This window comes from Bombus huntii, unplaced genomic scaffold (assembly GCF_024542735.1).
Source record: "Bombus huntii isolate Logan2020A unplaced genomic scaffold, iyBomHunt1.1 ctg00000103.1, whole genome shotgun sequence".
In the NCBI taxonomy this organism is placed as follows: Eukaryota; Metazoa; Arthropoda; class Insecta; order Hymenoptera; family Apidae; genus Bombus; species Bombus huntii.
The window spans coordinates 1-72,089 of record NW_026099357.1 but is presented as its reverse complement, the minus strand read 5'-3'; the positions used below and the strand labels follow the sequence as shown (position 1 = coordinate 72,089).

Below are 72,089 nucleotides of genomic sequence, written 5' to 3'. Positions count from 1 at the left end.
GGAATCCTTCACCTGTTTAGATAGCGTGAAATTAATCCAAAACAATAATAACTTAGCATTATTCTATCACTACAGCAGAAACGTAATAATAAAAAATACTGTACGATAGCGACATAGACCATAAGGATAGCAATATAAGACTTATGTATAAATTGTCAACCGTAGATTTAAGTGAGACACTCAAAGACAATAAAGATAAATATAGGTGGCTAACCACCGTAGAAAATTAAATTATAGCGATAAGAAAACCGTATGTTTAGTTAGTAAATGAACCAAAGATTGTAAGCAAAGATCACAAAAGAACAATGCAAATGTCACGTAAACTTGAGGGTTAGACGATAAAATAAAATAGCTGAGTCGTAACACAACTATTAATTTTGTTTTCATTAATCTTTATTATGAATTCAGCAATCACAATGAAATACACACTGAATTAACACACACAAATCACAATTCACTCCAATCACCTTATGTAAAACTTAGTTACACTGATACGTTAAGTACGCGACTGTTATAAGGATAGAGACCGGTAAAGATATGTTGACTATTCTAAGGATACGGAATAAGTGAAGTTTTACTGACGATACTGTGTCTGGGGAAAGCTAGGGATGGGTGTGTCTAAGGACACGGGACTATCGGACTTGTTGATGATAATTTTGGTTAAGGAAGTGAGGGTAGTAGACATCTTTCTCCGATTGGATAATAAGACGGTTGGTGGACCAGGAAGGGTTTTAGCCGCCCTCGTGAGAAAGTTGCTAACGCAACATACCAGACGCGAGGAAAACCTACTTTCCCTGTTAACCCGTAGTAAACAATAAACGTAAAAGGAAATCTAAGACAAGAGATACTCGCTTGGCCTGAAGGACCTTAACTATGAAAATTCCAAGACCGCTGGTGGGTACTTAGGACTACTGAGGGCACGCGCCAAGAATGTGCAGACATCTGGGCGCCATCCTGCCCGCGGTGTGTGGCCTGGTCTCTGATGTGAATTGACGTTATACAAACACAGTTAAATTAAGAAAATGTTCCCTGCAATTGTGTAATCATATATACGTAATTATATATCTCATACGTTTATTCTCTTTCTTCCCCCTCCTAAAATGTCAGCGATCCATAATACAATATCGGGCCTCCCTATACTAGTTTGTAAGTTCATAGTCTAAGGAATGGTTACATTGTAAGTCAATAAATGGTAGTATGAAGTGCAACGTTTATGTGAGCACCTATACTAGGCGTACATTACGCAAACATTAAAAACTTCCCACAAGCTGAGACCCTCAACTCATAAATCAAATTCTTTTTATTTTTGATTCATTGTGGTAAATGAAATCATTTACCAACATATTTGTCACACTTTTCACATTCAGATAAGACCAACCACGATATAATTTGGAGCATATTTGCTTACTGAGTAAATGATAATTAAATACATATCAATAAGTAAATCTAACATCACAAATATATTAGTAAAAGTTTAATTTTGGAAAAGTTAGAAATAAAAAAGTTTTACTTTTGATTCAGCACATAGATACATTGTCTCCGCGCTATCTGCCACTGGACCATATTACACCACCACAAAATATCCCGAAGTTCTTGTTGGACTCAACGGGTATAACATCGCATATACTTTGCATATTTACTGCATAGACCTCCGCAGTTTATTTAATTTTTTATAATCATTGTAACAAAAGTTAGTGTTATAATTTCATTTTATTGCAGCATAAGTCCAGTTTTTGTGTGTGCAATAAAATATTGTTATACCACTATCACCAGGAACGATGTGTAAAAGTACACTTACAAGAAAAGATAAAAATTTATTTCACAGTTATACTTAAATGTGGCATAAAGAGTAATATCTGAAAGAAAATTTCAGAAACATTGATTTCCAGAATTATTTCATTACTTTCCACATACAGTTGTCAATATCCACAGTTGGCTGAATCCCACATGTAGAGTGTAATAAAAGAAGAACAAGACAATACGATAAAATGTTGTAAGAAGCAAGAAATTCTAACAGTGAAATAAATAAAAAAAAACAGAAAAAGATAAAACACATAATAGGAAACTACAACGGAACAAAGAAATCTCAAGAAAGTAGACAGTTACAACTAAAATGGTAGAGGAAAGAAACACAAGAGGAAAATTAGAAAAACACATCATAAACAGCAAAATGGCAACAAAAGACAAAGAATAGATAACAACAAGTATAAACAAAGGAAATATAGTTGTGAACACAGGGAATAAAGGCATGAAATTTGAAATCCTGAAAAAGATAGATATGTTTAGGGAAATGAGAAATTTTTTTTTTTTTTTATTTATTTGTTGAAATTACAATCAATTCTCGCGTTGAGAAGAAATGAGAAATATGAAAGACAAATTAAAGGAGATAAGAAAGGCAAATAATATATTTAGTTACACCTAATACAAGATGTTAAGCTAGAGAAAAATAACGGGAGATAAGGAAATAAAATGGATAGAAAAAAGAAGAAAACTTGAAACTACAAGATAAGATAGATGAACTCGAAGGGATGACGATAAATTAAAAGTGATAAATGAAGCGGAATATATTGAAGAGATAAAAACAAAACACCATTAAAAGCTGCTACAGTTATACTTTCAGACCAGAAGAATAAGATGAGAGTATAAGTAAATGAAAAGATATGGAACATTTAAGGACATTAGATATAGCATTGCAAAGAAAGGACAAGATCATACATGATCTATCACAAACGCTATCATACTTTGAGAAAAATATATTTTTTATCTTTCTTAAAATCCTTTTTAAGAAGGAAAAATGATTTGAAACAAGAACAAAAGAAACTTTCAATCATTTTTCTTGCCTTAAATCGCAGTGTAAAAATAAAGATGAAAAAAATGTTATAGCGGATTGTAAAGACAATACAATGAACGAGCATACCTTGTTGTCGCGAATTGAAACGTTGCTCGTCACCGTGCGTGTCTGATTTGACGTGTAAGACATTTCCTTGCGGAAGTTGACCCTCTAGTTGTTGGCGCGAGGTTCGCCGCTAACGGTTGCTGCGATGCTGATGATGATGTGATCATGTGTATCACTGTATGATTTACTGCTGTATCTCTGTTCACTTGATCGTCCAATGCTCGTGATCCGGCTCGAAGGACCAAATGTTACGACCGTTCGCGTAGAGACGCGATCGCGAGGGAAACGTGTGAGCGGGAGACGTAAATTTTTGCTACGATTATGATAATCGACGCCGCGAATTAGTCGTTCCCCTGTTTCGTTTAGAATAACAGAGATAGTTCAAATGATTTTAACTTTGAATTAACACAGTTAATATAAACGTGTATATTTAACGATATTTAAAGTTATAATGAATACGTCACAAATGATTTAACGATGATACAATTAGTTTGTTACAGTAATTTGACCCGATTTTATGATATTTCTCGATGTATTCGTTAGACTAAGCGACTTTGATTTTATTCGTCTGAACCTTTCGATGCATCCCGTTTGAATTCTCATTTGCCACTGACTGCCCTTCCATTTGGTCCTTTGTCTTCTCTGAGATACGACCCCCACTACGCTCGGATCACGCCACCGTTCGCGCCTATGATCACGTATACCAGCTTCTTTCTTTATGCGGATAAAATAACGCACCGAAGGCGAATAGATGTTTCTGGAACTCGCTGCTTGACGACAACTATGCGTTTATCGCTACTTTGTGTATATCTCGACGGTCATGTAAGACGATCTGTTTACGACGGTTAGGAACACGGCCTATAGTAAGCCTTGGGGCGTAATAAACGGAGAGAATAGAATAATCTTCTTTCTCTGTGGGATGTTAGAGACTGATGTGTACAAATCGAAACCGCTGAGGAGAATATCGAAAGGCGAGTGTCACAAATAAGTGAAGAGATATTATTGAGCGTCTTTAAAAACATGTTACGAAGAAATAATAAATGTACTGAATATCAAGGCGGGCATATTTAACAATATTTGTAATTATTTTTATGCATATTAATTGTAAGTTATCGATCCTTATCAGGAGCACGAAATTACACAATTAACAATTATCGAGATCGTCAAACTTTAAAACGACGAAATTTTCGGCTCTCTCGTTAAGTACCGAAAGAACTGAGTTACAGTTAAAGGTACGCGAAATTACATTAGAGAAATTAATGCAACGTGTTACGCCATGCGGCTTACCATAGATCATATTCTTAACTGTCGATCGCGGCACTGTAATGTCGCAGACGGATCGTCGCGGCTGCCCGGCAAACAAACATTGTAGTGGCAAGCGCATGGTTCATTAAGCATGTAGTCTGGTTCTTGGTGTCGGGTACTTTCCTGAGATTTAATATCATATACAGCACTCGGGCAACCCTAGAAGCCATCGGAGTTGGGATACGCCCAACCAGCGCACTCGGTACACAGTACCGGTTACCTCAAATAATCGCCCGCAGGAGGCACTCTCGTCTCAGGTCGAACGGGGCCCTTTCCAAGCCCTTCCGTCTGCCGGGACGGTATCCGGAGCAGGTGGGACGCTGCTCACCCGCCGAAGGCCACTCGGGGGACTTTGTCCCCCTTAAACCAGCCCTCTTGCCAGCACTTGGCCACAACCACTGCCACCACGAGTCCATACCCATAATTGGTCGAGCCGAGGGTTCGCTACGCCCTCAGGGCTAACACTCGACCGCCCGTGGTACCGTTCATATGTCAACGGTGGGACCGCGCGTGTGGATGTACCGCCACGTCTCTGCTGCACGGTTTACCTGCACACCGTGCAGTCAGACCCAGATGAGACTCACGTAAGCGCGAGTTGAGGAAACGTACCTCGGCGGCTCTCCCGACGGTCTCACCCTTGGCTTCAGGATCGTGGGTGCGCTACTACCCAAGGCTCCGTGGGGAAGATGTTTGTCTTACACCACAGCAACCTTCCTTGCGGTGTACATAGAGGACTCACGTAAGCGGGACGCTTGTCCCGACGGTCCTCCCTGGCTGCGGGACCGTGGGTTTGCCAGCCCCCATAGACTCGCAAAAGCGAATCCTCCCTGCGGGAGGTTCATTAAGCAGGGCGACCTCCAGAAACGTCGATTCGTGGCCGTTATTTTACCTCGCGTAAAAGAATGTGGCGTGATCCGAACGTAGTGGGGGTCGCCTTCCAGAAAAAAACGGAAAAAATCGAAAGGCGTGCAGAACTTTTCGAGAAGCCGAACCGTCAACACATCTCTTATATCGCGCATTACTTATCAAGCAAAACGCAGTTACATTTCTTTTTGTTGTTCTCTTTATGTCTTCCCAGTTGATAATTTGTTAAAATAAACGTTAATTTATTTGTGTTAATTCTGTGGAATTCATTGAACTACCGTTATTATCCTAATCGAAATGAGGGAATCGATCAGTTCGTGGCGTCGATTATTTAATCGTAACGGGAACTTGCAACTCTCGTTGACGTGCTATCTCGCGATCGCGTCTCTCCGCGAACGATCGAAACACAACGTTCAAACGACAATTGATAGTCCTGACGAAATAAACGTCGCTCAGAGAGTCGAAAATTTGTCTCTTCAAATTTTAAGCGGATACGAGTTATCCCCACTACTTCGCGGAACTGATCACTGCAAGTAGTTTCCGGTGTTTTCTTTGTCTGCTCCAGCGATAACGCAATTACTTATAAATTGCCAAAATAAGAAAAACGAAGTTTTCATATTTTTTATTTCATTGTTATAAAACGATTTAATTGGATTTTTGAGAATCTCACGATCAAAATGATATTGGACGATAGCTAAACTCTGGAAATGCGCAACGTTCGGTCAACTGCACAGAAGACCATGCCTAAGTCCGACACAATTCTTTGAAGTTACAATGAATGTTGATACTAAATCCGTCGTTTAGAGATACCTTGGCTTCTTATGACACTAAGTTAAACAACTTCCGTTATTTGCTGACTGGTCCAAATGGATCCAGACACTGGTTAAATTATATTTCTTTTGACTTTATTTGTCTAGATATAAAATCTGTAAGGTATCTCGTTGTATCTCAATTGCTTCTCTTCTTTCTTATTCCTACATTCACCGTATTCACAAAACAACGATCCAAAGACAAGTAACAGCGGTCAGTTTGTGAAAAGTGCTCGTTAAAAAATCCTAAATTACAACGAAACGAAATTGTTCAACACCTTAAAATTGAAAATTACCGAACTAAGTAGGAAAAAGGCCACAATGGTTGTAGAAAAACAGAATAATTGTATTATAATTCACCAATATCTGTGGCAGGCTAGCGCGATTTTCAATTTAACAAAATTACATCGTAATTATATTTCAGGTATGCATGAACCAAAATACTAATCATAAAAAGAAATTTGCTATATGTAGCGAAAAACCGTGTTACGTCGCGCGAGATAAACCGTACGCCATCATCTCGTTGTCAAACTTCGGCGCCTCTACACGAGATGTCTGAGGGAGGGAGTCTACCCACGAGCGTGGCGGACGGCGAGGCTGGTCTTACTCCGTAAAGAGGGCCGAACGGCGACATTGCTGTCGGCATATCGGCCGATTTTTCAATTTTGGACGATTTGTACGAGAAAGAAATGATCAGACCAAGCAATTCACCATACGCAATCCCTTGTTGTATTAGTGCGGAAAAAGAATAAAAAATGCATCTCTGCGTCATCTACGGGGAATTAAATAAGATCACCGTGAAAGACAATTTTCCGGTGCCTTTTACGACAAAAGAGAAGAATTAGAATTCCTAAAGTACCTACTATACAAAATAAAAGCGCAAATGAAACAAGAATTCGCAAACGCTATAAACCATTACTGGACAAATAAAATAAGAAACATCTCCAAAAACGACTCAGCCAACATGTTCCCACAAATAAATCAAATCTTCAGACCAAAAGGACAAAGCTCCATCCCACCTCTCAAATTGCCCCCAGAAGAAACCTCCCTCATCCAAGAAGCAGGTATAACAATACACAACACCACCAAAGACATCGAGGGTAACTTCATAATAACTAAAACAACGGAAAAACTAGACATCATCGGCACCCACTTTTCCAAAATACACACACAAAACGAACACATGGGACGAGATCAACTAAACAGAATTATCATCACCGAAACAAACTTAAAAATGAAATGGAACAAGACAAAACGCTAAACAAAACAGTCTGTACATTCTCAAACGAAAACACCGTAGACAACCCCAAACAACCAGATCCAGAAATAAACTACTTCACAAATTACAATCAACCAAACACAATCTTCTCCAAACTAAACAACAAAAAATCCTCCGGCTTCGACGGCATCCCAAACGTTTTACTCAAGCGCCTACCGAACAAAATAAAATGGTACTACACACTACTCTTCAACAATGCTCTAAACAACACATATTTCCCCAGAAAATGGAAAAAAGCCAAATTGATAGCTATTACAAAAAAAGACAAAGACGGCTCATCGCCCGCAAACCTACGACCCATAAGTCTCCTCCCCAACATAAGCAAAGTACTTGAAATAATCATAAACAACCCCCTAACTTCCATCTGCACAAAAAATGACATAATCGCAGAAAATCAATTTGGCTTCAGGCACAACCACTCCACAATCCACGCAATAAACAAACTTACGTCGGACATCTGCTGGGCCCTAAACGCAAAACAACGAGTAGCCGCCTGCTTAATAGACCTCGAAAAAGCTTTTGACACAGTCTGGATCCCAGATCTCATATACAAATTGATCAAGATAAACCTTCCTAAACATCTAATTAAAATAGTCTGGGACATGATCACAAGCAGAACATTCGTAATGACCGAAGGTTCAAACACATCAAGCAAAGAATTCTCCATAACAAATGGTCTGCAACAAGGTACAGTAAATTCCCCGCTACTTTTCAGTATTTACAATAGTGACTTTCTAAACCTCTTTAATTTCAATACATCCACCCACAAGCGCTCCATAGCCTTCGCAGATGATCTAATCATCTACGTAACAGGCCGCAAAACTAAGACAATAAAAACTGAACTGCAAGAACTTTTCGAAAAAATAAACGACTATTACCACGCGTGGAAACTAAAAATCAACACAAGCAAATGCGAAACCATACTATTCAGACCCAAGTTAAGTGAAATCGACCCAACAGAAAGAGAACACTGCCGAAAATTCCAAGTAAGAGAAAAAGCAAACAAAGGGGCACTCATACCACACAAAAACTGCTCATCCTTACGGCGTACTCTCAATAGCCTTAAGCACCCGTCATAAATCCGAGTAATTTGCTTGCTAAGGTCCTTCCGACTCAACAAATGTATTTTTCTCAATCACTTTTAGACTGTTATCTACCACGGCTTGCCAAGGGAGAGTTGGGTTTTTCCACGTACGATGCTTCCTAATAACAACTTTCTATCGAGGGCAGCTAAGACCCTTCTTAGTCCGCCAACCTTCGTTTAACCAATTAACAACGAAGCCTATTTCCCTCACTCTCTTAGCCAAAATCGTCATCAACAAATCCGATGGTCCCGTGCGCTAGACACACCCATCACTAGCTTTCCTCCGACACAGCATCGTCACTCAACTTCACTTCTTCTACACCGTTGGAAAAGTCACCTCGTTCTCTTACGACATCGGGAGAGTCAAGTCAACTAGTCAGTTTAACGCTAACGCCTAACGTGGCAGTCTAAGCATAACGCTAGAGTAGCATAATTCACGTAAACTATTTTAGTCGGTTCTCGGTATTGTCGAACATACATCTCCTCTACTAAATATATTATAGTGCTACGTCCACTAATACACTAAATCCAATTATAAGAGCCCTGCTCTAACGTACACATCTATCTTATCTTCGTGCGATAAGTGATTATCTATTTATCTATGCTCAACAGTGTAATCTAAGTGTTGGAAATATATAATTTACAATTCTGTGAATCACAGTGTTATACAAACTAAATCATCCCTATTATCTCAACGGAAATCAGGGGATCGGTCAATTCGTGGCGTCGATTGCTATAATCGTAACGGGAATTTACGACTCTCGTTGACGTCTCTCCTCGCGATTACGTCTCCCCGCGATTGGTCGAAACTACATAAAGAATGGTTTCCATCACGTAAGGGTTTCAAAATCATCTATTAAATATACATCTTTCGTACAGTTCGCACACCTGAAATTGCCTTTAGAGCTTACTAATGCCCCGCGTGTTTTTCAATGATATATTAATTTTGTATTTACCAATCTCGTTAAAAAGAATAAAGTCGTACTATATTTAGATGATATTTTAGTCGCTACAGAAACGCTTAAAGAACATATTTTGATTTTTTGAATGTTTGAAGAAATTTTTCATTTAGCTGTATAAAACGATTTACAATTCCATTTAGACAGATTTTCTTTTTTCATACCGCGAAGTTACATATCTTGGCTAACTAATTTTAATGAATCTAGTATTCGTTCCAGTCGAGACGGCATTGAATATGTCCGAGACTATCCACTGCCACGAACGGCGAAAGACGTACTGCATTTTGTGAACCCCGCAAGCTATTTTAGGTATTTTATTCCAAATTTTTCTATTTTAACGAAATCCCTATATGAATTATTAAGAAACGATGCGAATTTCCAGTTTGGCGCGAAAGAAAATACGGCCTTTACGTGTTTAAAAAGGTAAATTAGCTGATAAACCGGTTTTGATTATCTATTCCCCGATTTTAAAACAGAGTTGCATTGTGATGCCATCGCAAGTGATTTCGGCGCGGTATTAATTAAAAAACAAACGGACGGTTTCTTTCGACTTATATTTTATTTTAGTAAACGAACCACTATCGTAGAGTCAAAATATTGCAGCTTCGAGCTGGAACGTTTAGCCGTTATTCATGCCATCAATAGGTTCCATATTGATATTTATGGGATTCATTTTAAGATCGTTACCCATTACGATAGTTCGCGTCTCACGTTAAGCAAACAAACGGTCGACCCACGCATTGCGCAATGGGTGATCTTACAAAATTGAATGTGAAAATGTCACATGTTGACGCATTAAGCTATTGCTGCAGTGACCTTATCTTAGATCCAAACTCAAACAAATTGTTAAATCAGGAAATCCAACAGACAACTTTCGTTAAATACATCTGGAGTTACATCTGGGTCATAAGTTGAACTGGAAGAAACACATACAAGAAAAAACTAAACACTTACATCTAATCAGAAATTCCATGTAGCTCGTAGCAAGAAAATCTAAATCAGACATATGCAGCCTGGTCTTATGAACTACAAAAATGGGGCATGGTTGCCAAATCAAATATGAAGAAAACAGAAACCTTCCAATCAACTATACTAACATCGATACTAAGTACACACAAAATTCTCTAAAGCATATCACGACAAAATGGACAATTACATAAACTCGCTTGCCAAAAATAGTAATCCTTACTTGGGCTTTCGGTTCGGTTCGGGCCGAGGGTAACACACGGACGGAGATCTCTGTGGAAAAAGTGAAGTGTGAAGGGAAAAAGGAACAGGAAGCATAAAGAGGCATGAAGAAGGGAAAATAAAGAGTGAGCATACGAGGAGAAGGCAAAAGAAAAGCGAAAAAGGAGACAAGAACGAGAGAAAGCTACAAATAAGAAAAACTAGAAAAGAAGAGATTAGGAGGCTAGAAGCGCGGCAAAACAAAGTAAGGTAGGGAAACGGCAGATGGCGACAAACAGGGGAAGACCAAGGAGTACTGGTAAAGCAGTCTTCAAAAATACACTGGACAAATACAGCTCGACAGAAAAAGAGACACCAGCCAGAGAGAAAGTAATGGAGGCAGTGGTGGAAAAAATAGAGAAAATGGAAAGAGGATTCGAGGCAATGATCGAGGAAATAAAATATATATATATATATATATATATATATATATATATATATATATATATATTGGAAAAGCAAGTGGAGGAGCTGAAGAGAGAAATGAAAGAGGAAAGGGAAAGAAGGGAAAGAAGGGAAAGAGAGACAGACAGAGAGAAAGGAGAGTGGGAATGGGAAAAGAAAGAATTATTGGGTAGAATCAGAAGAATTGGAGAGGATCAGGACAGGGCAGAGAGAGAGGAAAGAAGAAGAAACATAGTAATCAAGGGAGTGGACTGGAACGAAGGAAGCAATGAAGAGACAGTAAAGGAGTTTATAAACGAAAAAATGAGGATAGGGGCAGAAGTAGAAAAAGCACATATGATAAAGGTGGGGTGGGGGGGGGGGCAAGAACACAATAAAAGTGGCAACGATGAAATCAATGGAGGAAAAAATAAGGATAATGAAGGAGAAAAGCAAATGGGAAAAGCAAGGGGGAAAAGGCTGACAAAAAAAGAAAGGGATGGGAAGCAACACATAAGAAGAGTAGCCAGAGAAAGAATGGAACAAGGCGAATATGTAAGGACAGGATACAAGAAACTAACAATAGAAAACAAATGGTACAGGTGGAACGAAAACGAAGAGAGGCTGGAGGAAGAAAGAAAGAGAGGGGAAGGAAAATGAAAAAAGAGGAACAGGAGGGGGGACTACAATGGGGATGAAAACGTGCTTCTGAAATGTAGCAGGGTTAATAAGTAAGGACAAAAGAGAAAAGTTAAAATATAGACTACCCAAAGAATTCGACTGGAAATGCAGGGCAGCAATGACAGTAAGGAAAAAAGGAAGAGCAAAGGGAAGAATAACGACGGGTATAAATAAAAACCTAAGAGAAATAGGATATAAAGGAATTAGTGATAATATAGTTGGAAGAAAAATAATATACAATTACAAGACGTATAGGATAATGATGGTTTATAATCAAGATACATAAGGGACATGGAAAAAAATAGAGGAAAGAGTAGACGGAAGAGAAGAGGAAGTGGTGATCATCGGCGGAGACTGGAACGCAAGAACGGGAGAAGAGGGAGGGTCGATAAACGAGGACGTAGGGAAAGAAAAAAACAGACGATCAAAAGACAAGACAATAAACATGGAAGGAAGAACACTGCTAAAGATAATCAATGGCAGCGATAAAGAAGGAGAGGAGCGGACCTATATTGGCGAGAGAGGAAACTCAGTAATAGACTATGTGATTGGCAATCAGGTGGCGACAGAAGAAATAATTTACATGAAAATAGGAAAAAGAACAGAGTCAGGCCACATGCCGTTAGAAATAGAAATAGGGGGGGGGGGGCGGAATTACAAAAAAAAATGAGGAAAAGGAAGAAGAAGAGAAGGAGAAGAGGGAATGGACAAACAAAAGTGTGGAAAAATACTTGGACGAATGTAAAGACTGGACCTGCAACGGAAGAACAGTAGCGGAAATGTGGACAGAAATCAACAAGAAGATAAACGAAGCAATGCAAAAGAAGAAAGTAAAGATAAGGAATAGAAAGAGAGGAAAAGAGAGTAAAAGAGAGATGAGAAGGAAGGTGACAAAGTTTATGAAAGGAAAATACAGTAGAGAAGCTCTTATGGAGGAAAAAAGGCATTCAAATAGAGGTGCAAACAAAGAAAGGAAAGATACGAAGAAGAAGAAATGGTGAAAATCAAGAAGATCAAAACAGAACAAGAAGCGTGGAAATACATAAATAAATACAGAAGAAGAAGAGAGAATATAGATGAAGATTATATGAAATAAGCGAGGAAGAGTGGAAAAATCATTTTATGGAAATTTTAGAAGGAACAGAGCACAAAGAGGGCAGGAAAAAAGAGGAGCATCGAGCAGAAGAGAAAATAATGGAGGAGAGAGAAGATAATATATAGAGAAGGAAGAGGAAGAGGATATACAAACTAAGAAACTTGAAGGAGAAGAAAGCAATGGGGGAAGGCGGGTTAGAAAATGAAGTATGGAAGTATGCACCGAAGGAAGTGGGTGAAGCGTTATGGGCTCTGTTAAGGAAAATATGGAATGGGGTGGGGATACCAGAAGATTGGAAAAAAGGAGCAAATATGTCCGATATATAAAAAGAGGGACAAGAGAGCAGGGAAGGGTTACAGAAAAGTAACATTAATGGATACAGCATACAAGATCTGTGCAGGGATACTGCACGAACGACTGAAGGCAGAGATTGAAAACAAACTGAAAGAGAGCCAATTCGGATTCAGAAAAGAAGGACGCGGTATTTGTGATAAACCATATCATAGACAAACAGTTGAGTAGAGAAAAAGAAAAACTACATGCCTGCTTTGCGGACTTAAAAGCGGCGTTCGACAGGCTAAACAGAAAGAAATTGGAGGAGAAAATGAGAAACATGGGGATTAACGAAAACTTAACCAGAAGGATTAAAGAGATATACGCAGAAACAAAGAATGTGGTAAGAATCAAGAATAACAACACAAAAGAATTTTGGACAGTGAGGGGAGTCAGACAAGGATGCCCGTTGAGCCCTACGTTGTTTAACATCTACGTGGCGGGGCTGGAAGAAGAATTAAGGAAAGGACAAGTCGGGGGGGGGGGGCATAGTGGTAGGAGAAAGAAAGGTATGGTCATTGACATATGCAGACGATATTGTGCTGATGGTTGATAGAGAGGAGAAGCTAAAGGAAATGCTAAAGAGATTCGAAATATTTTTAAAGGAAACCGAATTGGAACTGAGCACGAAAAAGGCCAAGAGTGTAGTTTTCGAGAAAAACGAAAAAACAAGAGGAGACAAAGAAAATGGAAATGGGGAGAACGAGAATTAGAAGAAGTGGACGAGATAAGATACCTAGGGTACATACTACTGAAAAAACGGTAGTGATGAGAAACACATAGAAGACAGGAAAAAGAGAGCAAGAATAGCAATGAAGAAAACATGGGGCGTGGAAGAAAAAATTTCCAAACAGGACAACAAGAGGAGAATGAAGATGTTTGGAACGCTGGTAGAGAACGTGGCGCTGTTTGGAGCATAGGTATGAGGCTGGAACATGGAAGAAAGGCTGGATAGAATACAAAGAAGATATGTGAAATGGAGCTTAGGTTTAGATATGACAACACCGAATTATATATCGATAGAAGAATGTAAGCTAACAGAAATCAAAGAAAAAGTATTAGGAAGAGCAGCAAGGTATGAAGGGAAAGCCATAAAGTCAAAAAAGGAACTAGTAAAGAAGTGCATAAAGGAAAGAGAGAGAAACTGGGGAAATGGCCAATAACGGAAAAGAGCAAGAAAGAGAAAGAAGGGACTAGAAAGGATGAGAAATGGAGGGACACAGATGGAAGTAAGAGAAGAGCAAGAAAAGATGACACTAGACCAAATTATAGAAGAAAGGAGAAAGAGAGAAGCAGAAGAGAGGGGGAAAGGATAAGGGAATCAAAGTATGACAAACATTATAGAAAAATCGCCAAAGAAGAGTTAGCAAAATACTTAGAAGGGAGGATGAAGTGGAAGGACAGAAAAATATTAGCAAGATTCAGATGCGGAAACGAGACTAAATCAAGGGAATACTGGAAAGAAGAGGGAGAAAAAAGATGCAAGCTATGTAAAAAGAAAGAAGAAGACCTGAGACACGTAATAGAAGAATGAGAAATAACAGGAGAACCAAGGGACACAGAAAATAACAACAACAACAACAACAACAACAACAACAACAACAACAACAACAATAATAATAATAATAATGATAATGATGATGATAGTTATCCTTACTCATCCTCAATTATTAACAAATCACACACCCATACATTCTAATTAAAACGTTAAAAACCTTCCTTATTTTATTTTGTTTTTTTTTTTTTATTATGGGTAATAGCACAGAAATCCCCATGCTATAGTAATTAGCAAATGATACAAAAATGTAAGTATTTGTAGAAACAAATAAGAACGTTTAATAAAGGAAAAATTAAAAAGAAAATGATAGATACTTCTACCTCTCAGAGGGATCAAGCAAAAGGACCAAACGCATCGAGATCTACAGTAAGACACGGTAAACCGGCCTATCCTGTTCAATATCCATGTTTAGTGTCCTATTATAAATGTATGGCATGAACAAGAACGGCAATCAAAATAATAAATCAGCAATAGCATTCGTAAATGATATGTTAATTACATCAGAAACAATAAACCGTGACAAATAAAAATCCAGCTGCAAGACCTAGTCAAGAAAGTAGAAAATTACGCTTTCCAACACGGAAGCTAAGAATCTACACCCATAAATGTGAAACAATCTCGTTCAGTCCATATATTTCAAAAACTTCAAAAGCAAAGTACGACGTGAGAATAAATTCGAAAATATTCTTCCATACAACAGAAAACATCAACGGAAAATTTTCCGATGCAAACAAAGTTAGATGCTTCGGAGTCCATCTAAACTTCGGGTTAAATCACAACGACAACATAAAGACACAGTTATAGAAAGCAGATAAATTCTTCTTATACCTCATAAGACTACCTTACTCGAAAGATTCGCACAGATCAATGAAACTTCACTGCTACAAAACACTAATTAGACCAACCATTCTAATGTATGGTCGTTAAATCTGTTTCAATGTAAGTGTCAACGCCACGGAAAAATTAAGAATCATTGAAAGAAAATACATCACAGCATGTTTAGGAATATATAGATTGCCAGAATTGAAATTTAGCAAATATAGCAAATCACAAGCTATACGAAGAGCCCAAATTAATCCATATCGATTCTTCATTCTTAAATTAGTCAGACCACTGGTCAAAGATACACAAAATAATCATAAACTTCATCGTCGCCCACAATCTATAGTCAAACCCGTTATACCATAAACACATTCAAAAAACAGGTTATTTCCCCCCGGAATCCTTCACCTGTTTAGATAGCGTGAAATTAATCCAAAACAATAATAACTTAGCATTATTCTATCACTACAGCAGAAACGTAATAATAAAAAATACTGTACGATAGCGACATAGACCATAAGGATAGCAATATAAGACTTATGTATAAATTGTCAACCGTAGATTTAAGTGAGACACTCAAAGACAATAAAGATAAATATAGGTGGCTAACCACCGTAGAAAATTAAATTATAGCGATAAGAAAACCGTATGTTTAGTTAGTAAATGAACCAAAGATTGTAAGCAAAGATCACAAAAGAACAATGCAAATGTCACGTAAACTTGAGGGTTAGACGATAAAATAAAATAGCTGAGTCGTAACACAACTATTAATTTTGTTTTCATTAATCTTTATTATGAATTCAGCAATCACAATGAAATACACACTGAATTAACACACACAAATCACAATTCACTCCAATCACCTTATGTAAAACTTAGTTACACTGATACGTTAAGTACGCGACTGTTATAAGGATAGAGACCGGTAAAGATATGTTGACTATTCTAAGGATACGGAATAAGTGAAGTTTTACTGACGATACTGTGTCTGGGGAAAGCTAGGGATGGGTGTGTCTAAGGACACGGGACTATCGGACTTGTTGATGATAATTTTGGTTAAGGAAGTGAGGGTAGTAGACATCTTTCTCCGATTGGATAATAAGACGGTTGGTGGACCAGGAAGGGTTTTAGCCGCCCTCGTGAGAAAGTTGCTAACGCAACATACCAGACGCGAGGAAAACCTACTTTCCCTGTTAACCCGTAGTAAACAATAAACGTAAAAGGAAATCTAAGACAAGAGATACTCGCTTGGCCTGAAGGACCTTAACTATGAAAATTCCAAGACCGCTGGTGGGTACTTAGGACTACTGAGGGCACGCGCCAAGAATGTGCAGACATCTGGGCGCCATCCTGCCCGCGGTGTGTGGCCTGGTCTCTGATGTGAATTGACGTTATACAAACACAGTTAAATTAAGAAAATGTTCCCTGCAATTGTGTAATCATATATACGTAATTATATATCTCATACGTTTATTCTCTTTCTTCCCCCTCCTAAAATGTCAGCGATCCATAATACAATATCGGGCCTCCCTATACTAGTTTGTAAGTTCATAGTCTAAGGAATGGTTACATTGTAAGTCAATAAATGGTAGTATGAAGTGCAACGTTTATGTGAGCACCTATACTAGGCGTACATTACGCAAACATTAAAAACTTCCCACAAGCTGAGACCCTCAACTCATAAATCAAATTCTTTTTATTTTTGATTCATTGTGGTAAATGAAATCATTTACCAACATATTTGTCACACTTTTCACATTCAGATAAGACCAACCACGATATAATTTGGAGCATATTTGCTTACTGAGTAAATGATAATTAAATACATATCAATAAGTAAATCTAACATCACAAATATATTAGTAAAAGTTTAATTTTGGAAAAGTTAGAAATAAAAAAGTTTTACTTTTGATTCAGCACATAGATACATTGTCTCCGCGCTATCTGCCACTGGACCATATTACACCACCACAAAATATCCCGAAGTTCTTGTTGGACTCAACGGGTATAACATCGCATATACTTTGCATATTTACTGCATAGACCTCCGCAGTTTATTTAATTTTTTATAATCATTGTAACAAAAGTTAGTGTTATAATTTCATTTTATTGCAGCATAAGTCCAGTTTTTGTGTGTGCAATAAAATATTGTTATACCACTATCACCAGGAACGATGTGTAAAAGTACACTTACAAGAAAAGATAAAAATTTATTTCACAGTTATACTTAAATGTGGCATAAAGAGTAATATCTGAAAGAAAATTTCAGAAACATTGATTTCCAGAATTATTTCATTACTTTCCACATACAGTTGTCAATATCCACAGTTGGCTGAATCCCACATGTAGAGTGTAATAAAAGAAGAACAAGACAATACGATAAAATGTTGTAAGAAGCAAGAAATTCTAACAGTGAAATAAATAAAAAAAAACAGAAAAAGATAAAACACATAATAGGAAACTACAACGGAACAAAGAAATCTCAAGAAAGTAGACAGTTACAACTAAAATGGTAGAGGAAAGAAACACAAGAGGAAAATTAGAAAAACACATCATAAACAGCAAAATGGCAACAAAAGACAAAGAATAGATAACAACAAGTATAAACAAAGGAAATATAGTTGTGAACACAGGGAATAAAGGCATGAAATTTGAAATCCTGAAAAAGATAGATATGTTTAGGGAAATGAGAAATTTTTTTTTTTTTTATTTATTTGTTGAAATTACAATCAATTCTCGCGTTGAGAAGAAATGAGAAATATGAAAGACAAATTAAAGGAGATAAGAAAGGCAAATAATATATTTAGTTACACCTAATACAAGATGTTAAGCTAGAGAAAAATAACGGGAGATAAGGAAATAAAATGGATAGAAAAAAGAAGAAAACTTGAAACTACAAGATAAGATAGATGAACTCGAAGGGATGACGATAAATTAAAAGTGATAAATGAAGCGGAATATATTGAAGAGATAAAAACAAAACACCATTAAAAGCTGCTACAGTTATACTTTCAGACCAGAAGAATAAGATGAGAGTATAAGTAAATGAAAAGATATGGAACATTTAAGGACATTAGATATAGCATTGCAAAGAAAGGACAAGATCATACATGATCTATCACAAACGCTATCATACTTTGAGAAAAATATATTTTTTATCTTTCTTAAAATCCTTTTTAAGAAGGAAAAATGATTTGAAACAAGAACAAAAGAAACTTTCAATCATTTTTCTTGCCTTAAATCGCAGTGTAAAAATAAAGATGAAAAAAATGTTATAGCGGATTGTAAAGACAATACAATGAACGAGCATACCTTGTTGTCGCGAATTGAAACGTTGCTCGTCACCGTGCGTGTCTGATTTGACGTGTAAGACATTTCCTTGCGGAAGTTGAATTAAAATTAAATTTTTTATAAATAAAACATATATAATAATATTGTTAATAAGTTTTAAATTAGAATAAAAAATAGATAAAAATAGGATAAATATATATATATATATATATATATATATATATATATTAATATAAATTTTATTAAAAAATTATAGTTTAAGTAAAAATATTTTATTTACAATAAAAAGATTAATTATTAATTAAAATTTTAATAAAAAAATAATTTAATATAAATTAATTATATTTAAATAAATATATATATATAAAAAAATTGTGTGTTATATATATATATATATATAATGTGTGTGTGTTATTATTAAATGTTGAATCATTAAAATTAAATTATATGGCGGCTTTTCATTCTTATTAGAGAAACTTGTAGCTTAATTTGATAATCCACGATAAGATAAACTGAAGTAGATGTTTATGTATTGTTGTATATTATTATATAAAATTAATTTTAATAAAAATTTAATAAAAAATTTTAATTCAAATCAAAATGTAGTATATTTAAGAATTTATGAGTTATAATAAATTTAATTTTTTAATAATTATATTTTAATATTAACTTGAAAGAGGATTCAAAAGTAAAATTAATAAATTAATTAATTTGAAAATAGTTTTGAAAAGTGTACAAATTGCCCGTCAATTTCATTTGTGGAATGAGTCGTAACATAGTAAAAATATTGGAAAATGTTTTTAGATAAAAAATTAGTTTTTATAATATTTCATTTTTAATGAAAATTATTTAAATTGAATTTTTTTTAAGATAATAAATTTAATATTTTAGTTTAAAATTTATTAAATTATATTTTTGTAAAGTTGTATAATAAATAATTGTTAAAGTAATAATTTATGAAATAATATAATGATTTATAGATTTAGTAATGTGAATGAAATTTTATATATTATTATTTTATATATTATTTTATATATTAATATATATATATATATATATATAAATATAAATAAGTAAATTTGTGTGTGTATTTAAATATATTAAATATATATATATATAAATTTATGTGTATTTAAATTTCATTATATTTATATATATATATGTATTTATAGATATATATATATAAATTAAATTTTTTATTTTTTATATTTAATTTATTTATAGGTTTTATTAAATAAATTATAAATTTATTAGATAAATCTAAAATTTAAAAAAAAATGTAAATATAATTAATTTTGATTTAAATTAAATAAATTATTTATGTTTAATAATTATAATAATTTAATTATATAATTAAATTTTAATTTATAATTAGATAATTGTTTACTTAAGGTTAATAGAAAATTTTATTTCTATAATATGATTTCAAGTCATATACTTATTCAAGTTCATTAACTAATTTTTTTTTTAATAATATATCTCAAATATTATTTATAAAAAATGATAAAATTAAATATGTAAAATATAATGATGTAAATAATATATTTAAATTTGTATATGGATATTCAATTATTTGTTTTCCTAATCAAGTAAGTATAATAAAAATGTTAATAAATCATCAATAAAAAATTTTATTTATAAAATAATATGTATTATTTTTTAAATTATTTGAATTAATTAATGGAATTAAATATAAAATAAAAATTGATATAAAAAGTATAATTACTCCTTCTAATTTATTTGGAATTGTTCGTAGAATTGAATATGTAAATAGAAAATATCATTCAGGTTTAATATGAATTAGTGTAATTATTGGATTTGCTATTTTAAAATTATCTGGATCACCTAAGATGTAAGGTATTTGTAAGTTAATTAATGTAAATAAAATAAAGTTAAATAAAATATGTAAATATATAATGAAAAAATAAAACGATGCACCGTTTATATGAATTAATCGAATTAATCATCCTGAGTTTATATCTTTTATAATATTTGAAATTCTATAAAATGCAATATTAATATTTGGACAATAATGTATTGATAAAAATAATCCTGAGAATAATTTGAATTATTAAAAATATTCCAAGTATTGATCCAAAATTTCATAAGTAATTAATATTAATTGGAGTAGGTAAATTAATAAATGATATTGGTAAATTTATTATATGAATTTTATAAATTGATGAAATTACTTTTTTCATTTTTTAGCTCGTAAGTTTTTGTTTTTAATATAACAAATTTTTGTTATAATAAATAATATAATAATTAAGAAAATAATGAATATTAAAAGAATATAATAGTTGGGATTTAAATATAATGTTTTAATATTATAAATTTTATTATTTTTGTAATAATTAAAATTTAATATTTTAATATTTATATCATAATGATTAATTAAGAATAAAAAAGTTAATATTAAAATTAAATTTGTAAAAAATAAATTTAAATAATTGGTTTTTTTAAATGGTTTATTAATTAAACTAATAAAATAAGAAAATAAAATTAAAATTCCTCTAATAAAAATAATTAATAAGATATATAAGTTTAATGAAATTATTTGTTTATATGTTAATGATATTTATTGTTATAAAAATAATATAAAAAATTAAATATATTTGTTTTAAAGGTGATATAAAGGTATTTATATAAAAATAATTTAAAATTAAAATTAAATTAATATTTAAATTAAATTAATATTTAAATTTATAAATATCAGGAAGAATAGAATTATAAAAGTTTTCATTAATAATAGATTAATATATTAAAATTATCTATAGTTATATTAATATTTTTAAATTTTTAATTTACAAAATTAATGTTTTTATTAAACTATATAACTAAAAATATTAATTTAACAAAATATAGTTTAAATTAAAATAATAATATTGGGAATTATAGATATTTTTATAAAATTTTTTTGAAATTTAATATTAAATTAAGTAATTTAATTTTTTTTAAGTTGGTTAATATTAAATTTATTTTAGAATTTGTTATTGTGAATTTAATTTTATTAATTTTAATTATTTTATTAAACAATAATATTTATTTTTTATGTACTCAATGTACCGTACGTATTAATTTCAATTCAGAGTATCCTGCTATTATTATTAATTGGATATAGTGCACTGCTGTATAATATTGATAGTTCAAGAAAAGTATTAAAGCAGTGAAAATTATAGAGTTTTTAAGAAACAGGACGACAGAAGCAGGACAGAATCGCAACAGACGGACATTGCAAAATTGTCTTTTGCTCCGCCTCCAAGGGTTTGCACCCCCTCAAATGTTTTCAAAATTTCCTACGGAATTATACCTGGCTTTATACCCTAGCAAATTTTATGACCGCATGAAAACATACTTCTTAGTTTCCTACTTTCTTTCATATTTCCCCATTCCTATTTTCGTAGTTAATAAGTTCAAACTAATTCGTATTCAATGTATCTCAAATATTATTTATAAAAAATGAGAAAATTAAATATATAAAATATAATGATGTAAATAATATATTTAAATTAGTATATGGGTATTCAATTATTTGTTTTCCTAATCAAGTAAGTATAATAAAAATATTAATAAATGATCAATAAAAAATTTTATTTAAAAAATAAAATTTATTATTTTTTAAATTATTTAAATTAATTAATTAAACCTAACCCCAACCTAACCCCAATCTTAGGATTTTGTTAATTAAGGTCCTTCAAACGGACAAACAGTCTTTATCCCAATAGTCCCTAAATCTACCACCTACTACGGGAAGATACGGGAAATCTGCTTTTCTCACGTACGACGCTTCCTACTAGCATCTTTCTCTCAAGGATGGTTAGTATCCTTTTCCAACCACCAAGTCAAAATTTAGCCAATTAACAACGACGTCCACTTCCCTCACTTTCCGAACCAACGCTTTCCTAAACGAATCCGATGATCTCGTATCCTTAGACACACCCCATCATAGTTTTTCCTATCCAGCATCATCGTGACGGAAAGTCAGTCGCGAGACGCCTGTCCGAATTGATAGTTGATAGTTGGCAGCAATCACTGATCCGAGTTGCTCGACATCTCAGGCAATCATCGTCCGAACTCGTAGCGCATATCGAATCGTATCTACCCGAATCTACCCGAGTTCGAACTTGTAATCGCGAACCGCGAACCGCGAACCAAAATTAATAACCGCGAGTTTTACGTCAAGTATACTCATCGAATATATTTTGTTAATAAATATTTATTGTTAAACATATTCGAGTGTTCCTTCAATACCTATCACGCCCATCACCTCCGAAGTAACGACGGTGAAGGGCAAGCGGTGGGGATCACCACTACGAGGGGACGAAAGGAGATGCTCCCGGGGCCCCAACGGGAATGATTATGGGCCATAGAATAAGAATACATATAAAAAATTTCCTGCAAAAAGTGATAATTTCGTGGATAGAAGATTGTGGATCAAAGGAAAACGACGAAGAAATATCTAGTACAGCAAACACTTATGAGCTGACAAGCAGATCATCCAGACTAGATCACCCACAAAGACTATCAAATTTCGGAAAACATAAACTTATAAACATAGTGTCTAGTCGTCGGAGTAAAAAAGCCCCAAAACCCCAATGTAGAATTTGCACAATTAAAAAAGAAAAGAAGTAGAATATGTTTTGTCTGTAAATTTTGCAATGTTCCATTACACAGAAGCGATTGTTTTGGACGATATCACACTTTTAAAAAAATATTAAATTATTATTTGCTTGAGGAAAATCATTGTATGGATTATGGAATATTATATAAATATTAATCTAAAAACGATTCTAATAGATCAAATAAATATCAATATAAATATTATAAGTAATTTCGCCAAATTTGAGTTAACATTTCTATAGGTATGAGAAAAAGCGCGTATATTCCCGCGCGATATCCTAGAGTCTAAACAGAGCTAGAGTCTAAACTGGCTTCAACGATGTATCTGCGACCGAGTGAGAGGTAGACAGTACATAGGATTTTCAACCGCTACTGGTCGGTAAAATGATACGATAGTACACAACAAGTGTATAAGGTGAAACCGTGAATGTGCGTGCGTGCGTGCGTGCGTACGTGGATAACGATAAGGCGAAGCGAATAATATGCATAGTGAATCTTTTCTGTCTTTTGTGAAGAAAGGTTTTATTTTTCATTCTTTTGGTCTCTTCCCTCTCGTTTCTTTTTTCTTTTCTTCTCTCCAGCGTCACATGAAGCGCACAAATGTCCAAATCTTTCCACGGTTCTTTCTTGGTTCATTATATTTTGCGAATGAAATTGTACTTCAAATCCACTATATCCAAACGTCTTCCCCTATCCTTTCCTATTTCTCTACCTATATGTCGGAGATGAAAGGAAAGCCGAAGCCTTTCCTTGGAAATTTTCGAAACATCCTCTAGTACTTTAGCCTAGATTTTATTATAGCTGTAATTGTTTAAAATTAGTGATAGCGAGATTGGCTTCGAGGTGACAATTGGTCGCCGAACGTAGCCACGGTCACGAGATAAACGTTTTGCCTAACGGAGGTCTGACGAGTGGTTGTATGGGTTTTCCGAGAAGTGTGATTGTGGCGGCATGCGGCCTCGAGAGCGGGCCTAGCCACGTGTGAGGTTACCTCGGAGGTGCCGATACAATGGGACATACATTGGCTAGTCCACGCAAAGAGTTGTCACGCGCCCAAAATTCCGATCTTAACCCGACATATATTTTAAATAACCCAGAGCGGTCGGAACCTATATCGAATCGATAAAGTTTGGACCCACGTAAAAATAAGTATAAAGCTCAGGAGTTTGTCGTTTGGGTATTCAATTGTGTGTTCACTATCGTTACTACTCGCACTCCGCACTCGTACTACAAATCGACAAATTTTTACAATTTGTTAATTTATCAACCACGGTTGATCATTTTACAATCCACAGGAAAATGATAACATGCTCGATATTCTAGTTCGTGTTTGAAGATACATAAAAAATACATATTTATGCACTTCCTATACTACTCAATATCTCATTGAGCATGCGAAAACTCGCTAGTAGAACGCTAGTAGTAGGTTATGAAAATACATCTAATTCATAAATATATTGTGAAAATTATGTAAAGAAATATAAATAGAAGATAAATTTGAGATAACAAAATGATAGCACGCGCCATACAAAATATATTTTAGAAAAAATAAATGATTTCTTATACTTTTTTACTTATATTTATTTACCTATATTTTTACTTCCCTTGTAAAATATCTATTATATTTCGATGTACTCAGTTTTTTAATATTTTCATGTTAAATTATATTATTCTTTCAGAGTTATATAATTTTGCTCTTTCACTATTTGAAACTATTTCCTTCCACGAAACGATTTCCTTCGACGAAAACCACGCCATGCTTTGAAATACAACTTTTCAAAACATTTAATGTAAAAATAGGCAGGTCATGATCCATACTGATATATACATATTTTCTCATTTGGAGTTAACATCGCAAAAAGTTCCTTCTTGCTTAAATTTCATTTACGATAAGTATCTTCTGTTTGTTCCTCAGTCATAATCACGGAAATAAATGGTCGAAGTGGTAGTGTGCATCGAAATATAAATATAATATGCTCAAATATACTAGAACTGCTAAAATATTCAACAAGGGCGGTGGTATAGGCAATCGTCATCGAGAACAGATGACTAGCAATCGTGTTATCGTAAGTAGCTTGTTTTTTCTTGTTCTTTATTTTGAGATTCAGCTTCCATTCCTTACATTCATCAACTCTTTGTATTCTCCTTATTTCCCCTTCCCTTTTCACCATTTTCCACTTGCGGCTCATTTCTTCACCCGGAACAGAGTATGTAGCTGATTTTCATCGAACAAACCTGTTCGAACGTCTCACACCACTTTACGGATACTTGCATATAACTATAATACGCATCTTCATTCGTCTCTTATTCATTGAATGGATTTGAGAGACAGCGATTCTGGCGTGCTTTCCTCTAAGCATTATCGTGTTAGGAATGTTCCTACTAGAGTATATATGTTTCGTAACGGTGATAAATAGACCGAGTTCGATGGACTTTCAAATGGACGGAGCAAATTTCTGATGCCCACATTTACTACTATAAATAAATCAATGCATCATTTGATTAAGCAGTTTCAGAAAACAGTCTGAATTTAATTTGGTAGGACCGTCATTTTAAAGATATCTTCAGGATACGCGGGACAGCGTACTCTATATATTTAGTATAGTTTAAAATGATATCTTATAGGATTCTCAAATCCGAGTCGAAATTGAATTCATGAGCAGTTGCAGTTTTCATACAGGCATGTATGTATGTTTTCACTTAAAGCCTTTTTGACAGCATTTCACAGATGAGGCACCAAAGTTTTCTCTGCACGTTGTCTATTGACAGTCTTGAGCGCAGTGAGATCATATTTGAAGCTCTCGAAAAATTAGTGAATAAAATTATTGCTAAACAGATCGAGAGAAAAGGAGCGTTAGATGCTCCTCTTATTAAATTATCAGAGAATTAAAAGTTGTTTCCTTTTCATTTTTACTATTTATATCATTTCTAAAATAATACTAACATTGACAATAAAATTCGATTGGGTTAGACATCTTCGCTTTAGTGATAAATAGTTGTTACGCAATACATTTGTTCAGTTGAGATGTACCGTTGAATACAAATACAATATACAAATTGTATTATAATTTATAGCGTAACTATGGATAGATTTCAATGGTAAGAAGATTATTTTAAACTCGTACAAGCATATGCCTCTGCTCAAAGTGATGAATCTTTATGCTCTTGTTCAGCAACCGGCCTAATAACATTTATGTGACAAAAAAACATATACATCTAGAAAAATTGTATAATACACAACTCACTTCTCGATAAATGTGCGAACATGTGTAAGATGTTCGAATTTCGAATATTTTTCAGATATTCATCCACTTATGTGAAGAACGATTTTTCGCATGAGTCATCTGATTATTTTATTTTTTCTCCGAATGTCCGTACGTTATGTGTGTATTCTGTACATCCTCTGTGAACGCTTTCAGTCCTTCCGGCTTCAGTCCTTCGTCGTTTCCACGATTAGGCCGGTGTCGCTTATTTTTTTTTCAACTGCTGTGTCTTGTATTCCCCCTTTACGGGGGATTACTAGCGTGAATAGCGCGTCGCTCGCTTCTCCGCTGGTTCTTATTTCACCATCCTCAACTTCCGACCGGATTATAACCACATTTCTCGGTGGTTTTACCGCCATTTGTCCGCTTTATTGCTGGCCATCTTCACTTTTTCCGCGTACGAGAGCTGTTTTGGCTCGGCCTTCGTTGTTTTCTTAACGGCCGTTTTAAGCCGCTTGCTGGCTTCCAGCGACTTACTCACAGCGCTTAATATCGCAGTTTCCTTATTCTTAGCTTTTAGCTTGTTCTAGCCTTCCGGCTAGATGACAGTTGTGGGGCAGGAGATTCTCCACAAATCCTCCCATATCCTTAAAGTAACGCATTATCGTTGCGGTTTGCCCTTGTTAACTTTGTTGCTCGGGTCGTGGCAGAATGGTAGGACCCTCTTTTCCATATCGCTAGCTCGTTCCCTTATGTCGGGTATTGGCCGCGATTCTGCTTTAGTATCCTCCTCCTTCTCTTCATCAGACCGCTTCTTGATTTCTGGGCTGTTTTGCTTTATCGATGTAGCGCTTATATTAGTATCTTTAGGGGTTGACCACTCTGCCCCTTTTTCAGGCTTTTGCGTTTTCAAGGGTTGCAAAACCATGCTTGCATTCCTGGCGGGTGGCGGGTGGCGGGTGGCATCTGCCCACGTGAAGACATCTGGATTACATTCGTGGCGTACTGTTTGTACACACGGACAGTGTACGAAGCGACGCGAACACAACCTATCTGCATGCCGTCATCTTGGGTCAACGCATGCTGTCAGGAGATCTTTAAAATGTGTCCAAGGATGTTGGCCGATGTAATTGTTAACAATGACTTGGCTTACTTAGAACCAGGCAGGCAACCGCCAGAGGCAAGGGAGGTGAAGAGGCTCTACAAGCATTTCTGGGGTAGAACTGCACCTCCAAATCCTATAATCCTAGGAAGTAGAGCCTCGGAGTTGTCATTATGTGAATACTTTCTTGTTTCACATGATCTAATAAACCAACACTTCTTTCCACTTTTTTTAAGAAACTGTTTTGAATCGTGCAACATTTTCGATCGATTGCGATATCTCTGGTAATTGCATAGTTTTATTTGTGAATATTACACAAGTAAATATTTCGTTTTTTCGTTCAGATAAACTGCAACGTGATATTATTTTATATCACTGTTGCTTGATCATATTGCACAATTTTTATGCCAAGAGAAACATGCTAAAATTCTACATGTAATTTCTTTAGAGATAGTTGTACATTCAAATCATACAAATATATTCGTCTATAAAGCGATGAAAATTTCCATAATTAGGAGGTTGGCGTATGCTGCGTTTTATATCGCGCAGGAATAATTAACTCCATTTCTTCCAATGACGTTATTACAGAAATTCATACTAACCACATGATCATCTGATTTAAGTGCACGAACGAAAGAATCCATCCGTTATTATTTTTTTCCTTCCATATATCTATAAGTGTTATTTCTCCACTACCCAACATGTTCATATTCTAAACGTATCATGCGCATCTTCTTTCCGTTTCCGTCCCAAAGTTCGCAACGCAAGTATATCATTTCTAATCTTTCCACTTTTCTTCTCCTTTTCTTTTATCTGAATAATGGTTTAGTACTGCATGATTCTTAGGAACATCTAACGCATTCGAGTCAAATTATTTTCCATCACTAAATACATCCTTTCTTCGATACTTCCTACACTGCATACGTACTTTCGTAATTTCTATAGCTTTTCTCTACGGCGAGAGGCGAGAAATATCCAGCGTTTCAATGTTGGATGTTTCAAATGTTTACATCGTTGCAAAAGCGTTGATCGTTTAATAAAAGATCGTTTAATAAGACCTACTATTTTGGCATATCCTTTGGCATTCGTTGATACCGGCGATTGCTCTCTGCTCACCCTTGTGTTATATTTCACAGACCTTTCTAAGGATTATGTTACCATGTTTCAATATCCATTAATGAATTTTGTAATTTTTAAGACGTTACAGTTATTTGTAATGTATATATAGTCTTACTTTGATTGACAAACTGATTTACTTGCATAATTTAATGAGAAGTAAAACAATAAAATATTGCGTATAAGCTATCATTTTGCTTTCAAAACACCTTAATAGTAATCGATAAAAAATATAACAAGATTCTATTTAGATTTCCTTCTATAACTTTCATATCTTTTCTGCATGTATATAATTTATAAAATATAACATTTAAAAAATATAAACTGGTAAAACATATAATATTCTCATGGGAGAATGTTCTCATTTCTCCTTGTACCGTACATCAATTAATGTCAAATTATACTACAATCAATAAAAATATAGCAGCAGAAATGGAAAATGTAAATAACCCATGGGAGAAAGCAGGGTATCTCTTGTGAAGACACCACAACTCCCATGATCTATTGTCGCAATCATAATTAACTAGAAGTGGTTAGAATGAAATAATTACGTAACTGTAACGCTGACCGTATGTTATGCCAACAATGGGAGCCGAGGCAGTAAAACTCGATAGCGACACATATACCCGTACGGCAACACGTGCTTGCGTGGCGATTACGAAAAACCGACGGCCAGTAGATGAAAGAAGGCCACATGCAGTCGAATGAAATCAAATATTAAAAACAGGGCCTAGGCTAATTAAGATTCTCTTAAGATGTTCACTACCAGCATCACACTATTATGATGCGTCGATTTTCATTCAGAGGTAAGAATCATAGATATGAGAAGACAGTCTCACGTACGATTTCAGGAAACCCAAACTGCAACATCCCGATTCCCACGGAAGTGAAGCCCCAGTGGACCACCACTCCGTGGGGGATGGCATTATAAATAAGCGTAGCAACATAACGCAGCGCTCATTATTATTTTAATCATTCTTTGTGCTCATTATAATTTACGTACCATATTGTGCTCATTATTTTTGTATTCATTCTTAGTGATCATTGTTATTACGGTTCATTATTATTTTGTTCACTCTTTGTGTTCATTGTTACTACGTTCGTTATTGCGCTCATCATTGCGTTTAAAAATTTTGTACAGTATTTTGCGTTTCGGGGTCTTTAGTTTTTCGGTCAAGAAAAGAGAGCCGCGACTAAGTAAAAAGAAAATTTTATCTTTGAAGTCCTCATTTCATCGCTTAGACAGAAACGGGCATTGTAATTGCGGTATTAATCCAGTTAGTAAATTGTTCAGTCTGTATCGAAATAGATAAATAAAGTAAACGTTGATAGTAAACTATATTCGAGTTCAAGTAATAAACCCAACAAAAACATCGACGACCACCGGAGCAGCTGAGGTAATGGCGCCAGACAGCACCTACTCCTCAAGGTAAGAAAATTAATTTTGAAAATTTCCTTCTTCACTGATAATTTCGTTGCCCTCGAGAATCGAATTAGAACTTCCTATCATCGATCTCGTTTTATTTTCGTGAACGGTTTTGAAGATAGAATCATTGTTTAAACTTTAAACAAAGGGGTTGTCCGCTGTGTCGGCTTGTGCGAACGGTGTTTTCAGCTACTCAAACACCCACTGATCTTCGCATTCCTCCTCCCATTGTTGGCAAAACATTGCCCGTCTTTGGGCAAGGCTTGCGAAACCACACGAACCCCACACAGAGAGGATCGTTGGAATCATCCTCGATTATTAAACTCGAAGGGCAAGAAAATTGTGGCAATAGAAACCATCGAAGTAAATGAACTGAGCTTTGGTTCTAACGACAAACTACTATAGCGAAATTAAAAGAGAAGAAGGCAAACGTAGGAATAAATTTATATCAAACAACGAAAATTCACATTCTTATCCAATCCATCAACGCGAAAATTCTTGTCCTACCTCCTCTAACTAACTAATATACACATATACATATATATATGTCGGGTTGTCATTAGAATTTGTATTACGAAATGTTTCTTCATTTGAATTAGCCATCGTTTTACAAAACAGAGAATATATTTATACGAACAAACAGGGTTTTACAAAATATTATGAATAATGAATTTTTGTAAATGATATGATTAATTAACAAATGATAAATTAATTAGTAATTATATTAAAGAATAATAAGTTTTATCAAACAATAATAGGAACGAATAATATATCTTACGAATTACTAATTTAACGAATAATGAAAATTAACGATTGATAAATTTACAAATATTAAATTTAATTTATGCTTTAAACAAAGATCCGGGGTTCAAACGAATCCACGGTCAACGGGAAAACTTTAAACAATTTTATAACACAGAATACGTTTGCTGAATCACTCGGTAAATTACTCGATGTATCACTTTCCAAGGCAATCTCACGAATGAATATCTGATTAAAATCTTTTTCGTTATACGACTGCATTTGTTTGTTATGTTCTCGCTGGAAACATCGAGAAGGTTCCAAACGTTGTTGCTAAGCAATATCTGTCAAAAGTTTGTTGTATACTCTTTGGAAACATCGAGAAAGATCCAAACGCCGATACTAGGCAATTTCTGTCTTCATGAAGCAAAACGTTTATCCCGTGACCGTGGCTACGTTCAGCGACCAGTTGTCACCTCGAACCCACTTTCACTTTTCACAAATGTCAAACAATTACAGATGACAATTACTTAATTACAGTTACAATAAAATCTAAACTAAAGCATTAAAAGGCTTCCTCAAAATTGCATAGGGAAGGCTCCGGCTTTTCATTTCATCTCCGACATATATATATATATGTTTGTATATATGTTTATATATATGTTTGTATATATGTTTGTATATATATATATATATATATATATATATATATATATATATATATATATATAAACCGTACGCCACCATCTCGTTGTCAAACTTCGGCGCCTCTACACGAGATGTCTGAGGGAGGGAGTCTACCCACGAGCGTGGCGGACGGCGAGGCAGGTCTTACTCCGTAAAGAGGGCCGAACGGCGACATTGCTGTCGGCATATCGGCCGATTTTTCAATTTTGGACGATTTGTACGAGAAAGAAATGATCAGACCAAGCAATTCACCATACGCAATCCCTTGTTGTATTAGTGCGGAAAAAGAATAAAAAATGCATCTCTGCGTCATCTACGGGGAATTAAATAAGATCACCGTGAAAGACAATTTTCCGGTGCCTTTTACGACAAAAGAGAAGAATTAGAATTCCTAAAGTACCTACTATACAAAATAAAAGCGCAAATGAAACAAGAATTCGCAAACGCTATAAACCATTACTGGACAAATAAAATAAGAAACATCTCCAAAAACGACTCAGCCAACATGTTCCCACAAATAAATCAAATCTTCAGACCAAAAGGACAAAGCTCCATCCCACCTCTCAAATTGCCCCCAGAAGAAACCTCCCTCATCCAAGAAGCAGGTATAACAATACACAACACCACCAAAGACATCGAGGGTAACTTCATAATAACTAAAACAACGGAAAAACTAGACATCATCGGCACCCACTTTTCCAAAATACACACACAAAACGAACACATGGGACGAGATCAACTAAACAGAATTATCATCACCGAAACAAACTTAAAAATGAAATGGAACAAGACAAAACGCTAAACAAAACAGTCTGTACATTCTCAAACGAAAACACCGTAGACAACCCCAAACAACCAGATCCAGAAATAAACTACTTCACAAATTACAATCAACCAAACACAATCTTCTCCAAACTAAACAACAAAAAATCCTCCGGCTTCGACGGCATCCCAAACGTTTTACTCAAGCGCCTACCGAACAAAATAAAATGGTACTACACACTACTCTTCAACAATGCTCTAAACAACACATATTTCCCCAGAAAATGGAAAAAAGCCAAATTGATAGCTATTACAAAAAAAGACAAAGACGGCTCATCGCCCGCAAACCTACGACCCATAAGTCTCCTCCCCAACATAAGCAAAGTACTTGAAATAATCATAAACAACCCCCTAACTTCCATCTGCACAAAAAATGACATAATCGCAGAAAATCAATTTGGCTTCAGGCACAACCACTCCACAATCCACGCAATAAACAAACTTACGTCGGACATCTGCTGGGCCCTAAACGCAAAACAACGAGTAGCCGCCTGCTTAATAGACCTCGAAAAAGCTTTTGACACAGTCTGGATCCCAGATCTCATATACAAATTGATCAAGATAAACCTTCCTAAACATCTAATTAAAATAGTCTGGGACATGATCACAAGCAGAACATTCGTAATGACCGAAGGTTCAAACACATCAAGCAAAGAATTCTCCATAACAAATGGTCTGCAACAAGGTACAGTAAATTCCCCGCTACTTTTCAGTATTTACAATAGTGACTTTCTAAACCTCTTTAATTTCAATACATCCACCCACAAGCGCTCCATAGCCTTCGCAGATGATCTAATCATCTACGTAACAGGCCGCAAAACTAAGACAATAAAAACTGAACTGCAAGAACTTTTCGAAAAAATAAACGACTATTACCACGCGTGGAAACTAAAAATCAACACAAGCAAATGCGAAACCATACTATTCAGACCCAAGTTAAGTGAAATCGACCCAACAGAAAGAGAACACTGCCGAAAATTCCAAGTAAGAGAAAAAGCAAACAAAGGGGCACTCATACCACACAAAAACTGCTCATCCTTACGGCGTACTCTCAATAGCCTTAAGCACCCGTCATAAATCCGAGTAATTTGCTTGCTAAGGTCCTTCCGACTCAACAAATGTATTTTTCTCAATCACTTTTAGACTGTTATCTACCACGGCTTGCCAAGGGAGAGTTGGGTTTTTCCACGTACGATGCTTCCTAATAACAACTTTCTATCGAGGGCAGCTAAGACCCTTCTTAGTCCGCCAACCTTCGTTTAACCAATTAACAACGAAGCCTATTTCCCTCACTCTCTTAGCCAAAATCGTCATCAACAAATCCGATGGTCCCGTGCGCTAGACACACCCATCACTAGCTTTCCTCCGACACAGCATCGTCACTCAACTTCACTTCTTCTACACCGTTGGAAAAGTCACCTCGTTCTCTTACGACATCGGGAGAGTCAAGTCAACTAGTCAGTTTAACGCTAACGCCTAACGTGGCAGTCTAAGCATAACGCTAGAGTAGCATAATTCACGTAAACTATTTTAGTCGGTTCTCGGTATTGTCGAACATACATCTCCTCTACTAAATATATTATAGTGCTACGTCCACTAATACACTAAATCCAATTATAAGAGCCCTGCTCTAACGTACACATCTATCTTATCTTCGTGCGATAAGTGATTATCTATTTATCTATGCTCAACAGTGTAATCTAAGTGTTGGAAATATATAATTTACAATTCTGTGAATCACAGTGTTATACAAACTAAATCATCCCTATTATCTCAACGGAAATCAGGGGATCGGTCAATTCGTGGCGTCGATTGCTATAATCGTAACGGGAATTTACGACTCTCGTTGACGTCTCTCCTCGCGATTACGTCTCCCCGCGATTGGTCGAAACTACATAAAGAATGGTTTCCATCACGTAAGGGTTTCAAAATCATCTATTAAATATACATCTTTCGTACAGTTCGCACACCTGAAATTGCCTTTAGAGCTTACTAATGCCCCGCGTGTTTTTCAATGATATATTAATTTTGTATTTACCAATCTCGTTAAAAAGAATAAAGTCGTACTATATTTAGATGATATTTTAGTCGCTACAGAAACGCTTAAAGAACATATTTTGATTTTTTGAATGTTTGAAGAAATTTTTCATTTAGCTGTATAAAACGATTTACAATTCTATTTAGACAGATTTTCTTTTTTCATACCGCGAAGTTACATATCTTGGCTAACTAATTTTAATGAATCTAGTATTCGTTCCAGTCGAGACGGCATTGAATATGTCCGAGACTATCCACTGCCACGAACGGCGAAAGACGTACTGCATTTTGTGAACCCCGCAAGCTATTTTAGGTATTTTATTCCAAATTTTTCTATTTTAACGAAATCCCTATATGAATTATTAAGAAACGATGCGAATTTCCAGTTTGGCGCGAAAGAAAATACGGCCTTTACGTGTTTAAAAAGGTAAATTAGCTGATAAACCGGTTTTGATTATCTATTCCCCGATTTTAAAACAGAGTTGCATTGTGATGCCATCGCAAGTGATTTCGGCGCGGTATTAATTAAAAAACAAACGGACGGTTTCTTTCGACTTATATTTTATTTTAGTAAACGAACCACTATCGTAGAGTCAAAATATTGCAGCTTCGAGCTGGAACGTTTAGCCGTTATTCATGCCATCAATAGGTTCCATATTGATATTTATGGGATTCATTTTAAGATCGTTACCCATTACGATAGTTCGCGTCTCACGTTAAGCAAACAAACGGTCGACCCACGCATTGCGCAATGGGTGATCTTACAAAATTGAATGTGAAAATGTCACATGTTGACGCATTAAGCTATTGCTGCAGTGACCTTATCTTAGATCCAAACTCAAACAAATTGTTAAATCAGGAAATCCAACAGACAACTTTCGTTAAATACATCTGGAGTTACATCTGGGTCATAAGTTGAACTGGAAGAAACACATACAAGAAAAAACTAAACACTTACATCTAATCAGAAATTCCATGTAGCTCGTAGCAAGAAAATCTAAATCAGACATATGCAGCCTGGTCTTATGAACTACAAAAATGGGGCATGGTTGCCAAATCAAATATGAAGAAAACAGAAACCTTCCAATCAACTATACTAACATCGATACTAAGTACACACAAAATTCTCTAAAGCATATCACGACAAAATGGACAATTACATAAACTCGCTTGCCAAAAATAGTAATCCTTACTTGGGCTTTCGGTTCGGTTCGGGCCGAGGGTAACACACGGACGGAGATCTCTGTGGAAAAAGTGAAGTGTGAAGGGAAAAAGGAACAGGAAGCATAAAGAGGCATGAAGAAGGGAAAATAAAGAGTGAGCATACGAGGAGAAGGCAAAAGAAAAGCGAAAAAGGAGACAAGAACGAGAGAAAGCTACAAATAAGAAAAACTAGAAAAGAAGAGATTAGGAGGCTAGAAGCGCGGCAAAACAAAGTAAGGTAGGGAAACGGCAGATGGCGACAAACAGGGGAAGACCAAGGAGTACTGGTAAAGCAGTCTTCAAAAATACACTGGACAAATACAGCTCGACAGAAAAAGAGACACCAGCCAGAGAGAAAGTAATGGAGGCAGTGGTGGAAAAAATAGAGAAAATGGAAAGAGGATTCGAGGCAATGATCGAGGAAATAAAATATATATATATATATATATATATATATTGGAAAAGCAAGTGGAGGAGCTGAAGAGAGAAATGAAAGAGGAAAGGGAAAGAAGGGAAAGAAGGGAAAGAGAGACAGACAGAGAGAAAGGAGAGTGGGAATGGGAAAAGAAAGAATTATTGGGTAGAATCAGAAGAATTGGAGAGGATCAGGACAGGGCAGAGAGAGAGGAAAGAAGAAGAAACATAGTAATCAAGGGAGTGGACTGGAACGAAGGAAGCAATGAAGAGACAGTAAAGGAGTTTATAAACGAAAAAATGAGGATAGGGGCAGAAGTAGAAAAAGCACATATGATAAAGGTGGGGGGGGGGGGGGGGGCAAGAACACAATAAAAGTGGCAACGATGAAATCAATGGAGGAAAAAATAAGGATAATGAAGGAGAAAAGCAAATGGGAAAAGCAAGGGGGAAAAGGCTGACAAAAAAAGAAAGGGATGGGAAGCAACACATAAGAAGGGTAGCCAGAGAAAGAATGGAACAAGGCGAATATGTAAGGACAGGATACAAGAAACTAACAATAGAAAACAAATGGTACAGGTGGAACGAAAACGAAGAGAGGCTGGAGGAAGAAAGAAAGAGAGGGGAAGGAAAATGAAAAAAGAGGAACAGGAGGGGGGACTACAATGGGGATGAAAACGTGCTTCTGAAATGTAGCAGGGTTAATAAGTAAGGACAAAAGAGAAAAGTTAAAATATAGACTACCCAAAGAATTCGACTGGAAATGCAGGGCAGCAATGACAGTAAGGAAAAAAGGAAGAGCAAAGGGAAGAATAACGACGGGTATAAATAAAAACCTAAGAGAAATAGGATATAAAGGAATTAGTGATAATATAGTTGGAAGAAAAATAATATACAATTACAAGACGTATAGGATAATGATGGTTTATAATCAAGATACATAATGGACATGGAAAAAAATAGAGGAAAGAGTAGACGGAAGAGAAGAGCAAGTGGTGATCATCGGCGGAGACTGGAACGCAAGAACGGGAGAAGAGGGAGGGTCGATAAACGAGGACGTAGGGAAAGAAAAAAACAGACGATCAAAAGACAAGACAATAAACATGGAAGGAAGAACACTGCTAAAGATAATCAATGGCAGCGATAAAGAAGGAGAGGAGCGGACCTATATTGGCGAGAGAGGAAACTCAGTAATAGACTATGTGATTGGCAATCAGGTGGCGACAGAAGAAATAATTTACATGAAAATAGGAAAAAGAACAGAGTCAGGCCACATGCCGTTAGAAATAGAAATAGGGGGGGGGGGGGCGGAATTACAAAAAAAAAATGAGGAAAAGGAAGAAGAAGAGAAGGAGAAGAGGGAATGGACAAACAAAAGTGTGGAAAAATACTTGGACGAATGTAAAGACTGGACCTGCAACGGAAGAACAGTAGCGGAAATGTGGACAGAAATCAACAAGAAGATAAACGAAGCAATGCAAAAGAAGAAAGTAAAGATAAGGAATAGAAAGAGAGGAAAAGAGAGTAAAAGAGAGATGAGAAGGAAGGTGACAAAGTTTATGAAAGGAAAATACAGTAGAGAAGCTCTTATGGAGGAAAAAAGGCATTCAAATAGAGGTGCAAACAAAGAAAGGAAAGATACGAAGAAGAAGAAATGGTGAAAATCAAGAAGATCAAAACAGAACAAGAAGCGTGGAAATACATAAATAAATACAGAAGAAGAAGAGAGAATATAGATGAAGATTATATGAAATAAGCGAGGAAGAGTGGAAAAATCATTTTATGGAAATTTTAGAAGGAACAGAGCACAAAGAGGGCAGGAAAAAAGAGGAGCATCGAGCAGAAGAGAAAATAATGGAGGAGAGAGAAGATAATATATAGAGAAGGAAGAGGAAGAGGATATACAAACTAAGAAACTTGAAGGAGAAGAAAGCAATGGGGGAAGGCGGGTTAGAAAATGAAGTATGGAAGTATGCACCGAAGGAAGTGGGTGAAGCGTTATGGGCTCTGTTAAGGAAAATATGGAATGGGGTGGGGATACCAGAAGATTGGAAAAAAGGAGCAAATATGTCCGATATATAAAAAGAGGGACAAGAGAGCAGGGAAGGGTTACAGAAAAGTAACATTAATGGATACAGCATACAAGATCTGTGCAGGGATACTGCACGAACGACTGAAGGCAGAGATTGAAAACAAACTGAAAGAGAGCCAATTCGGATTCAGAAAAGAAGGACGCGGTATTTGTGATAAACCATATCATAGACAAACAGTTGAGTAGAGAAAAAGAAAAACTACATGCCTGCTTTGCGGACTTAAAAGCGGCGTTCGACAGGCTAAACAGAAAGAAATTGGAGGAGAAAATGAGAAACATGGGGATTAACGAAAACTTAACCAGAAGGATTAAAGAGATATACGCAGAAACAAAGAATGTGGTAAGAATCAAGAATAACAACACAAAAGAATTTTGGACAGTGAGGGGAGTCAGACAAGGATGCCCGTTGAGCCCTACGTTGTTTAACATCTACGTGGCGGGGCTGGAAGAAGAATTAAGGAAAGGACAAGTCGGGGGGGGGGGGGCATAGTGGTAGGAGAAAGAAAGGTATGGTCATTGACATATGCAGACGATATTGTGCTGATGGTTGATAGAGAGGAGAAGCTAAAGGAAATGCTAAAGAGATTCGAAATATTTTTAAAGGAAACCGAATTGGAACTGAGCACGAAAAAGGCCAAGAGTGTAGTTTTCGAGAAAAACGAAAAAACAAGAGGAGACAAAGAAAATGGAAATGGGGAGAACGAGAATTAGAAGAAGTGGACGAGATAAGATACCTAGGGTACATACTACTGAAAAAACGGTAGTGATGAGAAACACATAGAAGACAGGAAAAAGAGAGCAAGAATAGCAATGAAGAAAACATGGGGCGTGGAAGAAAAAATTTCCAAACAGGACAACAAGAGGAGAATGAAGATGTTTGGAACGCTGGTAGAGAACGTGGCGCTGTTTGGAGCATAGGTATGAGGCTGGAACATGGAAGAAAGGCTGGATAGAATACAAAGAAGATATGTGAAATGGAGCTTAGGTTTAGATATGACAACACCGAATTATATATCGATAGAAGAATGTAAGCTAACAGAAATCAAAGAAAAAGTATTAGGAAGAGCAGCAAGGTATGAAGGGAAAGCCATAAAGTCAAAAAAGGAACTAGTAAAGAAGTGCATAAAGGAAAGAGAGAGAAACTGGGGAAATGGCCAATAACGGAAAAGAGCAAGAAAGAGAAAGAAGGGACTAGAAAGGATGAGAAATGGAGGGACACAGATGGAAGTAAGAGAAGAGCAAGAAAAGATGACACTAGACCAAATTATAGAAGAAAGGAGAAAGAGAGAAGCAGAAGAGAGGGGGAAAGGATAAGGGAATCAAAGTATGACAAACATTATAGAAAAATCGCCAAAGAAGAGTTAGCAAAATACTTAGAAGGGAGGATGAAGTGGAAGGACAGAAAAATATTAGCAAGATTCAGATGCGGAAACGAGACTAAATCAAGGGAATACTGGAAAGAAGAGGGAGAAAAAAGATGCAAGCTATGTAAAAAGAAAGAAGAAGACCTGAGACACGTAATAGAAGAATGAGAAATAACAGGAGAACCAAGGGACACAGAAAATAACAACAACAACAACAACAACAACAACAACAACAACAACAATAATAATAATGATAATGATGATGATAGTTATCCTTACTCATCCTCAATTATTAACAAATCACACACCCATACATTCTAATTAAAACGTTAAAAACCTTCCTTATTTTATTTTGTTTTTTTTTTTTATTATGGGTAATAGCACAGAAATCCCCATGCTATAGTAATTAGCAAATGATACAAAAATGTAAGTATTTGTAGAAACAAATAAGAACGTTTAATAAAGGAAAAATTAAAAAGAAAATGATAGATACTTCTACCTCTCAGAGGGATCAAGCAAAAGGACCAAACGCATCGAGATCTACAGTAAGACACGGTAAACCGGCCTATCCTGTTCAATATCCATGTTTAGTGTCCTATTATAAATGTATGGCATGAACAAGAACGGCAATCAAAATAATAAATCAGCAATAGCATTCGTAAATGATATGTTAATTACATCAGAAACAATAAACCGTGACAAATAAAAATCCAGCTGCAAGACCTAGTCAAGAAAGTAGAAAATTACGCTTTCCAACACGGAAGCTAAGAATCTACACCCATAAATGTGAAACAATCTCGTTCAGTCCATATATTTCAAAAACTTCAAAAGCAAAGTACGACGTGAGAATAAATTCGAAAATATTCTTCCATACAACAGAAAACATCAACGGAAAATTTTCCGATGCAAACAAAGTTAGATGCTTCGGAGTCCATCTAAACTTCGGGTTAAATCACAACGACAACATAAAGACACAGTTATAGAAAGCAGATAAATTCTTCTTATACCTCATAAGACTACCTTACTCGAAAGATTCGCACAGATCAATGAAACTTCACTGCTACAAAACACTAATTAGACCAACCATTCTAATGTATGGTCGTTAAATCTGTTTCAATGTAAGTGTCAACGCCACGGAAAAATTAAGAATCATTGAAAGAAAATACATCACAGCATGTTTAGGAATATATAGATTGCCAGAATTGAAATTTAGCAAATATAGCAAATCACAAGCTATACGAAGAGCCCAAATTAATCCATATCGATTCTTCATTCTTAAATTAGTCAGACCACTGGTCAAAGATACACAAAATAATCATAAACTTCATCGTCGCCCACAATCTATAGTCAAACCCGTTATACCATAAACACATTCAAAAAACAGGTTATTTCCCCCCGGAATCCTTCACCTGTTTAGATAGCGTGAAATTAATCCAAAACAATAATAACTTAGCATTATTCTATCACTACAGCAGAAACGTAATAATAAAAAATACTGTACGATAGCGACATAGACCATAAGGATAGCAATATAAGACTTATGTATAAATTGTCAACCGTAGATTTAAGTGAGACACTCAAAGACAATAAAGATAAATATAGGTGGCTAACCACCGTAGAAAATTAAATTATAGCGATAAGAAAACCGTATGTTTAGTTAGTAAATGAACCAAAGATTGTAAGCAAAGATCACAAAAGAACAATGCAAATGTCACGTAAACTTGAGGGTTAGACGATAAAATAAAATAGCTGAGTCGTAACACAACTATTAATTTTGTTTTCATTAATCTTTATTATGAATTCAGCAATCACAATGAAATACACACTGAATTAACACACACAAATCACAATTCACTCCAATCACCTTATGTAAAACTTAGTTACACTGATACGTTAAGTACGCGACTGTTATAAGGATAGAGACCGGTAAAGATATGTTGACTATTCTAAGGATACGGAATAAGTGAAGTTTTACTGACGATACTGTGTCTGGGGAAAGCTAGGGATGGGTGTGTCTAAGGACACGGGACTATCGGACTTGTTGATGATAATTTTGGTTAAGGAAGTGAGGGTAGTAGACATCTTTCTCCGATTGGATAATAAGACGGTTGGTGGACCAGGAAGGGTTTTAGCCGCCCTCGTGAGAAAGTTGCTAACGCAACATACCAGACGCGAGGAAAACCTACTTTCCCTGTTAACCCGTAGTAAACAATAAACGTAAAAGGAAATCTAAGACAAGAGATACTCGCTTGGCCTGAAGGACCTTAACTATGAAAATTCCAAGACCGCTGGTGGGTACTTAGGACTACTGAGGGCACGCGCCAAGAATGTGCAGACATCTGGGCGCCATCCTGCCCGCGGTGTGTGGCCTGGTCTCTGATGTGAATTGACGTTATACAAACACAGTTAAATTAAGAAAATGTTCCCTGCAATTGTGTAATCATATATACGTAATTATATATCTCATACGTTTATTCTCTTTCTTCCCCCTCCTAAAATGTCAGCGATCCATAATACAATATCGGGCCTCCCTATACTAGTTTGTAAGTTCATAGTCTAAGGAATGGTTACATTGTAAGTCAATAAATGGTAGTATGAAGTGCAACGTTTATGTGAGCACCTATACTAGGCGTACATTACGCAAACATTAAAAACTTCCCACAAGCTGAGACCCTCAACTCATAAATCAAATTCTTTTTATTTTTGATTCATTGTGGTAAATGAAATCATTTACCAACATATTTGTCACACTTTTCTCATTCAGATAAGACCAACCACGATATAATTTGGAGCATATTTGCTTACTGAGTAAATGATAATTAAATACATATCAATAAGTAAATCTAACATCACAAATATATTAGTAAAAGTTTAATTTTGGAAAAGTTAGAAATAAAAAAGTTTTACTTTTGATTCAGCACATAGATACATTGTCTCCGCGCTATCTGCCACTGGACCATATTACACCACCACAAAATATCCCGAAGTTCTTGTTGGACTCAACGGGTATAACATCGCATATACTTTGCATATTTACTGCATAGACCTCCGCAGTTTATTTAATTTTTTATAATCATTGTAACAAAAGTTAGTGTTATAATTTCATTTTATTGCAGCATAAGTCCAGTTTTTGTGTGTGCAATAAAATATTGTTATACCACTATCACCAGGAACGATGTGTAAAAGTACACTTACAAGAAAAGATAAAAATTTATTTCACAGTTATACTTAAATGTGGCATAAAGAGTAATATCTGAAAGAAAATTTCAGAAACATTGATTTCCAGAATTATTTCATTACTTTCCACATACAGTTGTCAATATCCACAGTTGGCTGAATCCCACATGTAGAGTGTAATAAAAGAAGAACAAGACAATACGATAAAATGTTGTAAGAAGCAAGAAATTCTAACAGTGAAATAAATAAAAAAAAAACAAAAAGATAAAACACATAATAGGAAACTACAACGGAACAAAGAAATCTCAAGAAAGTAGACAGTTACAACTAAAATGGTAGAGGAAAGAAACACAAGAGGAAAATTAGAAAAACACATCATAAACAGCAAAATGGCAACAAAAGACAAAGAATAGATAACAACAAGTATAAACAAAGGAAATATAGTTGTGAACACAGGGAATAAAGGCATGAAATTTGAAATCCTGAAAAAGATAGATATGTTTAGGGAAATGAGAAATTTTTTTTTTTTTATTTATTTGTTGAAATTACAATCAATTCTCGCGTTGAGAAGAAATGAGAAATATGAAAGACAAATTAAAGGAGATAAGAAAGGCAAATAATATATTTAGTTACACCTAATACAAGATGTTAAGCTAGAGAAAAATAACGGGAGATAAGGAAATAAAATGGATAGAAAAAAGAAGAAAACTTGAAACTACAAGATAAGATAGATGAACTCGAAGGGATGACGATAAATTAAAAGTGATAAATGAAGCGGAATATATTCTAGAGATAAAAACAAAACACCATTAAAAGCTGTAACAGTTATACTTTCAGACCAGAAGAATAAGATGAGAGTATAAGTAAATGAAAAGATATGGAACATTTAAGGACACTAGATATAGCATTGCAAAGAAAGGACAAGATCATACATGATCTATCACAAACGCTATCATACTTTGAGAAAAATATATTTTTTATCTTTCTTAAAATCCTTTTTAAGAAGGAAAAATGATTTGAAACAAGAACAAAAGAAACTTTCAATCATTTTTCTTACCTTAAATCGCAGTGTAAAAATAAAGATGAAAAAAATGTTATAGCGGATTGTAAAGACAATACAATGAACGAGCATACCTTGTTGTCGCGAATTGAAACGTTGCTCGTCACCGTGTGTGTCTGATTTGACGTGCAACGCATTTCCTTGCGGAAGTTGAATTAAAATTAAATTTTTTATAAATAAAACATATATAATAATATTGTTAATAAGTTTTAAATTAGAATAAAAAATAGATAAAAATAGGATAAAAATATATATATATATATATATATATATATATATTAATATAAATTTTATTAAAAAATTATAGTTTAAGTAAAAATATTTTATTTACAATAAAAAGATTAATTATTAATTAAAATTTTAATAAAAAAAATAATTTAATATAAATTAATTATATTTAAATAAATATATATATATAAAAAAATTGTGTGTTATATATATATATATATATATATATATATAATGTGTGTGTGTTATTATTAAATGTTGAATCATTAAAATTAAATTATATGGCGGCTTTTCATTCTTATTAGAGAAACTTGTAGTTTAATTTGATAATCCACGATAAGATAAACTGAAGTAGATGTTTATGTATTGTTGTATATTATTATATAAAATTAATTTTAATAAAAATTTAATAAAAAATTTTAATTCAAATCAAAATGTAGTATATTTAAGAATTTATGAGTTATAATAAATTTAATTTTTTAATAATTATATTTTAATATTAACTTGAAAGAGGATTCAAAAGTAAAATTAATAAATTAATTAATTTGAAAATAGTTTTGAAAAGTGTACAAATTGCCCGTCAATTTCATTTGTGGAATAAGTCGTAACATAGTAAAAATATTGGAAAATGTTCTTAGATAAAAAATTAGTTTTTATAATATTTCATTTTTAATGAAAATTATTTAAATTGAATTTTTTTTTAAGATAATAAATTTAATATTTTAGTTTAAAATTTATTAAATTATATTTTTGTAAAGTTGTATAATAAATAATTGTTAAAGTAATAATTTATGAAATAATATAATGATTTATAGATTTAGTAATGTGAATGAAATTTTAAAGAATTAAATAAGTAAAATAAATTTTGTACCTTTTGTATCAGGGTTAATATAATTTAATAATTTTATTATTCTCGAAAGAAAAAGAGTTAAATATATAATTATGTTTTTGTTGAATAAAAAATTATAATATATATTTAGAAATTAAATGTTAATCGATTTTTTTATATCTAGTTTTTTTTAAATGAATTTAATTAATATATAAAAAATATAAAAAATTTATTTTATAATTTTTTTTATTTTCATATAAAAAATTTATGGGATAATCTATAAATTTAAATATATAATTGAATTATTATTATTATTTAAGAATTTATATTATAATTATATTGATTTAGTAATAATTTTTATTAATAAATACTTAATAATTTAATGATTTTATTTTAAAAATTTAAGAAATTTATATAAAATTGAATAATATATATTTATTAAAAAAAAATAATTTATAAATTATTTAAATTAAGTATAATGATTATATTAGTAATATTTTATGTTTAAAATTTTTATTTTTTAATAAATTTTGAAATATATATATATATAAGGAATTAGGCAAATTAAATATATTCACCTGTTTATCAAAAACATGGCTTATTGATTTTAATTTTAAGTCTATCTGCCCAATGATTTAATTATTTAATGGCTGCAGTATAATTGACTGTACAAAGGTAGCATAATCAATTGTTTTTTAATTAAAAACTAGAATGAAAGAATTAATGAGATATATACTGTCTCATATATATATATATATATATATATATATTAATTAATATATATATTAATATATATATATATTAATATATATATTAATTATATATATATATATATATATATATATATATAATTAATTTAAATTTTTAGTAAAAATGCTAAAATATATTTATGGGACGATAAGACCCTATAGAATTTTATATTTATATATATTAGATTTTAAATTTTTTAAATATAAATATTTAATTGGGAGGATTAGTAAATTCATAAAACTTTATTTTAAATATAAACTTTAATTAAAGAATAATTAATGATCTTGTATTATAAATTGAAAGAATAAATTACCTTAGGGATAACAGCGTAATATCTTTTTAAAGATCATATTAATAAAGATGATTGCGACCTCGATGTTGAATTAAGATAAATTTTAAATGCAGAAGTTTAATAATTAAGTTTGTTCGACTTTTAAAATCTTACATGATTTGAGTTCAAATCGACGTGAGTCAGATTGGTTTCTATCTATAAAAATAAATAAATTATTTGTACGAAGGGACTATAATTTTTAATTAAATTATATTATTAATTTTAATTAATAATTTTGATTATATTAGCAAATTAGTGCATTAAATTTAGAATTTAAATAAATTATAACAAAATTATAATATATAATTTTTTTTTTAATTTTTTATTAATAATATTTATAATTTTGATTAGAGTGGCTTTTTTAACTTTATTTGAGCGTAAAATATTAGGTTATATTCAATTACGAAATGTCCAAATAAATTAATAATTAAAGGTTTATTTCAACCTTTTAGAGATGCTTTAAAATTGATATCAAAGGAATTTTTTTTTTAATTTTAATAATTTATATTTATATAGTCCAATAATTATATTTTTTTTATCATTAATATTATGATTTATTTATCCTTGAATATATTCTTTTTTTTTTATTGATTATAGAATTACTTTTTTAATATTAATTTTGAGATTAATGGTTTATCCAATTATAATAATTGGTTGAGTGTCTTTATGTAATTATTCAATTTTAGGTTCATTACGTTCAGTTTCTCAAATAATTTCATTTCAAATTTTATTATTTTTGGTTTTTTTTTTACTAATAATTTTAATTGAGAATTACTCTTTATTTATATTTATAAAATTTCAATATAATATATATATTTTTTTTATATATCCTTTATATATTATTTTTATAATTAGAGCATTAATTGATTTAAATCGAGTTTCATTTGATTTGATTGAAGGTGAATCAGAATTAGTTTCTCGAGTTAATGTTGAATATTATAGAAGATTATTTGTATTAATTTTTTTATCTGAATATTTAAATGTTATATTTATAAGATTATTATTAACAATAATGTTTTTTGGATTAAATTGATGATCATTTAGTTTTATTTTAGTTTATTTATTTCATTTAATTTTATTAATTATAATTCGTGGTGTATTACCTCGTATTCGATATGATAAATTAATAATAATATGTTGGGTTGAATTATTAGTGTTAATTTTAATACATTTAATATTAATTTATTTAATAAAAGAATTTATTGTTTCGATAGTATTTTAATTTGTATTTTAAAAAATATTTAATTTTTAATAAAATTTTTTTATAATAAATTATTATTAATTTTAAATTAATTTCATTAATTTAAAAATTATAAAAATTTATATGTATATATATATAGATTAAGTTTTTAATTATTATATTTAAATATATAAAAGTTTGTTTATATAAATTTAATTAATTAAAAAATTAATTTTATTTTAAAAATTATATTTAAATATGTGTGTGTGTGTGTATTTTATATATATATTTAAATATGTGTGTATATTAATAAATTTGTATCTATTTATATAAATATATTAATATTATTAGTAAGTTTGTGTTTATATATATATATAAATATAAATAAGTAAATTTGTGTGTGTATTTAAATATATTAAATATATATACATAAATTTGTGTATTTAAATTTTATAATATTTATATATATGTATTTATAGATATTATATATATATAAATTAAATTTTTTATTTTTTATTTATAGGTTTTATTAAATAAATTATAAATTTATTAGATAAATCTAAAATTTAAAAAAAATGTAAATATAATTAATTTTGGTTTAAATTAAATATATTATTTATGTTTAATAATTATAATAATTTAATTATATAATTAAATTTTAATTTATAATTAGATAATTGTTTATTTAAAGTTAATAGAAAACTTTATTTCTATAATATGATTTCAAGTCATATACTTATTCAAGTTTATTAACTAATTATTTTTTTTTAATAATATATCTCAAATATTATTTATAAAAATGATAAAATTAAATATATAAAATATACTGATGTAAATAATATATTTAAATTTGTATATGGATATTCAATTATTTGTTTTCCTAATCAAGTAAGTATAATAAAAATGTTAATAAATCATCAATAAAAAATTTTATTTATAAAATAAAATGTATTATTTTTTAAATTATTTAAATTAATTAATGGAATTAAATATAAAATAAAAATTGATATAAAAAGTATAATTACTCCTCCTAATTTATTTGGAATTGTTCGTAGAATTGAATATGCAAATAGAGAATATCATTCAGGTTTAATATGAATTGGTGTAATTATTGGATTTGCTATTTTAAAATTATCTGGATCACCTAAGATGTAAGGTATTTGTAAGTTAATTAATGTAAATAAAATGAAGTTAAATAAAATATGTAAATAAATAATGAAAAAATAAAACGATGCACCGTTTATATTAATTAATCGAATTAATCATCCTGAGTTTATATCTTTTATAATATTTGAAATTCTATAAAATGCAATAATAATATTTGGACAATAATGTATTGATAAAAATAATCCTGAGATAATTTGAATTATTAAAAATATTCCAAGTATTGATCCAAAATTTCATAAGTAATTAATATTAATTGGAGTAGGTAAATTAATAAATGATATTGGTAAATTTATTATATGAATTTTATAAATTGATGAAATTACTTTTTTCATTTTTTTGCTCGTAAGTTTTTGTTTTTAATATAACAAATTTTTGTTATAATAAATAATATAATAATTAAGAAAATAATAAATATTAAAAGAATATAATAGTTGGGATTTAAATATAATGTTTTAATATTATAAATTTTATTATTTTTGTAATAATTAAAATTTAATATTTTGATATTTATATCATAATGATTAATTAAGAATAAAAAAGTTAATATTAAAATTAAATTTGTAAAAAATAAATTTAAATAATTGGTTTTTGTAAATGGTTTATTAATTAAACTAATAAAATAAGAAAATAAAATTAAAATTCCTCTAATAAAAATAATTAATAAGATATATAAGTTTAATGAAATTATTTGTTTATATGTTAATGATATTTATTTTTATAAAAATAATATAAAAAATTGAATATAATATTTGTTTTAAAGGTGATATAAAGGTATTTAAATAGAAATAATTTAAAATTAAAATTAAATTAATATTTAAATTTATAAATAAAAGGAATAATAGAATTATAAAAGTTTTCATTAATAATAAATTAATATATTAAAATTATCTATAGTTATATTAATATTTTTAAATTTGCAATTTACAAAATTAATGTTTTTATTAAACTATATATCTAATATATAAATTTAACCAAAAATAGTTTAAATAAAAACAATAATTTTGGGAATTATAGATATTGTTATAAAATTTTTTTGAAATTTATTGTATTAAGAAATTTAATTTTTTTAAGTTGGTTAATATTAAATTTATTTTAGAATTTATTATTTTGAATTTTGTTTTAATAATTTTAGTTATTTTATTAAATAATAATATTTATTTTTTTAATTTTTTAATTGGGTTGGAATATTTAATTTCAATTATTTTATTTTATATAATTTTAATTGATTTTAATAGATGAATTTATTTAATTTATTCTGTATGTGAAGGAGTTATAGGTCTATCATTATTAGTTAGAATAAATTATGAATTTGGTCATCAAAAAATTAATATTATAAATTTAATTTAAAAATGAATGAGGTTACAATTGTAATTGTTATTATTATCTTATTTAAGTTTATAAATTTTTATATTTTAAGAAATTTAATATTTTTATTGAGATTAAATATTTCAATAAATATAAATTGATTAAAATGAGTTAATTTAGTTGGAGGTTTAGGAAATAATTATTATTCTAATTATTTAATTTTATTTAATATTAATTTTTATAATTAAAATTAATATTTATAATAATAAATAATTATATAATAAATTTAATATATTTAAGAGAAGATTATATTATAATTAGAGTTATATTAATTAATTTATAAATAATATTAATTTTAAGAAAATTTATTCTTAATTTATTTTTTTATCATTTAAATATTAATTTAATTTATATTTATAAATATTTTGTATTTAAAATAATTTTATTAGGATTAATATTTTCAATATTAATATTAAATATTAATTTTTTTAAAAAAAGTAAGATATTTATTAAAAGATTTTTTATAATAGAATTTTTTTATAAGTTTATAATAAATCAATTAATAAATAAAATAATTTATTATGAATTTTATTTTGAGAAAGGTTTATTAGAAAAATTTATAGGAAAAATTATAAGATATATTTGTGATATATTAGAAATAAATTTTATATTTAAAATTTCTTTATTATTATTATTATATTTATATTTATTAATATTAATGATATTAATTTAATTTAAATTATATTCATATATTAAATAAAAAGAAAAAAAATTTGTTTATTTGTAGTATATAAGTAGCTTATATTAGAGCATTAGATTGAAAATATTAGGGAAATTTTTTTAAATTTTTAAATAATATTTATTATATATATATATATATGAATTTAAATTTTAAATATTATTATTAATAATAAATTCTAAGAAATAATGATATTTTAAATCAATTATTAAAGTTAGAAGCATTATTGAATTATTTCTATTTACAATTAATTTTTTATTTATTAATAATTTTATATTGAAAGTATAATGTTTTATTTAAACTATATAAATTAAATTAAATTTTAAATTTTGTATAATTTTTAAAATAATTTTTTTTATATAATATTTATATATATATATATTAATAAATTGGAATATTAAATTCAATTATTTTATTAACAATAAAATGCCTCTAATTTGGCTTCAATTTAAAATTTATTTTATTTAATATATAAATTTAAATTTATATAAGAAGTAAAATTTACTTTTAATTTCGACTTAAAGATTGATTTATTTTTTAAATCCTTATATATATATATATATATATATATATATATATATATATATATATATATATATATATATATTAAAATATTTAATTAGAATAATCTAAAATATTCAATTTAAATAATTACATGATCATTCTATTAATAAAGAAAAAAATAATATTAAAAATAAAAAAATTATTAAAATAAATAAATATAAAAAATTTAATGTTTTGATATATGAAATTAAAGGAATTAGTAAAATAATTTCTACATCAAAAATTAAAAATGTTAATGAAATTAAATAAAATGGTAATGAAAATGGAATATTTATTTTTGTGATTGGATTAAATCCACATTCATAAGGTAAGTTTTCTTCTATGTTAAATTTTTTATATATTGATAAAACTTTATTTAATAAAAAAATAATTATTAAAATTATAAAAATTAATAAATAATAAATTATATTAATTAAATATATTAATTTAATATTAAATTTTTTAATTGGAAATTAAATGTAATTTAATTATACTATATATTTAAAATTTAATTTAATTTATAATGATATAATAAAATATGTAAATGAATAATCAAATTACATCAACAAAATGTCAATATCAAATAGCAAATTCAAAATTAATATGATGAATTGTTGAAAAATGATTTTTTATTATTCGAATTAAAGAATATAATAAAAATAATGTTCCAATTAAGACATGAATACCATGAGAACCAGTGGATAAAAAAAAAAAAAAAAAAAAAATAGATCCAAAAATTCTATCATTAATACAGAAGAATGAATTATAATATTCAAAAATTTGTATAAAATTAAAATAAAATCCTAAAAAAATTGTTGATATTAATATTGATATTCTTGATTTAAATTTGTTATTTAATATATTATAATGTCTTAATGTTACTGAAAATCCTGATATAATTAAAATAATTGAGTTTAATAAAGGGATTTCAAATGGATTAAAAAATTTAATTATTTTAGGTGGTCATATTAAATTAATTTCAATTGAAGGAGAAATTGAATTATGGAAGAATGTTCAAAAAGATGAAATAAAAAAAAAATAGTTCAGAAATAATAAATATAATTATTCTAAATTTTATTATTGATAAAATATAAAAAGAATGTATTCCTTGAAATGTTCTTTCTCGAATAATATCTCGGAATCATATTATTGTTGATAAAATTAAAATTAATAAATTTAAGATTATAATTAATAAATTATTTAAAGAAATTCATAAAATTGTTCTTAATAATATATTTATAGTATTAAAAGAGACAATAATTGGTCATGGTCTAATAGTAACAATATGAAAAGGAAAGTTTTTTTTCATTAATTTGATTCAGAAAAATATAATGTTAATAAAATTGAGAATACATAAGCTTGAATTAAAGCTATTGAAATTTCTAGAATTAATAATATATTTTGAATTATTAAAGTTAATGGTGATAAAATAATGAAGTTTATTATAAAATTTCTTAGTAAAATAAGAATAAGATGTCCTGAAATTAAATTTGCTGAAAGACGAATTGATAATGTTCAAGGGCGAATAAAAAGTCTAATAAGTTCAATAATTACTATAAAATTTATTAAAAATTTTGGAGAATTTAATGGTACTAAATGTCTTAAAGTTTTTATAGGAAAATTAATAATTGAGTAAATTAGAAATCTTAATCATAAAGATAATGCTATTGATAGATTAAATATTAAATGTCTTGTTGATGTAAAGATATAAGGAATTAATCTAAATAAATTTAATATTATAATATGAATTATAATTCTTAAGAATCAAAAAATATTTATTGAATATTTATTAGTTATCATTATTTTAAATTCATTAAATAAATATTCAATAAATAATTTAAAAATTATTAAAATTCGTGAAGGAATTAATCAATATGAATTTGGAAATAAAATAATTGGTAAAATTATAAAAATTCAATTTAATTGAATATAATTATTAATTGAAGGATCAAACATTTCAAATAAATTGTTTATCATAATCATTTTCATTTTTTAATTAAATTATTTTTATTATTATTATTATTTATATTATAAATATTTTTTATGATAATATATAATAAAAATGAATTTCTTAAAATTATAATAGTAAATAAACATATTAAACATATTATAAAGATAACTAATCAATTAATAGGTATTATTTGTGGTATTCATTAGAAGTAAATTTTAATTACTATAATTGATTTAAAAGATCAATTCTTTATTTCAGACATCTAATGATAGAAAAATAATAATAAAATATTAATTTTAGAATGATAATCTAAAGTTATTTAAATTAACTAATTTTTCAAATTTTATTTTTAATTCAATTTATAAATAATTCATAAGAAGTTCTTTCTAATATAATAGGTATAAATCTATGATTTATTCCACAAATTTCAGAGCATTGTCCAAAATAAATTCCTGGACGGATACAAAATAAATTTAATTGATTAATTCGACCAGGAATAGCATCTACTTTAATTCCTAATGATGGAATAGTTCATGAATGAATAACATCTAATGAAGAAATAATTATTCGTATAGAAATTTTAAATGGAATAATTAATCGATTATCAGTTTCTAATAATCGAAATTGATTTATTAGTTCATAATTTAATATATATGAATCAAATTCATAATTATTAAATTCTGGATATTCATAAGATCAATATCATTGATGGCCAATAGCTTTAATAGAAAAATGAGGATTTACAATTTCATCGATATAATATAAAATTTTTAAAGATGGAAAACAAATAATTATTAAAATAATTATAGGAGATAAAGTTCAAATAATTTCAATTGTATGATTTTTTAAAAGAGTTAGATTTAAATAATTATTATATATAAAATCTATAATAAAAAATGTTGTTAAAGAAATAATAATAATTATTATTATTATAGTTAAATTATGAAAGGAAATTAAATTATCAGAATAAAAAGAATTTGAATCTTGAAATGTAAATATATTTCATGTAGAAATTTTTAATAATTAAAATTTATTTGAATTTGAAATTCATTATATAATTTTATTAAATTAATTTATTAATAAAAGATAAAAATCTTTATAATTGAATTTTAAATTCAAAGCACTAATCTGCCATATTAATAATTATATATATATATATATTATTTATTAATAAATTTTTAAATTTTAATTATTAAAAATATTTTTAATTTTATTATTTATAATTAAAGGAATTTCAATTAGTGAATGATCTAAGGGAGGATAATTGTTTAATCATTCTAAAGAAGATTGATGAAATTTAAATATAACTAATCGTTTTGAAATTAATCTTTCAAAAATAATAAAAATGAAAAATAATATTCTATTTATTGAAATTATTGCTCCAATTGATGAAATTAAATTTCAACAATAATAAGAATCAGGATAATCTGAATATCGTCGTGGTATAGATATTAAGCCTAAAAAATGTTGAGGGAAAAAAGTTATATTTACACCAATAAATATTATAATAAATTGAATTTTTAATCATTTTTGATTTAATATTAGACCTGTAATTATTGGGTATCAATGAATAAATCTAGTAATAATAACAAAAACTGCTCCTATTGATAGTACATAATGAAAATGTCCTATTACATAATAAGTATCATGTAAAATAATATCAATTGATGAATTAGATAATATTACTCCTGTTAATCCTCCAATTGTAAATATTAAAATAAAACCAATAGATCAAATGATTGTAATATTAAAATTTATTTTTGAACCATGATAAGTTGCTAATCATCTAAATACTTTAATTCCTGTAGGAACAGCAATAATTATTGTTGCTGATGTAAAATAAGCTCGAGTATCAACATCTAATCCAACGGTAAATATATGATGAGCTCATACAATAAATCCTAGGAATCCAATTCCTAATATAGCATAAATTATTCGTATTCCAGGATGACTAAGTTCTATTCGAATTAATAATCTTATTGAAGATCCAATTATTCCTGATCATATTGCAAAAATAAAATATATTATTCCAATGTTTTTATGATTAGTTGATATTAATCATTTTTTTTATTAAGATTTATAAATATAAAATTTATATAATTAATTTTGAAGATTAATAGTTTATTTAACATGAAATCTTAAATATTAATTTAATATAAATTAATTAATTAAATGTTTAATTATAATTATAATAATTTTAATTTAATTAAATTAAATAAAATTTTAAAAATTAATTTAAAAATTTTTAAATAATAAAGTATTATGTCTGAAAAAGAAATAAACTGTAAATTTATTTAGAAAAATTAAAAATTTTTTAATACTATTTTAAAATTTATTTTATAATATTTAATATAGTTTAAGAAAAATATTAAATTGCAAATTTAAAGATTAAATTAATAATATTTGTATTAAATTAAATAAAATAAATATAAAAGAAAAAATAAAATTGTAATTAGAATGTAGATTTTTATATGAAAAATTTCAAAATGTATAATTATTTTACTAAATTTAAATTTTAATAAAATATATTTTAGTAAAATGAAATAATTTCATATTATAATTATTCTTGTTAATAATAACAAAATTATTAAATTGTTTCTTAAATTTAAATTTAAATTATAAATAAATTCTCATTTGAATATAAATGAAAAAAATAATGGTAAAGAGGAATATATAAATAATAAAATATGAATATATTGAAAAATTTCTAAAATTTAAATTATTTACATTATAAAAATTAAAAAAATATATTAAAGTTGAAAATATACATAAATAAATTAGAATTAATAATATGAATAAGTTTTCATTAGTATGAAGAATAAAATAAAAAAATAATGAATTAAAAATTGATGAACATCCAAATAATTTTTTTATAGAGAAGTTGTATATTTGTATATAAAGCAATGAATGTATTATTAATAAATAAAGTAAGAATTAGATATGGTGTAATGAAAGTTATTGAAGAAAAAAAATAAATTGGAATAAATTTTATAAATGTTGAAATAATTAAAATTTGATTTCATGAAGATATATTATAAATATAAATTATTCAAAAACAAAACGGAAATAAACCAATTTTTAAAAATATAGATAAATTTATTAGAAAATTAATTATATAATTTTTAAAAATAAAAATTTGTGTATAATTTAAAGAAATAATAATAATAATTAATAATCTTGGAATTGATGATATTATAAAATATATGATTCTAACAATTTTATTATTTGATTTAATATTAATTATTCTAATTAAAATAATTGTTGAAAATTCTATTGATAATCATTTAATGTAAATTCTTGATGAATTTAATATAATAAAAAATAAAATAATTACTGATAAATAAGAGAATATATATATTTTATTATAAAAAATAATTTTTTTTTTTTTTTTTTTTTTTTTTTTTTTTTTTTTTGAAAAAATTAAATATTGTATATAAAAATAAAATTTATATAGAAAAATTTCTATTAGTTTTTAACTTATTATATAAATAGTAATAGTATAATTTAATTATATACATAAATATTTTATCAAAATATATCTTTTATCAGACATATTACTTATATTTTTATATTTTATATAAAACTTTTTGAATTTATCGATAGGGTATGAACCTATAAGCTTAATTTAGCTTATTATATAGTTTATAAATTTAATTTTTAAAATATAATTAAATTTATTAAATTGTAATTTAATAATAATTTTAGAATTATATAGTTAATTTATAGGAATAAAAATTATTCAATTATTTATAAAAAGTTAGATATATTTTAAAAATTACTATTAAATGCAATTTAATTATTATATTTTTTTATTAGCTAATACCCAAATTGTTAATAATTAATTGATATATATATATATATATATATATATATATAATAGTAACAGCGGTCAGTTTGTGAAAAGTGCTCGTTAACAAATCTTAAATTACAACGAAACGAAATTGTTCAACACCTTAAAATTGAAAATTACCGAACTAAGTAGGAAAAAGGCCACAATGTTTGTAGAACCTCGATAAGTGTTCGCCGAGACAGTTTCGACATCTGGACTACGTCGGACAGTTTACGACGGATATCCGTCACATAAAAGGGGTAGAAAATAACGTAGCCGATACTCTATCTCGCATCGAAGCGATCGGAAAACCAATAGATCACCATACGCTAGCTGCAGCGCAAGAAAAGGATAGCGAGCTACGCAAAATTATCAATGCTGGCTCGAGCGCGTTGCAGCTGAGAAAAGTACGATTTCCCGATCACAACGTCGAGTTATACTGCGATATTAAAACCGAGACCGTGCGACCGTACGTACCGGAACCGTTACGCCGCACCGTATTCCAAGCGCTACATGGACTTTCCCACCCGGGGATGCGAGCTACGCGAAAATTGGTAGCGACGCGCTTCGTCTGGCCGTCGGTAAATAAAGATTGCCGAACGTGGACACGACAATGCATACCGTGTCAGCGCAACAAAGTCACCAGACACGTATCCTCGCCCGTCGGAACGTTCGGAACGCTAGCGGTTGCTCGGCGTCAAACATTTGCGTACAACGGCCTACCATCCAGCGTCTAACGGGATGGTAGAACGCCTACACAGACAATTAAAGGCGGCGATCAAATGCCACGACACGAGCAACTGGGTCGGAATTCTCCCGATCGTCTTATTAGGTATAAGAACCGCGATAAAGGAGGACCTAAACGCAACGGCGGCCGAAATGATTTACGGCACCGGCATACGTCTGCCGGCGGAATTCTTTTTGCCAACTAGTCAACGGGCCAACTTGGAATACGCGAACCGGCTGAGAGAACGCATGGAGAGGGTCAGACCACACCCGATTACTCGCCACGGCGAAAAGAAAATTTTCGTCTTCAAGGAATTAGAGACGTCGCCATACGTATTCGTGCGCCACGACGCGATTGGAGGACCATTACTACAGCCACCGTACGATGCACCGTATAAAGTCATACAGAGAGGTGATAAGACATATACGGTAAAAATAAATAATCGCGACGTAACGGTTTCCATAGATCGCTTGAAGCCTGCGTTTGTCATTCCCGAAGACCTCGAACAAAGGTCCGCCGAGACTCGCAACGTGCTAATTCCGGTAGACCAAACGAATGTCCGCGACGAAAGCAGGGCGAACGCCAATAACCAAACGACAAACGGAGAAAATACCCGGAATAGATACGTTACGCGGTCTGGGCGAAGAGTCCGATTTCCCGATCGGTTTCAGGCAGGTTTCGGATAAGTGTTAAGAACCGGCCAACGCGCACGCTACTTCGTAATATCCATATATTCTTTTATTTACGTAGCGTTATCACTGGTAAGGGGGTACTGTGGCGACAAGGACTATGGAACTTTCCAACGGCTCCGCGATACAAAGCGCTACGCTACGCCGTCGAAACGCGACACGACGCACTCAATCTGTCATCGATATCTTCACGCTCCTTCAGCCGAATTTCTCTTCAGCCGAAGGGCATACAGGCGCCAGCCACGAGGGCACTTATAACGAACGCACGTCAGTGGGGATGATGATATCGATGGGCAATGGAAAAAGAATCAGTTCGGTCGAAAAAATAAGCACATTCGACCACGAGCCGTGAGACGCGAAAGACGAAAAGAAACGGGTACGCTTTTATCGAGAAATCAACCGAACGACGCTATTGTTTATCGACGTTAAGAATCAGCCGATGTTATTTGCATTATTGGTTAAATATCACCTAGTGTACTTCAGTACCTATTACACCATTCCACCTCATATTCAAGAGATAAAAACAAAACACCATTAAAAGCTGTAACAGTTATACTTTCAGACCAGAAGAATAAGATGAGAGTATAAGTAAATGAAAAGATATGGAACATTTAAGGACACTAGATATAGCATTGCAAAGAAAGGACAAGATCATACATGATCTATCACAAACGCTATCATACTTTGAGAAAAATATATTTTTTATCTTTCTTAAAATCCTTTTTAAGAAGGAAAAATGATTTGAAACAAGAACAAAAGAAACTTTCAATCATTTTTCTTGCCTTAAATCGCAGTGTAAAAATAAAGATGAAAAAAATGTTATAGCGGATTGTAAAGACAATACAATGAACGAGCATACCTTGTTGTCGCGAATTGAAACGTTGCTCGTCACCGTGCGTGTCTGATTTGACGTGTAAGACATTTCCTTGCGGAAGTTGACCCTCTAGTTGTTGGCGCGAGGTTCGCCGCTAACGGTTGCTGCGATGCTGATGATGATGTGATCATGTGTATCACTGTATGATTTACTGCTGTATCTCTGTTCACTTGATCGTCCAATGCTCGTGATCCGGCTCGAAGGACCAAATGTTACGACCGTTCGCGTAGAGACGCGATCGCGAGGGAAACGTGTGAGCGGGAGACGTAAATTTTTGCTACGATTATGATAATCGACGCCGCGAATTAGTCGTTCCCCTGTTTCGTTTAGAATAACAGAGATAGTTCAAATGATTTTAACTTTGAATTAACACAGTTAATATAAACGTGTATATTTAACGATATTTAAAGTTATAATGAATACGTCACAAATGATTTAACGATGATACAATTAGTTTGTTACAGTAATTTGACCCGATTTTATGATATTTCTCGATGTATTCGTTAGACTAAGCGACTTTGATTTTATTCGTCTGAACCTTTCGATGCATCCCGTTTGAATTCTCATTTGCCACTGACTGCCCTTCCATTTGGTCCTTTGTCTTCTCTGGAAGACGACCCCCACTACGCTCGGATCACGCCACCGTTCGCGCCTATGATCACGTATACCAGCTTCTTTCTTTATGCGGATAAAATAACGCACCGAAGGCGAATAGATGTTTCTGGAACTCGCTGCTTGACGACAACTATGCGTTTATCGCTACTTTGTGTATATCTCGACGGTCATGTAAGACGATCTGTTTGCGACGGTTAGGAACACGGCCTACAGTAAGCCTTGGGGCGTAATAAACGGAGAGAATAAAATTTTAATTAAAATTAAATTTTTTATAAATAAAATATATATAATAATATTGTTAATAAGTTTTAAATTAGAATAAAAAATTGATAAAAATAGGATAAAAGATATATAAATATTAATATAAATTTTATTAAAAAATTTTAGTTTTTATTAAAAAATTAGTAAATAAAAATATTTTATTTACAATAAAAAGATTAATTATTAATTAAAATTTTAATAAAAAATATATATATATGTGTGTGCGTGTGTGTGTGTGTACGATTACCATAGAACCGGACAAGTAACCGTGGTAATTAGATACTCGAGAAACTAATGACAATGATCCTAGGTTCAATAACGAACCCGCGGACAACGGGACGGTAGCCGTACGCACTCGCAAAGATCTAAGTCGGATTCTGTGTTAATAGTCGCTGGCGTTAATCTCTTTTTTTGTCGATGAGACCGCAAGAGAGAATGACTTTCCGACCCGGTGATACCCCAGAGGAAAACTATGACGGGGTGTGTCTAAGGACACGAGATCATCGGATTCGTCGGGGACATCCTACGTTCGGAAAGTAAGAGAAATTGAAGTTGCTGCTAATTGGCCAATCTCCATATCGGTAGTTAGAAAAGGATGCTAGCTGCCCTTGAGGGAGGGTTGCTAGTGGGAGACGTCGTTCGTGGAAAAATAGGTCTCTCCTGTCTTCCCGTAACTGGGACAAAGACTGTGTATCTGTTGAAGGATTTTAGGTAACTAGATATTAGTGTTTATGACGGTCCTCGGGCTAGCCGATCACGTACTGTGGAGACGCGTCGACATTTGGTAAACATCCTGCCCGGAGAATAGGATCTGCGTGTGGCGAGCTACGGGACAGAAACCGTTGGAATGTTTACTGCCACGTGCCGCTACAAATCTTTCTTTTAAGGAGAGCTATAGGAATACTCAATGCCTTTGTTAGATGGAGAGTTCGTCCCGTTGACCGCGGGCACGTTCGGCGACTAATTGTCGCCTTGAGCCCAAGCTCATTGTCACAAGTCTCAAACAAATACAATTGGTTAGAATGACGGCAAATCGTTTAGTTACAACTGTAGATTTTAATTACAACGTTTTTATGGATTTTCCCGAGGTTTCAGAGGGAAGGCACCGGTGTCCTCTTATCTCCGACATATAGATTATTTATATATATATATGAGTGTATATGTGTGTATAAAATATTTTAAAGAATTAATTATTAATTAAAATTTTAATAAAAAAATAATTTAATATAAATTAATAATATTTTAATAAATATTTTAATATATATATATATTAATATATATATATTAATATATATTATTATAATATATATATTTATATATATATAATTATATATATATATATATTAATTTTTGAAAATTATTGTATTAAGAAATTTAATTTTTTTAAGTTGGTTAATATTAAATTTATTTTAGAATTTATTATTTTGAATTTTGTTTTAATAATTTTAGTTATTTTATTAAATAATAATATTTATTTTTTTAATTTTTTAATTGGGTTGGAATATTTAATTTCAATTATTTTATTTTATATAATTTTAATTGATTTTAATAGATGAATTTATTTAATTTATTCTGTATGTGAAGGAGTTATAGGTCTATCATTATTAGTTAGAATAAATTATGAATTTGGTCATCAAAAAATTAATATTATAAATTTAATTTAAAAATGAATGAGGTTACAATTGTAATTGTTATTATTATCTTATTTAAGTTTATAAATTTTTATATTTTAAGAAATTTAATATTTTTATTGAGATTAAATATTTCAATAAATATAAATTGATTAAAATGAGTTAATTTAGTTGGAGGTTTAGGAAATAATTATTATTCTAATTATTTAATTTTATTTAATATTAATTTTTATAATTAAAATTAATATTTATAATAATAAATAATTATATAATAAATTTAATATATTTAAGAGAAGATTATATTATAATTAGAGTTATATTAATTAATTTATAAATAATATTAATTTTAAGAAAATTTATTCTTAATTTATTTTTTTATCATTTAAATATTAATTTAATTTATATTTATAAATATTTTGTATTTAAAATAATTTTATTAGGATTAATATTTTCAATATTAATATTAAATATTAATTTTTTTAAAAAAAGTAAGATATTTATTAAAAGATTTTTTATAATAGAATTTTTTTATAAGTTTATAATAAATCAATTAATAAATAAAATAATTTATTATGAATTTTATTTTGAGAAAGGTTTATTAGAAAAATTTATAGGAAAAATTATAAGATATATTTGTGATATATTAGAAATAAATTTTATATTTAAAATTTCTTTATTATTATTATTATTATATTTATATTTATTAATATTAATGATATTAATTTAATTTAAATTATATTCATATATTAAATAAAAAGAAAAAAAATTTGTTTATTTATAGTATATAAGTAGCTTATATTAGAGCATTAGATTGAAAATATTAGGGAAATTTTTTTAAATTTTTAAATAATATTTATTATATATATATATATGAATTTAAATTTTAAATATTATTATTAATAATAAATTCTAAGAAATAATGATATTTTAAATCAATTATTAAAGTTAGAAGCTTTATTGAATTATTTCTATTTACAATTAATTTTTTATTTATTAATAATTTTATATTGAAAGTATAATGTTTTATTTAAACTATATAAATTAAATTAAATTTTAAATTTTGTATAATTTTTAAAATAATTTTTTTTATATAATATTTATATATATATATATTAATAAATTGGAATATTAAATTCAATTATTTTATTAACAATAAAATGCCTCTAATTTGGCTTCAATTTAAAATTTATTTTATTTAATATATAAATTTAAATTTATATAAGAAGTAAAATTTACTTTTAATTTCGACTTAAAGATTGATTTATTTTTTAAATCCTTATATATATATATATATATATATATATATATATATTAAAATATTTAATTAGAATAATCTAAAATATTCAATTTAAATAATTACATGATCATTCTATTAATAAAGAAAAAATTAATATTAAAAATAAAAAAATTATTAAAATAAATAAATATAAAAAATTTAATGTTTTGATATATGAAATTAAAGGAATTAGTAAAATAATTTCTACATCAAAAATTAAAAATGTTAATGAAATTAAATAAAATGGTAATGAAAATGGAATATTTATTTTTGTGATTGGATTAAATCCACATTCATAAGGTAAGTTTTTTTCTATGTTAAATTTTTTATATATTGATAAAACTTTATTTAATAAAAAAATAATTATTAAAATTATAAAAATTAATAAATAATAAATTATATTAATTAAATATATTAATTTAATATTAAATTTTTTAATTGGAAATTAAATGTAATTTAATTATACTATATATTTAAAATTTAATTTAATTTATAATGATATAATAAAATATGTAAATGAATAATCAAATTACATCAACAAAATGTCAATATCAAATAGCAAATTCAAAATTAATATGATGAATTGTTGAAAAATGATTTTTTATTATTCGAATTAAAGAATATAATAAAAATAATGTTCCAATTAAGACATGAATACCATGAGAACCAGTGGATAAAAAAAAAAAAAAAAAAAAAATAGATCCAAAAATTCTATCATTAATACAGAAGAATGAATTATAATATTCAAAAATTTGTATAAAATTAAAATAAAATCCTAAAAAAATTGTTGATATTAATATTGATATTCTTGATTTAAATTTGTTATTTAATATATTATAATGTCTTAATGTTACTGAAAATCCTGATATAATTAAAATAATTGAGTTTAATAAAGGGATTTCAAATGGATTAAAAAATTTAATTATTTTAGGTGGTCATATTAAATTAATTTCAATTGAAGGAGAAATTGAATTATGGAAGAATGTTCAAAAAGATGAAATAAAAAAAAAATAGTTCAGAAATAATAAATATAATTATTCTAAATTTTATTATTGATAAAATATAAAAAGAATGTATTCCTTGAAATGTTCTTTCTCGAATAATATCTCGGAATCATATTATTGTTGATAAAATTAAAATTAATAAATTTAAGATTATAATTAATAAATTATTTAAAGAAATTCATAAAATTGTTCTTAATAATATATTTATAGTATTAAAAGAGACAATAATTGGTCATGGTCTAATAGTAACAATATGAAAAGGAAAGTTTTTTTTCATTAATTTGATTCAGAAAAATATAATGTTAATAAAATTGAGAATACATAAGCTTGAATTAAAGCTATTGAAATTTCTAGAATTAATAATATATTTTGAATTATTAAAGTTAATGGTGATAAAATAATGAAGTTTATTATAAAATTTCTTAGTAAAATAAGAATAAGATGTCCTGAAATTAAATTTGCTGAAAGACGAATTGATAATGTTCAAGGGCGAATAAAAAGTCTAATAAGTTCAATAATTACTATAAAATTTATTAAAAATTTTGGAGAATTTAATGGTACTAAATGTCTTAAAGTTTTTATAGGAAAATTAATAATTGAGTAAATTAGAAATCTTAATCATAAAGATAATGCTATTGATAGATTAAATATTAAATGTCTTGTTGATGTAAAGATATAAGGAATTAATCTAAATAAATTTAATATTATAATATGAATTATAATTCTTAAGAATCAAAAAATATTTATTGAATATTTATTAGTTATCATTATTTTAAATTCATTAAATAAATATTCAATAAATAATTTAAAAATTATTAAAATTCGTGAAGGAATTAATCAATATGAATTTGGAAATAAAATAATTGGTAAAATTATAAAAATTCAATTTAATTGAATATAATTATTAATTGAAGGATCAAACATTTCAAATAAATTGTTTATCATAATCATTTTCATTTTTTAATTAAATTATTTTTATTATTATTATTATTTATATTATAAATATTTTTTATGATAATATATAATAAAAATGAATTTCTTAAAATTATAATAGTAAATAAACATATTAAACATATTATAAAGATAACTAATCAATTAATAGGTATTATTTGTGGTATTCATTAGAAGTAAATTTTAATTACTATAATTGATTTAAAAGATCAATTCTTTATTTCAGACATCTAATGATAGAAAAATAATAATAAAATATTAATTTTAGAATGATAATCTAAAGTTATTTAAATTAACTAATTTTTCAAATTTTATTTTTAATTCAATTTATAAATAATTCATAAGAAGTTCTTTCTAATATAATAGGTATAAATCTATGATTTATTCCACAAATTTCAGAGCATTGTCCAAAATAAATTCCTGGACGGATACAAAATAAATTTAATTGATTAATTCGACCAGGAATAGCATCTACTTTAATTCCTAATGATGGAATAGTTCATGAATGAATAACATCTAATGAAGAAATAATTATTCGTATAGAAATTTTAAATGGAATAATTAATCGATTATCAGTTTCTAATAATCGAAATTGATTTATTAGTTCATAATTTAATATATATGAATCAAATTCATAATTATTAAATTCTGGATATTCATAAGATCAATATCATTGATGGCCAATAGCTTTAATAGAAAAATGAGGATTTACAATTTCATCGATATAATATAAAATTTTTAAAGATGGAAAACAAATAATTATTAAAATAATTATAGGAGATAAAGTTCAAATAATTTCAATTGTATGATTTTTTAAAAGAGTTAGATTTAAATAATTATTATATATAAAATCTATAATAAAAAATGTTGTTAAAGAAATAATAATAATTATTATTATTATAGTTAAATTATGAAAGGAAATTAAATTATCAGAATAAAAAGAATTTGAATCTTGAAATGTAAATATATTTCATGTAGAAATTTTTAATAATTAAAATTTATTTGAATTTGAAATTCATTATATAATTTTATTAAATTAATTTATTAATAAAAGATAAAAATCTTTATAATTGAATTTTAAATTCAAAGCACTAATCTGCCATATTAATAATTATATATATATATATATTATTTATTAATAAATTTTTAAATTTTAATTATTAAAAATATTTTTAATTTTATTATTTATAATTAAAGGAATTTCAATTAGTGAATGATCTAAGGGAGGATAATTGTTTAATCATTCTAAAGAAGATTGATGAAATTTAAATATAACTAATCGTTTTGAAATTAATCTTTCAAAAATAATAAAAATGAAAAATAATATTCTATTTATTGAAATTATTGCTCCAATTGATGAAATTAAATTTCAACAATAATAAGAATCAGGATAATCTGAATATCGTCGTGGTATAGATATTAAGCCTAAAAAATGTTGAGGGAAAAAAGTTATATTTACACCAATAAATATTATAATAAATTGAATTTTTAATCATTTTTGATTTAATATTAGACCTGTAATTATTGGGTATCAATGAATAAATCTAGTAATAATAACAAAAACTGCTCCTATTGATAGTACATAATGAAAATGTCCTATTACATAATAAGTATCATGTAAAATAATATCAATTGATGAATTAGATAATATTACTCCTGTTAATCCTCCAATTGTAAATATTAAAATAAAACCAATAGATCAAATGATTGTAATATTAAAATTTATTTTTGAACCATGATAAGTTGCTAATCATCTAAATACTTTAATTCCTGTAGGAACAGCAATAATTATTGTTGCTGATGTAAAATAAGCTCGAGTATCAACATCTAATCCAACGGTAAATATATGATGAGCTCATACAATAAATCCTAGGAATCCAATTCCTAATATAGCATAAATTATTCGTATTCCAGGATGACTAAGTTCTATTCGAATTAATAATCTTATTGAAGATCCAATTATTCCTGATCATATTGCAAAAATAAAATATATTATTCCAATGTTTTTATGATTAGTTGATATTAATCATTTTTTTTATTAAGATTTATAAATATAAAATTTATATAATTAATTTTGAAGATTAATAGTTTATTTAACATGAAATCTTAAATATTAATTTAATATAAATTAATTAATTAAATGTTTAATTATAATTATAATAATTTTAATTTAATTAAATTAAATAAAATTTTAAAAATTAATTTAAAAATTTTTAAATAATAAAGTATTATGTCTGAAAAAGAAATAAACTGTAAATTTATTTAGAAAAATTAAAAATTTTTTAATACTATTTTAAAATTTATTTTATAATATTTAATATAGTTTAAGAAAAATATTAAATTGCAAATTTAAAGATTAAATTAATAATATTTGTATTAAATTAAATAAAATAAATATAAAAGAAAAAATAAAATTGTAATTAGAATGTAGATTTTTATATGAAAAATTTCAAAATGTATAATTATTTTACTAAATTTAAATTTTAATAAAATATATTTTAGTAAAATGAAATAATTTCATATTATAATTATTCTTGTTAATAATAACAAAATTATTAAATTGTTTCTTAAATTTAAATTTAAATTATAAATAAATTCTCATTTGAATATAAATGAAAAAAATAATGGTAAAGAGGAATATATAAATAATAAAATATGAATATATTGAAAAATTTCTAAAATTTAAATTATTTACATTATAAAAATTAAAAAAATATATTAAAGTTGAAAATATACATAAATAAATTAGAATTAATAATATGAATAAGTTTTCATTAGTATGAAGAATAAAATAAAAAAATAATGAATTAAAAATTGATGAACATCCAAATAATTTTTTTATAGAGAAGTTGTATATTTGTATATAAAGCAATGAATGTATTATTAATAAATAAAGTAAGAATTAGATATGGTGTAATGAAAGTTATTGAAGAAAAAAAATAAATTGGAATAAATTTTATAAATGTTGAAATAATTAAAATTTGATTTCATGAAGATATATTATAAATATAAATTATTCAAAAACAAAACGGAAATAAACCAATTTTTAAAAATATAGATAAATTTATTAGAAAATTAATTATATAATTTTTAAAAATAAAAATTTGTGTATAATTTAAAGAAATAATAATAATAATTAATAATCTTGGAATTGATGATAATGATTCTAACAATTTTATTATTTGATTTAATATTAATTATTCTAATTAAAATAATTGTTGAAAATTCTATTGATAATCATTTAATGTAAATTCTTGATGAATTTAATATAATAAAAAATAAAATAATTACTGATAAATAAGAGAATATATATATTTTATTATAAAAAATAATTTTTTTTTTTTTTTTTTTTTTTTTTTTTTTTTTTTTTTTTTTTTTGAAAAAATTAAATATTGTATATAAAAATAAAATTTATATAGAAAAATTTCTATTAGTTTTTAACTTATTATATAAATAGTAATAGTATAATTTAATTATATACATAAATATTTTATCAAAATATATCTTTTATCAGACATATTACTTATATTTTTATATTTTATATAAAACTTTTTGAATTTATCGATAGGGTATGAACCTATAAGCTTAATTTAGCTTATTATATAGTTTATAAATTTAATTTTTAAAATATAATTAAATTTATTAAATTGTAATTTAATAATAATTTTAGAATTATATAGTTAATTTATAGGAATAAAAATTATTCAATTATTTATAAAAAGTTAGATATATTTTAAAAATTACTATTAAATGCAATTTAATTATTATATTTTTTTATTAGCTAATACCCAAATTGTTAATAATTAATTGATATATATATATATATATATATATAAATAAGTAACAGCGGTCAGTTTGTGAAAAGTGCTCGTTAACAAATCTTAAATTACAACGAAACGAAATTGTTCAACACCTTAAAATTGAAAATTACCGAACTAAGTAGGAAAAAGGCCACAATGTTTGTAGAACCTCGATAAGTGTTCGCCGAGACAGTTTCGACATCTGGACTACGTCGGACAGTTTACGACGGATATCCGTCACATAAAAGGGGTAGAAAATAACGTAGCCGATACTCTATCTCGCATCGAAGCGATCGGAAAACCAATAGATCACCATACGCTAGCTGCAGCGCAAGAAAAGGATAGCGAGCTACGCAAAATTATCAATGCTGGCTCGAGCGCGTTGCAGCTGAGAAAAGTACGATTTCCCGATCACAACGTCGAGTTATACTGCGATATTAAAACCGAGACCGTGCGACCGTACGTACCGGAACCGTTACGCCGCACCGTATTCCAAGCGCTACATGGACTTTCCCACCCGGGGATGCGAGCTACGCGAAAATTGGTAGCGACGCGCTTCGTCTGGCCGTCGGTAAATAAAGATTGCCGAACGTGGACACGACAATGCATACCGTGTCAGCGCAACAAAGTCACCAGACACGTATCCTCGCCCGTCGGAACGTTCGGAACGCTAGCGGTTGCTCGGCGTCAAACATTTGCGTACAACGGCCTACCATCCAGCGTCTAACGGGATGGTAGAACGCCTACACAGACAATTAAAGGCGGCGATCAAATGCCACGACACGAGCAACTGGGTCGGAATTCTCCCGATCGTCTTATTAGGTATAAGAACCGCGATAAAGGAGGACCTAAACGCAACGGCGGCCGAAATGATTTACGGCACCGGCATACGTCTGCCGGCGGAATTCTTTTTGCCAACTAGTCAACGGGCCAACTTGGAATACGCGAACCGGCTGAGAGAACGCATGGAGAGGGTCAGACCACACCCGATTACTCGCCACGGCGAAAAGAAAATTTTCGTCTTCAAGGAATTAGAGACGTCGCCATACGTATTCGTGCGCCACGACGCGATTGGAGGACCATTACTACAGCCACCGTACGATGCACCGTATAAAGTCATACAGAGAGGTGATAAGACATATACGGTAAAAATAAATAATCGCGACGTAACGGTTTCCATAGATCGCTTGAAGCCTGCGTTTGTCATTCCCGAAGACCTCGAACAAAGGTCCGCCGAGACTCGCAACGTGCTAATTCCGGTAGACCAAACGAATGTCCGCGACGAAAGCAGGGCGAACGCCAATAACCAAACGACAAACGGAGAAAATACCCGGAATAGATACGTTACGCGGTCTGGGCGAAGAGTCCGATTTCCCGATCGGTTTCAGGCAGGTTTCGGATAAGTGTTAAGAACCGGCCAACGCGCACGCTACTTCGTAATATCCATATATTCTTTTATTTACGTAGCGTTATCACTGGTAAGGGGGTACTGTGGCGACAAGGACTATGGAACTTTCCAACGGCTCCGCGATACAAAGCGCTACGCTACGCCGTCGAAACGCGACACGACGCACTCAATCTGTCATCGATATCTTCACGCTCCTTCAGCCGAATTTCTCTTCAGCCGAAGGGCATACAGGCGCCAGCCACGAGGGCACTTATAACGAACGCACGTCAGTGGGGATGATGATATCGATGGGCAATGGAAAAAGAATCAGTTCGGTCGAAAAAATAAGCACATTCGACCACGAGCCGTGAGACGCGAAAGACGAAAAGAAACGGGTACGCTTTTATCGAGAAATCAACCGAACGACGCTATTGTTTATCGACGTTAAGAATCAGCCGATGTTATTTGCATTATTGGTTAAATATCACCTAGTGTACTTCAGTACCTATTACACCATTCCACCTCATATTCAAGAGATAAAAACAAAACACCATTAAAAGCTGTAACAGTTATACTTTCAGACCAGAAGAATAAGATGAGAGTATAAGTAAATGAAAAGATATGGAACATTTAAGGACACTAGATATAGCATTGCAAAGAAAGGACAAGATCATACATGATCTATCACAAACGCTATCATACTTTGAGAAAAATATATTTTTTATCTTTCTTAAAATCCTTTTTAAGAAGGAAAAATGATTTGAAACAAGAACAAAAGAAACTTTCAATCATTTTTCTTGCCTTAAATCGCAGTGTAAAAATAAAGATGAAAAAAATGTTATAGCGGATTGTAAAGACAATACAATGAACGAGCATACCTTGTTGTCGCGAATTGAAACGTTGCTCGTCACCGTGCGTGTCTGATTTGACGTGTAAGACATTTCCTTGCGGAAGTTGACCCTCTAGTTGTTGGCGCGAGGTTCGCCGCTAACGGTTGCTGCGATGCTGATGATGATGTGATCATGTGTATCACTGTATGATTTACTGCTGTATCTCTGTTCACTTGATCGTCCAATGCTCGTGATCCGGCTCGAAGGACCAAATGTTACGACCGTTCGCGTAGAGACGCGATCGCGAGGGAAACGTGTGAGCGGGAGACGTAAATTTTTGCTACGATTATGATAATCGACGCCGCGAATTAGTCGTTCCCCTGTTTCGTTTAGAATAACAGAGATAGTTCAAATGATTTTAACTTTGAATTAACACAGTTAATATAAACGTGTATATTTAACGATATTTAAAGTTATAATGAATACGTCACAAATGATTTAACGATGATACAATTAGTTTGTTACAGTAATTTGACCCGATTTTATGATATTTCTCGATGTATTCGTTAGACTAAGCGACTTTGATTTTATTCGTCTGAACCTTTCGATGCATCCCGTTTGAATTCTCATTTGCCACTGACTGCCCTTCCATTTGGTCCTTTGTCTTCTCTGGAAGACGACCCCCACTACGCTCGGATCACGCCACCGTTCGCGCCTATGATCACGTATACCAGCTTCTTTCTTTATGCGGATAAAATAACGCACCGAAGGCGAATAGATGTTTCTGGAACTCGCTGCTTGACGACAACTATGCGTTTATCGCTACTTTGTGTATATCTCGACGGTCATGTAAGACGATCTGTTTGCGACGGTTAGGAACACGGCCTACAGTAAGCCTTGGGGCGTAATAAACGGAGAGAATAAAATTTTAATTAAAATTAAATTTTTTATAAATAAAATATATATAATAATATTGTTAATAAGTTTTAAATTAGAATAAAAAATTGATAAAAATAGGATAAAAGATATATAAATATTAATATAAATTTTATTAAAAAATTTTAGTTTTTATTAAAAAATTAGTAAATAAAAATATTTTATTTACAATAAAAAGATTAATTATTAATTAAAATTTTAATAAAAAATATATATATATGTGTGTGCGTGTGTGTGTGTGTACGATTACCATAGAACCGGACAAGTAACCGTGGTAATTAGATACTCGAGAAACTAATGACAATGATCCTAGGTTCAATAACGAACCCGCGGACAACGGGACGGTAGCCGTACGCACTCGCAAAGATCTAAGTCGGATTCTGTGTTAATAGTCGCTGGCGTTAATCTCTTTTTTTGTCGATGAGACCGCAAGAGAGAATGACTTTCCGACCCGGTGATACCCCAGAGGAAAACTATGACGGGGTGTGTCTAAGGACACGAGATCATCGGATTCGTCGGGGACATCCTACGTTCGGAAAGTAAGAGAAATTGAAGTTGCTGCTAATTGGCCAATCTCCATATCGGTAGTTAGAAAAGGATGCTA

General features: G+C 29.9%; 2 pseudogenes; both read right to left on the bottom strand.

Annotated features, from left to right (window-relative positions):
* Nucleotides 1–53,007: 53,007 nt before the first annotated feature.
* LOC126876907 (cytochrome c oxidase subunit 2-like) lies at nucleotides 53,008–53,686 on the bottom strand (annotated as a pseudogene).
* An 11,146-nt stretch (nucleotides 53,687–64,832) lies between these two features.
* Nucleotides 64,833–65,511, bottom strand: LOC126876906 (cytochrome c oxidase subunit 2-like; annotated as a pseudogene).
* Nucleotides 65,512–72,089: the final 6,578 nt, after the last annotated feature.